General features: G+C 45.7%; 1 protein-coding gene across 12 annotated transcripts; it reads right to left on the reverse strand.

Annotated features, from left to right (window-relative positions):
- Positions 1 to 1,605: 1,605 nt before the first annotated feature.
- On the reverse strand, positions 1,606 to 57,277 carry chd6 (chromodomain helicase DNA binding protein 6). 12 transcript variants are annotated; one of them, XM_047332801.1, is made up of 46 exons: positions 55,629 to 55,862; positions 45,379 to 45,428; positions 33,143 to 33,818; positions 32,441 to 32,582; positions 31,979 to 32,132; positions 31,454 to 31,603; positions 30,953 to 31,018; positions 30,619 to 30,677; positions 29,207 to 29,324; positions 28,476 to 28,562; positions 27,909 to 28,046; positions 26,563 to 26,684; positions 25,252 to 25,495; positions 24,169 to 24,345; positions 23,899 to 24,042; positions 23,459 to 23,557; positions 22,878 to 23,034; positions 22,461 to 22,671; positions 22,180 to 22,375; positions 21,903 to 22,067; positions 21,601 to 21,780; positions 21,340 to 21,450; positions 21,037 to 21,239; positions 20,197 to 20,277; positions 19,909 to 20,027; positions 18,959 to 19,118; positions 18,573 to 18,662; positions 17,838 to 17,941; positions 17,103 to 17,232; positions 14,825 to 14,903; positions 13,862 to 13,919; positions 12,928 to 13,318; positions 12,374 to 12,582; positions 12,114 to 12,211; positions 11,093 to 11,926; positions 10,340 to 10,594; positions 9,872 to 10,214; positions 9,120 to 9,281; positions 7,842 to 8,531; positions 7,596 to 7,747; positions 7,093 to 7,461; positions 5,258 to 5,872; positions 4,854 to 5,093; positions 4,614 to 4,754; positions 4,058 to 4,162; positions 1,606 to 3,968 (listed from the first exon to the last, which is right to left on the reverse strand). In XM_047332801.1, the coding sequence occupies exons 2-46, from the start codon at positions 45,406 to 45,408 to the stop codon at positions 2,790 to 2,792; spliced, it is 10,233 nt and encodes a 3,410-aa protein (XP_047188757.1). In that variant the 5' UTR covers positions 45,409 to 45,428; positions 55,629 to 55,862; the 3' UTR covers positions 1,606 to 2,789. The 12 variants fall into 12 exon arrangements, with proteins under 12 accessions (XP_047188757.1, XP_047188756.1, XP_047188755.1 ...); XM_047332800.1 differs by having other exon boundaries at positions 8,685 to 9,281; XM_047332799.1 differs by having other exon boundaries at positions 8,652 to 9,281.
- Positions 57,278 to 65,098: the final 7,821 nt, after the last annotated feature.

Here is a 65,098-nt window from a genome sequence, read left to right on the forward strand (position 1 = left end):
CGGCCCCTGAATCGGGACACGGCTGAGAGTGTCTGAGTTTAGTTTTGTCTTTATTTCCCAGGAGGCTCAGGTTCTTCAACTGTTGAGCAAAAGACCCTTGGATTTCCATTTTGACCAACAGTTCGAATTTGAACATTTTCCAATGACGTCAAGTGCGACGCCGACACAAAGAGGAAATACTTCTGAAGAGTTGTTTTTTCGAGGCACTGGTTAAGAAAACAAGTCACTTTCTTTTTGTTCAGTCTCCATTTTGTGCTTTGAGCGATTGGACTTGTAGGATTTGAGGTGGACGTGAGTGGTTCCTTTTAGCTTTTTCAGGATAACGCACGTCACCGGGGCGACGGACACAAAACCACGGCGACGCGACGTCGCTACTGTACGTGGAGATGTAACAGACCATAATACAAGCTAAATAAGGCATTTTTACTTTTATTATTAATACATAATGAGACTAAGAGAGAGGAAGAGAAAAAAATGTCATATTTGGTGAAAGTTTGGCAAAGCAAAAAGAAAAAAAGTATAATAAATTATATGGAGCCACAAACTCGTGACAAGGCAACGACTATGTTTCTTTTTTTTCTTCCCGATGAGAAAACGTGAACGGTGGGAACGGAAACACGAGACGTGTGCGCATGCATGCACACAGACACACACTCTCTCTCTCTCTCTCTCACACACACACACACACACACACACACACACACACACACACACACACACACACACACACACACACACACACACACACACACACACACACACACACACACACACACACACACACACACACACACACACACACACACGAAGGAAAGGAAAGACAGGTTGACATTCACAAAAAAGACATTGTGCAAAGAATAAAATAAAGTGAAGTCCAACATGTGACATAAACCCTCAAATATTTCGGACCCTGTTGTGAATAAAAACCTGCCACTCAATGTACAGTACAGTCTGTGGGACTGGGATCAATCCCCGCGCGAAGGTCAAGTATTGTTTTGTTTGTTTTTTTCCCAAAAGAGCAACGGGCAAAAGAAAATACACGGTGAGAAACAGAAATATACAGCGATAGATTTACATATTCAGAAACTCGGAGTATGTAGAACTGCGACTAAAAACTAATCTCAGGAACAGAAACGAGACGAAGAGCGGCGACGGCGACCCCTCCTCTTCCTCCGTTATCTGTTCCTCCTTCCCTAAAGAATAAAATTTAAAAAAGACTATTCCCTTTCACTGGACAGATGGTCGACATGTTTCTCTCACACAGAGAGAAGAAGAAAAAACTGAAGTGAGGAGAAGAAAATAAAAATAACATTTTATATATATATATGTATATACATATACATATATATATATACATATATAAGTGTGTGTGTGTGTGTGTGACATGATCATGAAAGCGGTTTTGGGGCGTCGCTGTACAAACTGATTCTCTCCCCACATCGGCCTCCTGTGCCGCCCCCTGGTGGCCACGACTCGGCTCCTTCACTTCCTCTTGATTACACCTCAACACTCTGCAGGGGACTTTTCTCTCAAAGTGACTCTGTGTCCGAGCTTAAAAAATAAAATAAAAATAATAATCTCAACATGACCTTCAAAATGAATCTCTTATTAGCGGGGGGGGGGAAATGAAAAGGTGGAGCTCTGAATCCAGATTCTTCTTCTCGTGTGAAGGCTCGACGAACTTCTTAATAAAAGAAGCTATAGCAGCAATGATGATAAAATCGATTATTGTAGCCAAAAAAATAATCAAAAAATATGAATTATTCATTAGAAACACGGGCGACAGGCAGATTAATGATATCTCAGAATTAAGATACAGAATCCACTTTCATATTGTGGCTTTTGTTTTGTTTTCTTTGACCTTCGAGTCGATTTCAAAACCACATTATTCTTGATTTTGATGTAAAAAACTATCAAAAGAAATGATTCTTTTCTGATTTGGCAACTTTCTAACATCCACGTAACGTACTTTTTTATTCTCACGAGTCACACGGAGATGACACAGACGGGGGCTACATTCTGAAACGTACTCAATTAAATCAGCGTTTTTATCTTCGTTATCAACTCGGAAAAAAAGGGTATTTTAGTTGTCTGGTCCAGACGCGGAGAACAAAACGTCGGGGTTAATCTGGACACTGGCACAAAGATAATTCAACACTAACCAGCCAACAGTCGACGTAATAACAAAGAGCGCATTTTTTTGGGGGGATTTCAACAGAACGTACTCGAGGGTTTTCTCCGCTCATGATTCCCAAGATGAGGCCACGAAATTCAGAACCAACCTCCGAACCACAGTCGCGTCACGACTCTGCGGTTCTTCTTCGTGTCTGTGCAAACGAACCAAACTGACGTTTTGTCGGAAGGGGGCCGTCTTCGGATTTTTTGTGTTTATCGATTCGCCAAAACCTGCCGAGTGTGTGTGCGTGTGTGTGTGTGCGTGTGTGTGTGTGCGTGCGTGTGCGTTCGATGCAGAATGATGGTGGGGGAAGAATAACACAGAAGAAGATCGTTTCTTACACTTGTTTGTTTGTATACAAGGAGGGCGGGAGCGGAGAGGGCGGGTGGGGTCTTGGTATATAAACATGGACCAAGTCGAGTATATTCCTCATCGTTATCATTAGTCATCGTCATAATAAAAGTCTTTACATGGACATTGACTGACAGACACGGCACAAACTTTACACTGTTGCTCGGTTCGAGAGGAAAAAAAAGAGCAACGCCGGAGTTCGGGAGGAGAGAGAGCGAGCAGGAAGTGGTCCGTCTCCCTTTGCAGTTCATTTCCTCCCACTCTACACTTCCTGCTCCTGGGCCTCCTGCGTCTCCTCCCCCGTCGCCTCCTCTCCTACTGTCTCCTCCTCCTCGGGCGGGTCATGGGAGTCCGGTTCCTGGGGCCCCGAGGGCCCGCCGTCCTCTGCGTCCGCTGGCCCAGTCTGGGGCTCCTCGGTCGGAGGAGGGGAGCCCGGGTCTGGAGCAGAGGTCGTGGGGACGGAGGGCGACGCGGAGGAGGCCGGGCGGGAGGTCACCGTGGCCTTCACTGTACTTTCTCTCTCCTCTAACTCCACCATCACCAGCTTCTCCCTCTCCTCCTCCGCCCGCTCCCCTTCCTCCCTCCCTCTCTTCCTCCTCCTTTTGGGGCTTCCCGGGGAACAGTCTAGTACGCCGGGCGGCATGGCGGGCAGCGCCATGATGCCGCCGTGTGGCAGGAACATGTGCGGGTACAGCAGGCCGTGGGACATGCCCGGGATCAGGAAGGGGTTGAAGGTAAGATGGCTGCCGGCGCTGGCTCCCAGATGAGCGGCGCCGAGATGGGCCCTGCTGGTGGATGTGATGATGGCCGCCGCTCCTCTCTCCTCCTGGCTCCTTTCCTTCTCGCCGGCGGCGGCCGAGGAGGCGGCGCTCTCTCTCTCCGCAGACGTCGTCGAAGAGGGGCTGGCGGCCTCCAATGTCGACGGTGCGGTTGTCGTGGTGACCTTCACAACCGAAGAAGAGGAGGCTGACGAGGAGGCGCCGGGGTGAGGAGGAGGCTGCGCCGCCGCAGCGTGCGCCATCATCGCACCGACGCTGAACAAGGCGTGCTGTGGGATCCCCGCCCCGTGAGGGTGCGGGATGCCGTGCAGCATCATGGGTAACATACTCAACCCGTTCTTGGCGTCTTCCGCCGACGCGCCAGCTCCGCCCGCCTGGACGGCCGCGGAGAAACCGTGCGGGAATCCGGCCATGATCCCGGAGATGGGGATGCCGGGGATCCCGCCGCGGAGGTTCTGCATGGCCACCATAGAGTCCATGCTGCCGATCAGACCGCCGTTCATGAAGAGGGAGGCGCCCAGGCTGGAGGGGGAGGAGTCAGAGACGGACAGCAGCGGCTTGGGCATCTCGCTGCGAGGCCGACGCCCACGGCGCCGAGAGCCCGGGTCTCTGTTGACCGGCTCTGTCAGGATCCGGGAGAACTTCCCCTCGGGGAGGAAACCCTGCAGGGTGACGGAGTTATTACATCAGTACGTTCAACTTCAAGGTTCCAACGTCTCTGACAAACATCATCACAGTGTGTGACACTCACCGAGTGTTTCACCACGTCGGCCCAGTCCGGAGCGACGTAGTATTCTGAGTTGGCGTCCAACCAGCGGGAGAGCTCCTTTATGGCGGGAGCCATGGCTCCACCGAGCTGTGAGGGAAGGAAAAACCAGCAGGATGATTTAGTATTCATTGATATTTGGGAACTTATGGAAATATATGTTTGATTAGTGGACGACACCATCGAACCACAGGCCTGCAGAAATTCAGCAAGACACTGATGTTACTTCAACAGACGGAGCGATATGGAATTACTAATACAGATGCAGGAGTAAAAGACCGATACGGATTCATCGGCCGATAAAAAATATTAAAATGATTCCTAAGATGTCGTTATCGAAACCCAAAAAGAAAGAACCAAATATATAAAATATATCCAACAAACATAAGCGACGATACCGAGGCTCAAATCAGCCAAACGGACAAATGGCTCGGGCTCATGTTACTGTACTTCCTGTGACTAGACTTCATTCATAATAATAGCTTGAAATTGTAAAAATGAACTGATGACGATGATGACATGTGTGTGTTTGTTATCTAACCCTGCGTCCGGTGCCCCGGTGCACGACGGGAACCCTCTCCTCCCCCGTCAAGGAGTTGATGTCCAGCTTGGTCGGGTCTTTGCAGCGATGCCTCCGCTGCTTGGGACGCTCCACGAAACCGTGAAGAAGACCTGCTCCGGACTGTCGACAGGGAAGAGGAGGAGGAAGAAGAGTCACCGCCACGCCTCTTTTTTATTCAAACACCAACGACGTTACGAAGAAACCAGCGGCCCGACTCACGTGAGCGAACGTGGGCAGGTCCATGCTGTAGCCCGGATTCTGCCTCAGCCACTCGATCAGACCTTTGCTCGCCGCCTCCCTGTCGATGGCCACGATCTCCGGCTGAGGCGGCGTCTGCGTGGGCGTGGGTGTCGAGGAGGAGGACGGCGTGGGCGGACCGGCGGGTCGCTCCGAGGGAGAGGGCGACGGCGAGGAGGTGGAGGAGGAGACGGTGGAGTGGCAGATCACCTCCACGCGGCCCTGCAGGTTCAAACACACACACACACACACACACACACACACAGAAACACACACGCAGGTGTTTTAACACTTTCACAGTATGAATAAGGAAAAGGATTTTTCTTTTTTCTCTTTCTCCTCGGGGTGTCGTTCCTCTCTGAGGCGCTGCTGCCTCCCCCACCCACCTGTGTCTCCGGGAGGTGTAGTCCTCGGCTCTTGGTGAACTCAGAGTACAGAGCCTCCACGTTTCTCCTCCTCCCCCTCCTCCTCCGCAGGGAGTCGTCCCCCCTCAGGCTCCCGTTCACTATCTGCCCCGTCACAGGATGGATGAGCCCGGCCTGCAGGATCCCGGCCATGTCCAGGCCCACAGAGCCCGTCAGCGGCGCCGTGATGGGCGGCGGCGGCGGCAGCTTGTGGCCACTGCCGCTGAGTCCCGGCGCGGCCGCGGACTCGCCCGACCCGGAGCCGCTCGTGGTGCTTATTTCTGCGGACGACTTGGTGAGATCGATGGCCGCTTCTTGCCAGCCGTTCATCAACATGGCTCCTGTGCGGTGAGAGGGCGGGGCCACCACCGGCGCCTTCTCACCGCCGGAGCTCGCGCTGGCGTTGGCGGCACTGTGGCACGCCGACGCCGACTTCCCGGCTAAAACCTTGGCGGCCGCTTCGTAGTCGAAAGACCTTCGACCCCCCGCGCGTTTGAGCTCGGGGAGGTAGGGAGGAGCCACGAGCCTCTCCTGTAAGAGAGGCAAGGAGGTGAGGCGCCAAGCTCCGCGCCCACATGCGCCGCCCCGCGTCATGTACTGTCAGGGTGGACAGGGTGGGTGAGGGGCAGACAAGGATGGGAGAGAGACGATGGCTTCATTAAACACACACACGGACTGAGACACAACACAGTGGCGGACCGTCAACCAGACCTGGGGCGGACCGTGAAGTCAACACATCAACGCTTCCTGGTTTATCCTGATCCGTCTGCCTCTAATGCTGCGCTCACACTGAACGCGACACCAATAAATATTTGTGCGAATAGATTACATACAAAGTCAATGTAAAGACGCAACTAGACGCGGATTTCTCGTCATTCGCTTCAGTCGCCGGACTCGTTAGCTATTTAGCACTGCAATCTTCCCTCCGTCACGAACGGAGGATCACGTCTGTCGCTGTGTGCGAGCAGGACGACCGGGTTGATATTCACATCGTGACCGGGGGAAGAAGGAGAGGGGCTCGGCAGGGAGGGAACGAGCAGCACGACCGCTTTGTGTAGCTTTGCCGTCGTCACTCCTGTCTGACTTTTCTCAGTCAACAGTTCATGTCAGCGTCGCGTTTGTTCGGATGAGGTTTGTCGGTAGGAAGAACGGGCAAATATTTGCGCGAATGACTCAAATAAGCAGAAATGTTTCAGCGACCAAACTCTTTTTACCCGCGTGAGCAAAGCGACACAAATGTTCGCATCTGGTGTGAACGCATCTTAAGTCTGATGCTGCTCAACTACGAACTTACGTGTTGGTTTTACCTGCGCGAGGTTGTCTGACCAGATCATTTATATTTACTCACGCGAGTAAACACAACCTGGTTTTCACAATGTTCACTAAATTTAAAAAATAGATATGTAAATATTTGTGAACTCGTGATACTACATTAATCTTTAACCGTATGACCGATGGCCCCAAGTCTGATATCAACATGAATAATATCAACACATCAGCACATTACAGAGACAGAAGCAACACGTCAATGGTGTGAACTAGAGGTGCCCAGTAAATACAGATTATGTCAAACTACCCACGTCATTTAAGATAATTAATTTAATGAGACATTAATATACTAATATATATTTACATTATACACATGATTACGAGAGAATTACGAGCAGTTTAAAACTGGACACCACTTGTGTGAACTATGGCGTGAGACAGTGGAGATAAACGTAGACAGATGGCAGATACTTTGATATGAACAACAACAAAAAAACAAGGGAATTAATTAATTGATCCATTCAATCAGGTCACAGGTTCGTTCTCACCTTAGGTAGTCTGGTGAGAGGGGGCGGGATCGAGAAGCCCAGCCCCGCGCTGGCCTGCTGAGCTCGGGCCTGGCTCGTGACAGAGCCGGAGGCGGTGGTGGTGGTGGTGGGGAGGAATCCCGCCGCCCGGTGCTGCTGGTGCTGCTGGTGCTGATGCTGCTGCTGCTGGTGGTGGTGCTGCTGGTGGTGGAGATGCTGCTGCTGCTGCTGCTGCTGCTGCTGCTGCTGCTGCTGCTGGGCTAAGCTGTTGGCCAGGCAGGAGTTTGCAGCCAGGGAGCCGGGCGCGTCGTGCTGCTCGCTCGGCCACGGCCACTTCCCCTTCAGGATGGCGTGGCAGATGCTGTCCAGACGATTGATGATGACCCGGTCCTAGACACCGAAGAAAACGCGGAAACATTTGTAAAAAACACTACAAACTGAAACCCAGTAGCCCCTTAAGACCGAAGAACTCGAAAAAACTAAACATCTGCATAGTCTTTAGGCATACAAAAGGGCTACCGTACCTTCGGCCACTCGGAGAACGAGTAGAGCGCCTTCTCCTGTAGGAGCTGAGCGATGGTCGGCTCCCTGGCGTCGTGGAGACCGTCGGGAAGGTCACACATGGAAATGGGAGCCGCGAACCTGGGGCTGCCTCCGTATCCGTCCGCAACAGGCACTGTACGGAAGAGAGGACAGTGCATGTTGAGATCAACATCTTTTTCGCCCTGTGCCTAAAAGGGAATTTGTTCCGAGAGTTTGACCGTTCTCACCTGGAGAACCCGGCCTCTCCTCCTTCACGTGGCCCCTCTCCGCCAGGCTCTCCGTGGAGTCCACCAGCCCGTCCGCCTGCTCGAGTTTCGGGGTGAGGACCGTGCTGTCGGCCTCCAGCAGCTCCTGCTTCGTCTCGGCCTTGATCGCCGGGAACTCCAGGTCGTCCGGCTCGGCCTCGGGTTTCACCTCGCAGCTGTCCGGGTAGGCGGCGAACCGCAGGGCGTCCGGCTTGGCTTCGGGCTTGATGGCGGACGTGTCGGGAAAGGTCGCGATCAACCTCAAACCTTCCTGTTTCGTCTCGCTCTTGAGCCTGGCTAAATCTGGGTAGGCGGAGAAACCGAGCGCCACGGGTTTGGCTTCGTGTTTGACTTCGGCGGCGGCGGCGCCGTCCGAGTAGCCTGCAAACTGGAGGACTTGGGCTTTACTGTCGCCGCTCTCGGGCTTCGTGGGGAAGCTGAGATCTTCGGGTTTGGACTCCAGTGTTTCTTGTTTCACGGGATAGTCCGGCTGCTCAGCTTTGGTGGTCACCAAGTGTTCTGACTTGACGGGGTAAGCGAGAAACTTTGCGTGTTTGACCTCGGAGCTGTCCGGGTAGATAGGTAGCGCTTCCTCGACAATCTCCGTCTTTGTCTCCTCTATCTTGATCGGCGGCTCGAGTTCGGCCGGTTTCTTCTCACCGCCGCCGTCGTCTGGTGAAAGAGAGAAGTGAGGATTAGAGGATTTCGTAGCAGCACTTTTGATCTCGTTCTGTTCGAGCAGGTTGTCCTTGTTGTCCCGATGGGGGGAGATTGTCAGGGCTCTGCTCTTACAGTCTTCATCTGCAGCGTCGTAGTTTTCCTGACCTGCGGAGATCTCGGTTTTGACTCCAGCTTTTCCGCCGCTCTCGTCAGATTGGGAGTAAATGCTGTGAAGCTCAATCCCGCTGGTTTCGGCATTTGACTGTTTCTCCGCCAATTCCTCACAGGACCGAGCGACCGAAACGTCCATTAGAGAAACGTGACCCGCCGCCGTCCCGTCCGAGACCTCGTCCACCTCGTGCTGCGTTGAACCTCCCTCCCGGGAATTTTCCGCAATGCCTCTTGCGCGCAGGAACTCTCCAGACGCGTTGTCCATCGAGGTTCCAGATTCGGCAGAGTTTTCCGTCGTCTCTCCCTCGACCGTCTGATACAAGATCAACCCGTCCACCTCCTCGCCTGGTTCCTCGATGGACTCGGGACACTGCTCGAGCTTCCCGAGATAAGGATGCACGCTCTGGGGAAAGTCCGGTTTATGTTCACCTTGCTCGAAGCTCTGCCCGAGGTCCTGGGACAGATGGTTTGAGACGTCCATCCTCTCGTCCTGCTCCTCCAGCTCCGGCTCTGGCTCCAACCCGTCGATCTGGTCCATGTGTGGATTCAGGACTCCCAAACTTTGGTTTGCACCTGAGAGGGAAGTAGAGCCTGAAAAGTAAGCAATCAGGATCTAATTAAACTTGAGTTAAAGCCACTTTATGTAGGAAGTTTATGTGATGATCGTAAATTTATTCTGATGAGACAACGATGTGTTTCTTTACACTTATTGGACAGAAATAGGAGGATGGGGGGTTACAGCACATATTTCTATCTACCAGTGTTCAATATTGCGATTGAAACACTTAATTATAAATAAATAAATAATGAATTTTGATAAGGATCCTTACATTTTTATATTATTAAAAGTTTTTAGATCTGTACTGAGTGGGAAATCTTTCAGTGGAAAAAAAAACTTTCATCACAAAATCAATTTTTTTGCTGAATAACTCATGGACTTTTGTAAACATATTAATATTTCTGTGCTCATATATGCTGAGCCAGTGTGGATCTTCTCACATGATCGGAAAAAATGTTAACAATATGATTTTAATATGTTTGAATCCAAACAAAGATGCCAAAGAAGAAAACTAAAAGTGTAGCAATGTTCAAGAAATACAAAATTCAAAGAACATTATAAGATGACATGACTCAAGGACTCATATGATCAGTAGATACATCTAGAATCAAGTCCAACATACCTTCTTCATGTGCGTCAGGCTGCTCTTCTCCCTCCAGACCTCGTTCTCTCTGTTTCTCAAAGTTCTGAATGTCCATGTTCTCCCCCGACAAGTCGTCCACATCTTCTTCCTCCTCCTCCTTGTCGTCGAACTCGAACCCGGCGCCTCCTTCCCGCTCCTCGCCCTCGTCCACGGGGCTGCTCAAGCCCTCGGCGACACGGCCGCCGCCGTGGCCCAGCGCATCCTGCGGCTCGTGGGCAGTGATGTCAGACAGAGAGAGGGGAGGAGGCGGGACGTAGGGCGGCGGGGGGCTCGCTGACAGGTCGGTTTGATCTGCGCTGGGTTCTTCGCTCACGCCGATGTCCTGGATGTGCAAAACAAAAAGTGTTAAAAGTCAGATTGTGTGGCACGGTGGCTAATAAACTTCAAGTAGATTGTTATTATTCAATTGTTCTTGTCCCCCTCAAGGCATGGGCTGCTGAAACCAACCTTAAAGAGCATGTAGCTCGAGGACAGCGGCTCCACGGAATCTCCTGCGGACGGGTGGGAAGGGGAGGACGAGGGCGGGAGCCCCAAACACTCCTCCAGGGTTCCACCCTCCTCCCCTCCTCTGTCGCCGCCCGGCGCCTCCTCGTCCTCCTCCTCCAGGAAGCCCGTCTCCAGAGCGGAGGGACCCAGAATCGGATCGGACTCGTTGAACATGTGGTGCGCAGGACTGGAGTGGTCCGTCCCGTCCCAGGGAGCCTGCGGGGGGGGGGGCACAAACATGCCAGGGATTTAAAAAAATGTATTAAGTGTATTGTATCATAATTAGTGTACGAATTAAGGCCTGTGAGGTCACACAGACTTTGACCTTTACCACCAAGTTGTAAATATTTCGTGATTTATTTTAATTGGGAGAATTGGGATCAATTAAGTTGTCTGAATCTGAATTATTTGATTTTTTTTAATAACTTCAAACTGATCGATAAATCGATTGTCAAAACTTTTGGTTATTTGTCCTATTCAGGTATTTTGCCAAAAGAGGGAGAAAGATGATACTTTCTCAAAGATCTGGGTTTGGTGCATTAAAAAGACATGGTTCAAGTAAATTGTGTATTTTCTTACATTTTCCAGACCAAATACAAGATTATCATAAAAACAATCAAGGTTAATTAATAATCAAAATAACTTCTGCTGTAAACTACAAGGACACAAGCCCTTTGCAGGCAGTTCATTTACAACAGTAAGAACAACACGTACCTGTAACCGGTCCAACTCCACCGACGGCGCCATCAGCCCGGTTTCCTCTGACGAGCCCTGCTCGCCCACGAGCACGTCGCTCCTCAGCTTGGAGTCCAGGTCTGTTCCCCCGACGCCGTACGAGTTGAGCATGCTCTGACCTCCCGCTGCCGAGTTGAAGGGGAAGCCGTTGAGGGCATCTTTGGACGCCTTGCCACCGTGCAGCGCGTCCGCGGACATGGCGTCGTGTTGCAGTGAACTCAGCTCCAGGGACTCATCCAGAGGAGGACAGTCCAGGAAGTCCCCCCGAGACCCGGGCACTATCCCCAGGCTCGGTGAGGCCGAGTCGTGGGCGTCCAGTGGCGGAGGTTGGAGGTGAGGGTGAGAGGACGAGGAGGAGGAGGAGGAAGGAGAGGGAGCTGATGGAGGCACAATGTGATGCTGGTGCTGGTGAGAAGACTGGTGGGGGTAATCGGGCGGCTGAGGGGAGTGGCGCCCGAGGCCCGAGTCGTAAAGGCAGCAGTGGGGATGCGGCAGCTGCGGATGAGACGAGGAGGACGAGGTGGAGGACGAGATGCCGGGATGAGCCGCTAAGCCCGGATGGTGCAGGTGGTGGTGGTGGTGGTGACTCTGAGGGTGGATGTGAGAGGGTTGTCCCCTGACGTAGTTCCTGTGAGCCTCCAGGAAGCTGAGCTGAGGGTCGTTGAGGATGTAGAAGTCCGTGCGACTCAAGCCGTGGCGAGCCGCGCCGATGAGGAGGTCGCGGTCGTGTTTGCCCGTCTCCCACCAGACCGGGAGGTAGAGGGAGGGGCGGCACAGCTGGAGGCGGGCCGACAGCAACGGGTGACGGAGGACCTGAGAGGAGGAGGAGGAGATAGAGCGTGGAGGTACAAGGTGGAAAGAGTAGCCAAGTGTGATAATATAAAAATAAATGTATCTTAAATTTCTCTTATCGTCTCCAAGACAGTGGACTTATGATTTATGAAACTGGAACGGGGGAAAAAATGATGGAGCTTGGTTTCGTCAAAGAGCCTCACAGTACCTGCTCTCTGATCTTGCGGAGCAGCTCGATGCGGTACAGAGTCCGGGCGGCTCGCTCCTCCGTCAGAGGCTCGACGAGCACGGCCGGATCCACGAGCCCTGGAGCGAGACGGGAGGGACGGAGGGAGGGAGGAGACAGGAGGGCGGACGTCAGCATGTTTTAAAGATGCAGCGATGAGAGCAGGGGGAAGACAGACAGAGTCAGGACAGACACTTCCCCGACAATAAGTTCCTGTAAAGTCATTAAAGACAGACGTGTACCTTCTTCCTTCCTCAGAGGCAGCTTGCAGGCCGTCCTGCACATGTTGACGAAGGAGTTGAAGTATCTCTCCAGGCTCTCGTCCGTCTTCCTCTCCAGCCGGGCCAGCGCTCGGAACTGGGACCAGTCGTAGGTCTTCCTCTCCGGGTCGTACACCACGCCGAACGACGACACCGTGCGGTAGAAGTCCGCCTGCTCTCGGCGGGTCCACCTGAGACGGAAGGAGGTGGATAATGGGCAATGTGAAGATTCAACATTGAAGATGGTTTAGGAAGAAAAAACATTCCGTTTATCAGACGTCAGAGTGAAACGTCTGACATTATTTTGCGTTCACACCGGACACGTGGCAAATTTCCCGTCGCTGGAACATTTGTGCGTCGTTCACGCTAATAATCGCCTCCTCTGAACAAACACACACACGCGCAATTAAACATAAAAATTCAATTAATTTTAAATCAGCAGCTAGTTTGAGAGAATAAAAGACTTTGGAAATGTCGAACTAAAGATAATAGATTCAAACTATAATCTTAAAAACGTGATATGAGCTCATCATCACCTCCTCTGCCACTCCAGGAACAGGGGGTCCTGTTCCGTGGCGACCACAGAACACCTCCTCAGCTCCTCGCCCAGTTGCCACGCCAGCGGCCCGCCGGCGTGATGAGCGTGAGAAGCTCCGCCCCCCCCCATCCCCATGCCCGCGAGGCCGTCGTGAAGCAGGAAGTCCTGCCTGAGCAGCGGCTCGCGCCGAATGGTGAACCGCTGGTAGGCGGTGATGAGGCGTCGCAGGCGCGCCGTCAGGGCGGGACCTGTGGGCCACAGGGGGCGGGACTGGACCACGTGCAGAGACGCCACGCCCGTTCCCGTCACCGTTACTGTCGACGTGGTGGTGGTGGTGGTGGTGACCAGAGTCACGTCCTGGGCGCAGACGTCGGCTGACTGGTGGGAGTCTGTGAGGAGAGAAACGATGTTAGTAAATCATAACTGGAACCGGCCTTTATTACAGGAAAAAAATACAATTACAATCTCATAAAATCACAAATAATCCAGAGCTGCAAAAACTAAATCAGCTCATTTGGTTCTTTTACTTGTCGGACCTGAGAAAACTAATTTACACTGAAAATGTGGAATATCAAGTTATGAATATAAAAAAATCAAAACAAATGATCCAGAACACCGCATCGCGGTGCCGATGTCCCAGCGTCTCCTTGTCAAGAGAGACGTTCAGACAGACGATGGATGAACAGAGACTGTGAGCGGCATCAGAACCATCAGAACTCCTTCCGCACATCGTGATCTCGATGTGCAGAACGTGGAGGGACGAGATGTGGTCCGGTGGAGAGACGTTCCATCGCCAGGATGTCGGACCCATTACAGGTAAATAAAAATAACGACGACTGGTTGAAATGAAATGTCAAGACGTCTATCAGAGGAGAAACTTCTGTATCGGTGTGTGTATGAATGTGTGTGAACGGCAGCGGCGACCGCCTCACCTGGACCGGTACTGTCGGGTTTGTCCGAGGTGTCGGTGCTGGAGCAGGTTTCCTCTCCCTGTCGATCAGAGACACACGGAATGGTCCAAAGAGAAAATGATGAAATTAGCACATCATCAACATATAACAAGAGGATTTGTCTGTTTTTGTCCTTTTAGGATTTATTAAAAAATAAATATCACAATATCTGTCGGAATATTTTCAAACAATAATAAAAGGCAAATGTAATTCACGTAATAACTTGTCAAGTTCTTCTCTTATATATGATTCCTAAGATGTCCTTTTCAAAACTTTAAGACAAGGAAATGTAATTGAGGCTTAATATAAATACAACCAAATAAATAGAACTGAAATTTCGAAAAATAAAGATTTATTTTACGTAAACGTCAACATAAATGCACATTTTTGTGTCGGGCTCGACCATTGATATATCGGTCGCACTCTAATCTCTAGTTTTGAATTTGTGTAAAAAGTGTTAGTTTAACTAAAATATGTTTGGAGAAGGTTGCAATACAAAAAAAAAAAAAAAATTTAAAAGATTTGAATATGAAACATGGTTGTCGTGAAAGACAACATAACATTTACAACAATTAAAGACCAGAGATTCCAATTTCATACCTAATGGTCTTAAAGTGGTCTCAACTTTTCTTTTTTTAAATTGTTCGATCTACAACTTCAAAACATGTAGAACATCCGTGTGTGAAATGATTTCTGCAGTAAAGCAAACGATTGATTTTGATTATTACAAACCCGTCTTTCTTTAGCATTTAGTTAAATCTGGGAAGTGGAGAAACTGATTCTAACTCTTTGCTGAACTTAGAGTTTCTTAATAACATCCACCATCATCTGCGCTGGTGTCCAATGTGTTGTTTGTACTAAAATGCATCATTAACTCTACAGAAGTGTTGCGCGAGTGAGTGACACTGATGTGGCGTCTCAGCAGAGCTCCCTCCTCCTCCTCACCTTGCTGCTCTCGTCTCGATCCTCTCCTCCGTCGGCCTTGTTTTCAGCTTCGTCCTTCACCTCCTCGGCTTTGCCAACGCTGACGAGAGAAACGACAGACGAGCGGAGAGAGTGTTAAATGACGAACCAGACCCGTCACAATGGGATCAGATGTAAAGAGATTAACAGATTAAACGCGAGGCGAGAATAATCCACTTCACTACGGATCAATACGAACACTCCACTCTTCAGTCTTTAATGACAAACAATTCATTTTAGGTTTGAGGGTTCTGCTTTTGTTCGTTTCGCGTGTTGTATTAACAAAGTGAACTGAATTTGACTTTTGTTTTTTCTGGATTGAACCGATCTGAACTGAACTGAGAGAAAAACCCCAAGTGGAATTTTCGAGCGTGGAATGTGGAGATAGATAAAAGTGGAAAAACGCAGCAGATTTCTAAATTCACAGAACTCACGAAAACTATAGAAACGTGGTGGTTGATCAAATTTCACATGAAAAATCAATTATTTGCCGAGGAGGTAAAAGGCAGGAAAGTAAAACGGCTAATGAATGAAACCGTCTCATTTGATGTGCTTTTGTTGAGATATTAGTTCATTTTAATCTATTCTCTCTGATTGTTGACTTTTAGAATTTTAAAATAATAATAATATAATAGTATTTTTTTACATAGCACCTTTAAAAACAGGGTTTACTCAAACAATAGATGCTCAAAATGCATTTGCACTAATAAGACGCATATGAATTAAAAGCAATGAGAGGGAAACATTGCGTAAATACAAATGAAAATAATGAGAACAACAAAAAGAAAATTACAGCATTACATAAAAGCAAATAAATACAAATAATAAAATAAATTTGAATAAATTAAAATAGGGGAAAAAGCAATAGAAACATGAAATAAGTAAATAAAAAAAAATAGAGGAGAAGGGAAATTAAAAAGACAACAAATATCCAAATATCCTGTCCAGACAATAAATAAGACCGAGAGCGAAATGAAAGTCAATCTACAACGAATACTTTACAAAGCTCCTGTTCCCAGATCCAAAACGTCAGAGCTTCATAGGAGATCAGATTTTATTTTTCTAACATCTTCTGTTGTTTTGGATTCCACAAACTGAAAATCTCTGTGCAGGTTTTGGTGTCCCCCACATATTCACGCTGGCGATTTATCTCCTCTCGGTCTTGGTTGCAGAACCTGAGCAGGACGTCCTGCCCGTCGCGGGCGAGAGAGTCGCTGTGCTCGGCTGCGGACGAGCTCCGGGTTGAATGGGCAACAGCAGCGCGTGACAACTTTGTTTATCTTGAGAAAAGACGATCAAAGCGTCTCATCTTCACATCGTCTGCCATCCGCCGACGGAGCGGCGGCCAGAGAATGAATTTCCCTTCAAAGCTTTTACTCGTCTCTTTTCTTTTTCCTCTGGCGAAATCCTTGGCTGTCACTCAATCTCTCTAGCTTTTGTCAGTGAAGCTTCAGAGTTCCATAGTCGACTCAGGCTCAAACTTTGATAATGATTCGATACCTGCAGCACCTGTGTGTGCGTGTGTGTGCGTGCGTGCGTGTGTACGCCGTCGTTAAAACATAGTAAGCACCCTGATATCACCCCGCTGCATTAATGTGTGTGCGTTTTTAATCTTGTTCTCCGCAGCCAGATTGCTGAGCAGGCAGGTACGTAGGCGGGGAGGTGGCGGCGTCAACATAAAAACAAACACGGTGGCATCAGAGGAGACGGGATGTGTTTATCACACCAGTGTTGGCGCTGTGGACCCTACTACAGAGGGTGAAAGAAAAGAAGGAAGTGGCGGAAGGAGGAGGATCGGCGAGGGAGCTGGTTTGTGGACGTACATATATACCTGTAATATTACTGTGTGTAATGTTGACATGTCAATAATGTGTTGAGGGCGGGACCTTTATCATGCCTGAGAATTTTAGGGTCAGATCGGAGCACGGACCTTCGATTACGAGCAACTTCCTGTTTCACGGAGAAGGCTGATATTCGCAACGGCAGAGGGCCTGCGACAAAAAACCCCTGAATTTTCATAATTTTTCATCCCGTAGGTGTTTAGATGCGAAACACCAAATTTGAAGTTGCTCGTGTGAAATCTGTCGGAAGTAGTTTGATGTGTGTGAACATGCCCCAAAAAAAGCTTCAAGTTTCCCACACTAAATTCAAAATGGCAGACTTCCTGTTTAGGCGGAGGTCATGGCTGCCTGTGTGTGTGTGTGTGTGCGTGCGTGCGTGCGTGCGTGCGTGCGTGCGTGCGTGCGTGCGTGGACTCTACCTGTCGGCAATGTCGGAGGCCCCTTCTCCTCCCCCCTGCTCGGCGGACAGCGCTGTGACGTCGGGCATCCCGACCCGCTCCAGGAAACACAGTTCTGGATCAGCTCGCATGGCGTTGTACCGCTCATACCCTGCCCAGGGACAAACAGTGATGGAAAAGAAGCACAAATTAAAAACACTGACAAAGACACACACACACGAGAATATTCCGTTCCGGTTGGTTGGTCGCCCTGCTGCGAACGAGCTGACTGTGGTTTGGGTTTTAGTGTCCTGTGATGGTCTAATGCTGTTTCTAGGGCCTGAGCACAAGGACAATAACAGACATCTGGGTTCAACACACACACACACACACACACACACACACACACACACACACACACACACACACACACACACACACACACACACACACACACACACACACACACACACACACACACACACACACACACACACACACACACACACACACACACACACACACACACACTTGAAGGATTGGTCACATCTGTTTAAATGCTGTGTCACTGGATTCAAATCCTCTTGATTTGATTTAAAAAGAAAAAATGCAGAAAAGCTTTTAAATGAAACAGGAACATCCGACCTCCAGGCTATAAAAAAAAGAAAAACACAACAACAACCTGAAACCATGAGATGAAAAATATTTATCGAAATCTAAAGGGATCCATACGCAAATAACATTTCCACAACAAACTGAACTGACAGGAGTCCTCACCGTGTTTGTGGACGCCGATGAGCAGAGACTTGTCGGCGTCGGAATCCCACCACGAAGCAGGAATCTCAATGTAGTCGATGTCCGGAAGCGACACCTCCAGTTTACTGTCAGAACACAGACACACGTTCGGAAAGAAAATATATAATTTAAATCAATCAGCCGGGCTCTACAGCTCACTGACAACACAAGATAATAATAATCATTCAGTCACTGAATCACAAACCTGTCTCAACCGTCTCAATCTCACGGGTAAGGTACAGTCAGGAAAGGTACGATATGGGAAAGTACAGTAAGGTAAGATATAGGACGGTACACTAAGGTACGGTAAAGTACGATGTAGGAATGTACAGTAAGGTAAGATATAGGACGGTACACTCAGGTACGGTAAAGTACGATGTAGGTATGTACAGTAAGGTAAGATATAGGACGGTACACTAAGGTACGGTAAAGTACGATGTAGGTATGTACAGTAAGGTACGGTAAGGTATAGAAAGGTACAATATGGGAAGGTACAGAGCGGTACGATAAGGTGCATTAAGGTACAATATGGAAAAGTAAGGTAAGGTACGATATTGGAAAGTACGGAACGGTACGGTGCGGTTCGATATGATATTCCTTTATTCGTCCCACAATGGGGCAATTTGGGTGTTACAGCAGCAAAGTGGATAGCAGAATATGACAAATGTATGTATGTACAAAATATAAAATAAAACATTTGTGGAACATGCTCCATACCTGGCGTGTATCCCCTCTTGAGCCTGATTGGCCGCCTCACCCAACACCTCCACCTTCAGGTAGTAAAGCATCCTCACCCTCAGCAGCACCCTGAGTGGAGACGGAAGATTATTCTCTCGCTCTCAACGAAGCAGTTCATCCTTAACTGTAACTGTCAATGTACTATCGGTTCTTTTAAAAATAAACCGCTTCAAGCTTCAGGGTGAAATTTAATGTTCCTCCAGTGAAATGACCAAGACTGCTGGTTGTAGTGTTTCTAGCAGTGACAGTTCTCGCACTATTTCATCTATAAAAACGGACTTTGGTGAAGTCGTTTCCTTCAGGTTAACTAATGTCACGGTCAGAGAACCGCAGACGTGGGTTTGATTCCCCGGTGGTGGACTGACTTGTTGCAGTGCTGCTTCAGGTGCTTCTTGTAGCTCTCGTCCTGCAGGACCACCTCGGGATTACAGTTGACCAGCCAGTCGGCGTTCTTCACCTCGGTGACGCTCAGCGGATTCTTCGGCTTCTTCCCCTTCCGACCGCGAGGGACCGGAGCGGATAAACCTGGTACAAAGAAGAGGAGAGGACATTTAGAAATAATAATAATAATAATAATAATAATGATAATGATAATAATAATGAGCCCATTATGGCAATTTCTTTAAGTCATGGATGTTTTATATTTACTTTTCCCCAAATGCTCATATTTTAATTAAAGCCCGAATGATATCACTGACATGCCGATATCAGCGCTTAAGTTTCATCGATATGAAATATTGAATTGTACAGAATAAACAATTCTGAAAAAAGTTTGCATTTATGTTTACATTTTACTTAAAATAAATTGTTTATTTGCGTAATTCAAGTTCTATTTATTTGGTTGTATTTGTGTTTTCTTATTTATTTATGTATGATAACGTTCATCAAGCCTCAATAACACGACATCTTAGGAATCATTGACAGATTAATATATGTGTATATATATATCGGCCGATGTATCAGTATCGGAAAACCTAAAATCGATATTGGCTTCAACCCCCCAAAAATCCATATAGGTCGGACTCTAATTTGAATACAAATAAGCAACAAAGCAGGAGACAGAGTGTGAGGATCTGAAGTTATTATGATGTAAATGAATAAATACAGTTAAAGTGGAACTCAACCAAAATGAATGGCATCACACACCTGAATCTCCGAACAAATTGTCAGCGGCCGAGCTACACTCTGGAATAATGTAGCTGCTGGATTTTTGCTGAGTAAAGGAGAATTCAGGGAACGTCTCTGTTCACAACCCATTGTGAGTTATGCGAGAGCAAAAGTAAATGTTGTGCAACGTGAAGAGTGGAACTCTCACCAGAGTGATTGAGCAGCGCCTGGTCCTGTCCCTCCGCCGTCGGTGTGATCAGATCCCAGATGAAGCTCTTGATCTTGTCGTCACCTTTGTAGTGTCTCAGGCAGTAAACCAGCAGAGCTCTGCAGCAGAAAACAAGATCGATCTTTCTTTTCTCCACGTGGTTCGTTTGTTTTCTTTCCTCTATGCCTGCAGGCGTTTAGTGTCTCGCACCGCTGTTCTTCGGACTCGTTGTACACTGTTCTGGATATTTCTTTAGTGTAAAAACAAAACAGGTGATGCTCTCCTCACCTACAGATCACCTCCATGTCTCTCTCTGCCAGGTGCCACTTAAACCGACCGTGGTTGAGGACGTCCTTCCACCGGCCCCAGCTGGAAGAGACGGAGGGGGGAGGAAAAATATAGGTCGGGAAGAGGAAGAGGAAAGAAATAGGAAGTGGAAAAACAATGAATGGGTCCGAGAGAATCACATCTGGATGGTTTGATTTCAAAAAGCAAAATTACACAAATTGTGTCACCGACTAAATACTAATGGACGTTACTTGTGTTTCAGTTTGTTCTCTTCAACTAAAAAACACATATTAGGCTTTTTTTTATTGGAGTGAGCATTGTGATGTCGTCCCACAAGTTTTAATATTAAGGCTGTGAGCCGTGATTCTACATTCAGAAAAAACGCATGACCACAAAGACGTGAATTCCCTGCTCGAGTTGAGATATTTGAACTCGGAAAGATTCCCGTGACGCGACGTCCAGAGAGTCGATCAGCGTTGGGAGTCTCTCACTTGACATCCACTTCCGAGAGAAGTGATTTACTCCCATTACTCGAGCGGGTAAACAGAAATGATCCTGCGGCCAAACTTGCGCGAGTAACTTGATACAAAAACACATATTTCAGGAAAAGAAATGAAAAAAATATATATATTTTTCGTGATGCTCGGTTTTCCAAGGACACAGAACAGCCGCTGTCTGAAGTCTGTCTGAAGGAACCAGAACAAAACATTCAGTTTGGGGATAATTTCTTTGATTATTTAAATATTCTGAAGGTTTCTTTGCAAGTTTTTTCCAGGTACTTGTGTTACTCTCAGACGACCTAAAATGTGAATGCGCATCCCCATGCGTCGCCGTTCGTACCCGAAGATGAGCAGATTCTTTTCGACCCGGAAGCACTCAGCGCGGAGGTACCGCCTGGCGCGCTCGCCCAGGCGACGGGTGCGACACGGCCGCTCCTCCGAGTCGCTGTCCAGCTCCGAGAACTCCATCAGCTCGTCGTCCTCGAAGGAGTTGTAGTGACGCGTCTGCTTCCTCACGCGCGGCGTGTCGATCACCAAAGACTCCTGCGACGGGGAGAGAAAAAGAATCGGTGACAAACTGATCTGCCACATTTTACTTTTCTTTTGCTCTCTTGCCTTTCATCCTTAAATCTCTTCACTCCACCTTCTCAGATTTGGAGTCGATCTCCACTTCGGCGATCTTGGCCCATTTCTGCCAGAAGTTGGGGTCGTCCAGAGAAATGTCCGTTCTGTTTCCAGCCGAGGTGAAACTGGCCTGAGGAGGGGGAAAAAAAAGTCAGATTCTGGTTATATATATTTAGTCATAGATGTTTGGAGTAAAGTTGCCAAATGTAGCATCTATACATCTGATGCTAAAAAGATAGCACCGAGTTTGCCACTTCACTCGGAGCTTCATGATTTCTACCTTAGCGAACGTGGAGCCTTTCCCCTCCGACTGGATGGTGATGGTCTGAGTTCGTCTCTGCAGGATCTGGTCGATGTCTTCCTCGCAGAACTTGGAGCCCTCGTCTTCCTCGTCCATCAGGGCTCCGTAGGCTCCTTTCTTGAGCAGGTCCTCCACTTCCAGCTTAGAGAGCTGCTGCACCTGGAGACACACATGCAGCTCAGAACCCGAGAAAACGTGTCCACAACGTATCCACAACGTACACCCAATGTCTGCAGGCGGTGAATCTCACGATGAACACAAATTGTTCTGTCCTCGCTCACCCCGTTGAGGCTTCCCTTGCGGTTGATGTCCTGGAGGACGGCCTTGTCCAGTCCCAGCTTCAGACTGGCCTTGTCGAACATCTCCCTCTCGTACGAGTTCCTGGTGATCAGCCGGTAGACCTTCACCGCTTTGCTCTGGCCAATCCGGTGGCAGCGAGCCTGGGCCTGGGACAGAGAGCGGGGCGGGGCGACATTTAAAAGAAAGGATTTGTTTAAAGTAAACAAAAAAAAAGGTTTTGCTGTGACATCAAAATCATCATCAGCCGTCGCCGCCCACCTGCAGGTCGTTCTGCGGGTTCCAGTCCGAGTCGAAGATGATGCAGGTGTCGGCGGCCGTCAGGTTGATCCCCAGCCCTCCGGCTCTGGTGCACAGCAGGAAGACGAAGCGGTCCGAGTCCGGCTTGCAGAACCTGTCGATGGCCGCCTGCCGCAGGTTCCCTCGCACGCGGCCGTCGATGCGCTCGTACGTGTAGCTGGAGGAAACACACATGTTCAATTTCTCCTTTCTGCCAACTGTCACGTTCATTGTCCAACTCTTTCCCCTCGCTCTCTGCTCACCGTCTCTGGATGAGGTAGTCCTCCAGGATGTCCAGACAGCGAACCATCTGGGAGAAGACCAGGACCTTGTGGCCCCCCGCCAGCAGCTTGGGCAGCAGCTTGTCGATTAGCACCAGTTTCCCGGCCGCCTGGATCATGGCCTGCAGCTGGAAGTCCAGTGCGTCTGGACTGTGGTACTTCCTGAAGCTTTCCAGGATCTTCTCCTCCGCTCCTGAATTGAAAAACAAAACAGGAAGATGTTAAAAGATGGAGAGGATCCTAACCCAGTTTAACTCTGACTGCATTCTTTTAGTTCCTTGGTGACACACAGACACAGACAGGCAGACAGGCAGACAGGCAGACAGGCAGACAGACAGACAGACTGACAGACAGACAGACAGGCAGACAGGCAGATCAGGTAGGTGCGTGTGTTCTCACCTGTGATCAGGTAAGGGTGGTTGCAGCACTTGCGCAGCTCCATCATGGTGTTGATGAGGTTTGGCATGTTGTGTTGGTTGGCTCCTCTGGACAGGAAGGAGAAGTTCTTCTCTAAGATGGCTCTGTAGTACTTCTTCTGAATGTTGGTCAGCTCCACCTGCAGGGACACGAACACAACGACGAGAAAATTTGTCAGTTAAGATAATATAAAATCATCCAAACATTCGTCTGTCTTCTCCTGAGGAAATAAAAAGGCAGCTGAAGGACACGACAGGCCTAGTGCAGTGGATCTGCTCCCTGGATATTATTGCTCATATAATAAACCTATAATAATAAATATAATAGTAATACACCTTTTGAAATTAACTTACCTTGTGATTCAAGAGACTAATAAAGACTAAAGGCTAATAATTCTGATTAAAAACAAGTCTCATTACTCGACCCATTGTTGAAGCTTAGTCGTGATGTAAAAAGAAGAAGGAGGGATAAAAGAGCTTTGTGCTATTTAAAGACAGAAACAGTACATATATGAAATCACGTGATTTATGGAGCGTATTTTATTTTATCATATGAAACTCTACCTCTATGATGGTCTCTTCTTTGGGTGCCAGGTTTTTCTCTACGTCGTCTTTCAGTCTCCTCAACATCATGGGCTTCAGAATGGCCTGAAGCTTCTTCACCTGTTGGGAGAGGAGAGGAGAGGGGCGGACGTGACATGAATGCAAAACTAATAATAAGCATCTTCCTTCCTCCTTATGTTCAAACTAAAAAACGAGAGAGGAAAAAACAAACAACCCACTTCCTGTAGGTGATTTTCACAATAAAAGCCGTCCACCGAGTTAGACATGCACTCCTATAAAACTATCATACGATCAAGATGAACAGTTTTAAAACAATATCAAATGTCATATTTACTATTTAACACTTTTTTCTTTTTGCAAATCCTGCAGCCTACATTAACCACAATGCAACTCGGCCTGAAACGGAATCTGCAGCTCCGCGCGCGTCCACGTGAACAAACCTGTTCGTCTGTTTTCAGGTCTCCGAACTCTTCCAGGAAGCCGCTCTCTGAAGGGAACTGCAGCGGCTCCAGGAAGTTCAACAGACTGAACAACTCCTCCACAGAGTTCTGCAGAGGCGTTCCCGTGAGCAGAACCTTGTGTTCCTGATTGGAGAGACATTGACAGGAATATCATTTTTATGAAAAATCCATCCAAAATGTTGAGCAGATGTTTGAGCAAATAGGAATCAATGGACACAAGTCGATTTGATCCCACGGATGCGGACTGACCAGGTTCATGAGTTTCAGTCCCTCCAGCAGTTTGCAGTTCCTGTTCTTCAGCCGGTGGGCCTCGTCGATCACCACACAGCGCCAGTGCAGCTTCCTCAGCTCCGGACAGTCGGCCATGATCATCTCAAAGGTGGTGATGAGCCCGTGGAACTTCAGCACGCCGGGGATCGTGTTACCCTGCGTGGCGAGAGAGAGACAGAGAGTGAGGATGGGAACGAGAACCCGGTTTGGTCACGAGAGGGAAACTGTTCAAAAACCCTGTATTCAATTACATACATATATTATTATAAAAAAATTGGGTTTGGCCAACTGAGATGCTAATTTTAAGCAGTTATTTACAGAAATATAAAGCTTTAAAAGAAATCCCCTTCAGATCAGATGGGGAAAATTCTGCGCGGGAAGTCATCCACCTCAATCAAACGAGGAATCGGCAGGATGATCTTGTGTAAAGGAAATAGACTTGCTCACACTCATGTAGTTTGTGTGGCTGCGATATTACAAAGAAAGGAACTTCATGTCTTGTATGAACTGTTCTCGCTGTGGCCCGAAATTCGCAGGGAAAACTAAATTTGCAGACTCGCGAAGCACGTCGACAGCATAAAGCATGAACTACTGGAACTGCAGCACCACAGCAAATGTTGCTATATTCAATTATCTAAGGCATGTGAATTCTTATATTGCTTGACAGCCCTAATGAAACGAATTCAAAGGACATAAACATTAACCAAGACAGCAGGAAAATCAGGAAATAGACGTTTTAAATTGATTTTCTTTTACAGAGCTGACTTCAAAGTTTTTTTAAGACTTGCAGATGATGTGTGAATCCCAACAGGGTAACCAGATTTCCTTTAAAGAAGACGTCAACAGCTCAACGTCAACACTCTGGAGGATGTTTTTCACTTGTTTGTCGTCTGAACAGAATTAAAAGAGCAGACAGCGATCCACATCTTCCATTTTTAGCTTCGTATTACTTCCTATTATCACGCAGCTGACTCATTCACTGTGTGACGGATGACAAGGAGGTGATAACTACGCGAGCAAACTGATTCAGAAAATAGAAAAACAACAACAGGCCAATAATACCTGTGCGTCCCTGTGATACATCTCGTACTGCAGGATCATCTGCCGGCTGATCTGCGAGCCGTGATACACAATGACGTTCATGTTCGTCCACGTGCGGAACTCCCGCTCCCAGTTGGTGATGGTGGACAGGGGGGCGATGATGAGGAAGGGCCCGCGGATCCCCATGCTGAAGATCTCGTACAGGAAGGTGATGGACTGGATGGTCTTTCCCAAACCCATTTCATCTGCCAGTATACAGTTTTTTCTGGGTGGGGGGAAAAAAGAGAAAGTGTGAGAGAACATAAGAGGGAAAAGGGGGAATAATGATTATAATCCTAAAAAACGGGAAACTATTTTTTTCATAGCAATTTGATAGATAGTTAGATAGATGGATAGATAGATAGTTAGATGATAGATAGGTATTTATTGATTTATTCCGGTCATAACAAGGCTAATTAATTATCTAATATTTAAGTTAACATGAAGTATGTGTCCCTGTATAACATACCGGTGATATTTTCCGTCTACACACATACATCATATACGTTTTAAGGAGAAAGGAAACTCTTCTAAGTGAGCGAGATTCCTACACGAGGGCCTGGGTCACTGAGGATTATGGGTAGGATTTATGTATTGAACTTGATTATATGGCATCATTAAGTCGTTAGCAGTTCCTCGCAGGTGCAGTGGGTGAGCGTGTGTTTCTAATGCAAATGTTGAAATGTCAAGTACTGAGTGAGGCTCCAAACCTGGGACACATTTAACACTTTCAGTGCCATTGTTACCAAGGCAACAGCGTGATTATGTTTTTTTAATTGTTTTTTTTAGTTTACAGAATCTTTGATTCTTTTAATGTCTTCATTGTTGTCTGTGGAACCGACTGGTTTAACACACACACACACACACACACACACACACACACACACACACACACACACACACACACACACACACACACACACACACACACACACACACACACACACACACACACACACACACACACACACACACACACACACACACACACACACACACACACACACACACACACACACACACAGTTTGTTAGAGAAAGACAGTTTTAACAAACTCAGTTTGTTAGTCTGTCGGCGGGATTACGTCAAACCTACAGAACAGATTTCCATTTAAATCTAATCAGTTCTTCCAGGAAAGAACCCATAAAATGTAGATGCAGATCCAGGGATTCATATTTTAAATCACTGAATTTAACATTGGCTGCCAGGAAGGGCGTTGAAACTTAACCGACGTGATTTTCTTCTTAAAACAGTGTTTGAACCTCAACCTAACAAATTGTGTTGGTGTGTTCACCTGTTGTACCAGTTGAACAGTAACCAGTTCATTCCCTCCAACTGATATTCTCTCAGCTCGTTTCCGTTCCTGTAATCTCTCGACTTGTCCAGCTTCTGCCATTTATCTGGTGGAGGCCGATCCTTTGACAGCAACACAAACACAAACACAAACACATATTATTCTTTGTTATTATTCCATTGACTCGCAGACGCTTGACGCATCATTGGCATTTCAGTCATTACCAAACAACATGAATGAAAAATATATGACATGATATATTAACGACTCCCTCAAGAGATGTGTGATGTGAAACAGTTTCTTTATTTCTACTGAATCATTCACACCACACATATTTTATTCAAAAAAAGAAGCAGGAGAATATCAGATGTTAAAACCACTTGGTTTCCCCGATGAAAATGGGTTTTTATTCTAAATTTTTAGACCTGAAATTATTAAAATCAAGACAGATTTTGGAGGTTGTGAAGGAAAAGTAATGGAATTTAACAGATCGCAGCTGCCAGGAAGTTATACGTGACAAAATGGCAAATGTGCAATAAGAGTTTGCTTGAAAGCGGCGCGGTGGTGCAGAGGTGAGCACGGTCACCTCACAGCAAGGAGGGTTCCGGGTTTGAATCCTGGTACCGGGACAGTTTGTTTGTCTGTTTCCTGTGTGTGTCTCCCCGTGTGTGACGGTGTTTTCTCCAGCTACTCTGGCTTCCTCTTGGATTCAACACAGCTGTCACAGAGCTAGCGTTTCCGTTCCGCCCAGGTTAAAATGGCCGCCCTCCCCTGTAGATTCTCCCGTCTGGGCTTCAGAGTGACGCCCACGATGAACAGCGACGCGGCAGATGTGCAGACGACTTGTGGGTCAAAGAGCAGCAGATGCTTTAAGTGGATTTGATTGCGAGGGGTTTTTTTTTTTCAAGAGCTCGCAGTTGTTTTCTAAAAACAAACAGGAAACCAGACGGTGCAGACGTCCAGGCAGACAAGAAAGAAACGTTCACTGCGACGATTTGTATTTGCTCTCATTAACGTTAAGAGTTTGATTTTGAGGAGAAGTGGTTCTGGAGTTGAAACATAAAACCATCATGGTTTTGTGTTGTGCCGTTTCTAATTTTCATAGAATTACCACCAACACTTTCATATCTAATCAAAAATTCAAAAAGGTCTGGTGGTTGGAATATATAAAGGTCTGGTGGTTGGAATATTTCTCCTTTGGTTAACGGAACCAAACCAACAATCACAACAGCGTCTGTGTCGATGATGAACGTCCGTCCGTAACAACAGATATTAGCGAACACGAACACAATGTGAAACAAAATGGCAAATAAGACGTGTGTGTGTGTGTGTGTGTTTTTGCTCACCATGTGTCTCAGGTCTGTCGGCAGTTTCTGGATGTGCTCGAACTCTTTGACCTTCTCCGGGTCCAGGTCCTCCTGAAGCTCCCACGTCGCCTCCTCGTACGAGAGACTGCACCATTTCACCAGGTAATGGGTCACCTCCTACATCGACACACACACACAAGGACATGGCGAGTGTGTACATGTCCACACTATTACATTGTAGTTTCACGATGAATTTACATCTGGCATCCACACACACACACACACACAGACACACTCCAGAGTTTTCAAGGCACTGAAACTGGGTCCAAGAAACGAAATCCCTGCTCTTAACTTTTCACCTGCGCCTTCTTCGTAGTATTTTCTTTAACTAAGCGACCAGCTACAGAGAAGAAAATCTGCTTCCTTCCTGTTTGAATCGGGACCAGTGTATGTGAATGGTCACGTGATACGTGTTTTCAGGTGTGTTGGTTACGGACTGAGGTTGTTTTAGTTTTAAAACCGGATGTGTCCGTTCTCCAGCAATAACAACTTTCATACCCGACAAACACAGCTGAGAATGTGTGTGTGTGTGTGTGTGTCACCCACCTCTCCGGTTTCTGTATCCGTGGTAACAGCCACCTCCAGCACTCGGTCCACCTCCACATAGTCTGGGTTGAATAAATCCTCATCGGGCTGAAAATAAAGGAGCAAAAAGAGAAAGACAGACGAAGATTATTGTTTTTTTAATTCTTTCATAATCAGAGCAGGGATCATTTTGATAAAACCACAGACTGAACGAAGTAGAACAACATAAGAACACAGTGTAGACATGGTGGTTTTTCAGACTTTGAATTTACTTATATATTATAACTCAATATGACATTTTTAAATACTTCTGGAAATATGCCTTTTATTAATCCTAGTACACCCTTTTATTACCAACATGCACAACACAGAAATATAATAAATATATATATATATATATATATATATATGTATGTATAATTTATGAGCAAAATTCCCTTGCCATTCCGTTTCTCATTCATCTCATAAATCCTCCATTAGCATGGATTAGTTTGAGTTATTCAGTAAAAGGCCAGATGATGCTTCGTTGTCAAGGAGTTGCCAGGTTACAGCATGTCGCAGTTAACCTCTTGACCTTTTTAGAACACTTTGCAGAAACACTCATGGCCCCGTTCATTACGCACCTGAAGTCATCACGTTTACATTTTCATAAATCAGGGAAATAGCGGCTCAGCGAGATAATGAAATATTAAAAATTTCGGTCACGTCTCCAGACCGTACGAGTCGATGAGGGAGCTGCTGATCGTCGCTACCTCGGTGAACAGGTGCTTCATCTGCGCCTGTTTGGTCCGGAAGCGCTTGATCTTCTGGTGGATTCTGGGATCTTTCTCCAGCTCCTCCAGAGTGGCCCATTTGCAGTGAAGGTAAGAACTGAAAAAAAGAATAATATGAAATAAATATCATATAATGTGAATTTGACTGATGGTCGACCTTTCACCTTCGAGGACATGAATTCTTGTGTTGAGTGAGGTCACACTGACTTTTCACCTTCAAAAATCAAATCTTTGAATCCAAGTTTGTGCCACATTTGAAAAAAATCTTCCCACAAACATCACGCTTCCACGGCTGTCGCTTTCATCTTATGAAGTTCATAAATTTTTGTTTCCTAGTTTGAACTTAACTTAAAATCACAAATCAAATATCAAATCACTCCCTAATTTTTTATTTTTTTATCTCTCCAAACTATCAACTAAAAAAAAGCTGATCTTTTTGTCATACTTAAGTCAAAATATTATATTTAATAATCAGGTCATCAAAATTAAATAAATTAAAAAAGTGAAGAGCTTAAATAAAAATTCATTCATGAATAAGAATGCAGTGGACGGATGAAGCAAGTTCAAAGCCAAATGAACGTGATGCTTCTGATTGGCCGAATGATACGAGAGGTTCAGGGTCCGTGAACAGACACGAGCAGGAGCGAAGATGTGTTCATGTACAGTGACACCACTGAATCCTACAGAAAGACGAAGGATGAGGATCAACGCACCGACACTTTTCTCTAATCGTTAAGTCTTTGAGGGAAGAAACGGTGTTACTATGGTTACAGTTTGACATGCACAATCTAATCCATAATCCACAATCTATACATGGACGAATGCAAATGCCACTGCGGTGTCGTGTGTGCAGTGAGACTCTGCACCGTGCAGTTTAAAAATGAATTATGTACGGTGATGATTTTCACACTTCCAAATATTATATTATTCTGTCAATTCTTTCAATTTGTTGAATATATTATTCTAAATAAAGTCACGAAGAATTAAAAGGATTCACGACCGTTCAGTTTGAATTAACTGCAGGCGAATCTGACATGCTTTATTCATCACCCCTGAGAATAAATTACGATCGTGAGTACGACCGTACGTCCGTACAAAGAACAGGAAGTTCTCCTGAGAACCCCGGACCGGTGAGACGATGGAAAGAAACTCCCTGCTCTCCCTCAAGAGCTGCGTTCTGCTGAGAACGTCTGAACTGTCTCTGGAGAAAAAAACAGTCCAATGTGTGCAAATTCAAATTCTCCGGGAGAAGTCAATGTCATGACAACTATTAACTCAACAAAGAAAGGCAAGAGGCTCCTGATGTGTGTAGACTGTAGACTGTGTGTATAACACCCAACTAAAGCCGCGGAAAAGCGTCGACTAAACGCCTGAAAAATAAGGAGACTCACAAATTTCTGTACTTGACGTAAAACTCCTCTGCCTCGTCCACTGGGTCCTCTGACGCCGTCTTGGGAAACAGAGAAGAGACAGAGAAAGTGAAGGAGAGATTAAATACACAGAAAGCTGCAGGGCAGTAGATTGTATATATATATATGTGTGTATACACATATATATATATACCAGCTACAGCAGCTACGTGGCTTCAAAGTAGCTAACGTGAAAAGGAAACCGTCTCTTTTCGGTCCGGCCTTCGCGGAACTGGAGTAGAGCCGAGCCGAGTCCTCTGAAGGACGAACTGGGACACAGCTTGTGAGTGAGTGGGTGTTTTTTTTATTCCTTCACCTCTTTCTTCACAGGTCTGACCGACAGGATTTTCTCAATGATGTTGGCCTCGTCCTCAGGTGGTTCCTGGGGGAGAGAAAGACAGGAAACATTAGCGGCCGCTCGAACGGGATGAAGGTCGGTTCACAGGGAGTTTCTGCCCGTCCATCAGCAGCGGAACACAAAGACTTGAAAAGGTGCAGTGAACACAATCTTTTCAATCTTCACCACACAGCGTGTCGTACGGAGGCGTCAGTGGCAGTTTGTTCCGCCCCTGACACTCTCAGTGGAACATTATACATTGTACATCAGTGATGTAACGACTCTGACGGCTGAAAACACACGATACAGCACGTTTCGATTTAATAATGCAACAAAACTCATTTTTCATTTCACAATCAACACTACAACACACGGAGGTCTGTGTGAGGCCGACAAGACCGGTCTTAGACCGGAGAGAAACATACAAGAGGAAAAAAAGGAGAAACAAAAGCGGTGGTGGGGGTCCGTGTCCATCCCTACCTCGGCCTGCCAGGCCAGAGCGGTGGCGTTGAGCGCCGAGATGCGACCGGCTCCGAGGACGGCGATCGTCTCTCCGTCGTCGTCCACCACCTTGAAGTCCAAATCCTCGTTGTACTTCCTCCTCTTGACCTGTCGCCCCGAACGCCGCTTCTGAAAGATGAGAGGGGAGGAAGGAGAGGGAGGAAGGTGAGATAAGAGAAAAGGAATCGAGGTGTCAGAGTGAAGGAAGAGAGGGGAGAGGAAGCAGCCGTGGAACAAACGCAGGTAATATCACCGCGAGAGATTGGGATGAAATGAGTGGAGGAAGAGAGGAAAAAGAGAGGGAGGTGAGATGGAGAGAGTGTGAGTAGAAAAAAGTGAAAATGTCATGGGAAATTTTACCACGGGAACTTACAACCGGATGGTGTAGATTATGTAAGATCATTAGAAAACTGTAGCAATAACATAAGAACATGTCACGACAGCCGTCTACATCCTCACGTATAAACCTTCATATATATATATATATATATATAAAGTGGTCACCGTGTGATCCAGGGGGTCCTGGCTGTCCTCTCCCCCCATGTTGAGCGCCGACACTGAGGCGGTGTCGTCGCTCTCCGCCCCCTCGTGGACGGCCACTTCCTGGTTTCTCCTCTTCCCTTTCTTCTTCTTCTCCACGGGTGCGACGCCAGGATCTCTGGGAGAGGGAGAGAGAGAGAGAGAGAGGAGTCACTCTGATGATTAATTAGCAGCACGAGTAGCCACCAGAGGATACGCGGAGCGCTGGTTGAGATAGTTAAATCTGGCATTAATATTTAATGTCCTCATTTTCTAATCATCTCTCCTTGTACCGTTATTTCCTGATCACCGAGACAAAACGGAGACGTTCCATTTTGAGATAAACCCTCAGTGTGAGATGTGTGTTACTCCCTCCTAATTTCTTTCTCTTTCTTGCTTCTTCTGATTATTTTCCCATGATTTCCCAGCCGGTCTCGAGCGGCTCACCTGGGTCTGCGGCCCCTCTGTTTTGGCGCCGCGGGGACCGGGGTCTTGCTGTTGGCCTGGCCGTGGTTCTTGGCCTGGCTGCCCTGCAGGCGCAGCGTGACCTTAGTGTGGAGTCCTGGGGGGGGAGGAGGAGGAGGAGCTGCTGAGGAGGAAGAAAGAGGGGATGGGAAAAACATGAGGAGGATGTTTGTTTACCTGACTATTGTAAAATGTTTATTTTATTCAGATTATTCAGATTATTATATACTGTATAAACGCAGGTATATACATATTCCCTAAAAGAAATTCAACTACTTTTTTCTTCAGTTCAATATAAATATATGTTTTAGATAAAATGTGTGGAAACACTTTAATACTCATGATGTCAAAACAAATCGATAACTTTAATGACGAGTCTGGTACAGGTGAATATTTTCAGCCTTTTTTTTGTTTACTTACTTTATTTTTTACTTTATTTAACGACGGACTAATTACAAATAAAATAGAATAATATGTAAATGTATCCGAATTTCCTAAAGTCTAGGGTAACTTTAATTTTGTTAAATATTCACAACAAGAGTGAACCAGTGAATATTTCTATATATATTCTCTGTTTTCACGTTTCTGTCAATCGGCTAATGAACACACACACACACACACACACACACACACACACACACACACACACACACACACACACACACACACACACACGTACAGTACCTTGATTGGCGGGTACAGGAGGCAGGATCTTGATCTTGGGTTTCCTCCCTCTTTTGCCCGGCACCTTCACCGGCACGTGTGCCGGTCCCGGGGCCACGGTGGCTCCAGGCGCTTTCCTCCCCGCCACGCTCTTGTGGTCCGCCACGCTCTCCTTCCTGCCCTCCTTCTCCTTCCCCTTGCTCCGGCGCTCCCTCCGCTCTTTGCCCTCCTTGGGCTCCTTGCTCTTCCTCAGCGTGACGACCGTCGCCTCCCTTTCATCCCTTCTCCTCTTTGGTTTGCTGCTCTCCCTCTCCTCTACTGCCACCGCCCTCTCCCATCCCCTCTTGTCCTTTTTCTTCCGTTTCTTCTTCACCCTGCCGCCGCCGCCGCCGCCTCCTCCTCCATCGTCCTCCTCGCTCAGGGAGGAGGGGGGCCGCGGGGCCCCTCCGGAGTGCTTGGTGGCGTGGGCCCCGGTGGCCGTGCAGTGATTGGACGTCGCCGTGCTGCCCACGGGGGCGAGGACGCGGAGCTGGTCCTTGGTGCCCAAGACCAGGTGTCCGCGTGGGATTGTGGGAACTGTAGTTTGTGCGTTGCTGTTTTGGTCCGAGGCTGAAGAGGAAGAGGAGGAGGAGGAGGAGGAGGAGGTGGCCGCAGTGGAGGCCAGAGGTGGCGTGTGCTTCAGGAGACCAGTGAACATCTGGAAAAGACATAAAGGGTCAGAAAGTTAAAGTCCCCTTCCACTTCTGTCTCTGTCCTCTCACGTCTGACATTGACTACAGCGACTTGTATCTGGCGTTTTCACATTCCTCTCCTGGAGGAGGAGATTTCTGTTTCACTTCTCTGCAGTTTGAAATTCAAATGAATCCTTTTCAAGCTAGATTTGGTACGTCACAAATATAGAAAACCAATCGTTGTCGAATATGCAAATGTGAGGCAAAGAAACCGGAAACTTCCAGAGCAGGAGAGGCAGCGAATCATGAGAGGACGACAGGTGTGTCAGCAGACAGTTAGCGTTGGCATTAGCAGTTGGTGAGGGTTTTATGGCTTCATATTCGACTTCATGCTGAGCGGTTATTTAAATCCTATTTCACGCTTGACAATTTGTGGTAATTTTAGTGACATGTCATTTAATTAAATTGTAGTTTGAAGAGGACGGATGTCTATTTTGTGTTTTTAAGTTCCAGTGATTTCTGTGAAGTACGTCTGTTTCGTGATTATTTCCGCTCTCTGTCTGAATTCACTCGGTGACCAGGACACCAACATTCAACCGCTGCTCAGAACCAAAGCTCCCCAGTTGCGAGCGTTCGGCTCCACCATCCACGGATGTGAGTGTGTGTGTGCGTGCGTGTGTGTATAATGAATCCCGCTTCATGAGGAATAATAATGTGCCGCCCGATTGGTCCCTGCAGGGACATTGTCTCCACTTAGCCGAAACCACAGGAAGGTCAGAGCGAAGGGTCCATTAAAAACTGGTGTGTTGCTCAAGAACACTTCAGTAGACGTTTCTAATCTAAAAAAACAGCCGGAGGCTCGAAACAAACAAAACATTCCCTCTGGCATACCAAACCAGAAATTCCAAGGACTTTCCAGCGTTTACAATCCCCCTTGAATTCAAGGACCTAAACGTGGCGTTGTTTTAGGCTTCATCCACATTGCTTTTCTTGTTCTGAAACGCAACGCTGTTGCTACAACGTCCAAACTGCTCCAGTGTTTTCAAGCGTCTAAAACAGAGACCACCTTGTAGTTTGTACACCCCGAGGTTGTGTTGTCGTGTGTAAACGTCGATGCCACAACAGAACCAGGGCTGCGCCGGAAAAAAATCCGAACCGACAGCCAGCGGCCCGCGAGGAAACAGGCCCATGTTTGTGTGTATGTGTTTGTCCATCTGCATGTAACGATTTGCCACAAACTGTAGCTCGTCCTTTGGCTTTGGCAGATGAAGCGATTGTGTGTTTGTTGAAAAAAAGAGCTCATTACTGTTGCATCATGGGTACTTTGGTTGAACTTCTGAACGCGGCTGATGAAAAATGTAGCCCGACGTTCTTCAGAGGCCCAGAGCGACAAAACATGGACGGTTATTTTTAAATTATTATTTATTTTTTCAAAACCTTTCTTTTCCCCCCTCCGACAGACCTGATTGTGTGTGTGTGTGTGTGTGTGTGTGTGTGTGTGTGTGTGTGTGTGTGTGTGTGTGTGTGTGCGTGCGCGTGTGTGTGTGAGTAATGGCGGTTGTCAGGGAGATGGGCTGCGTGGTTCCTATGACAGCAGAGCAGAGAGCGTGATGACGGGTCGAACACTGGCTGACGCTCTGGACTGGATTTAGAAACCTGAGAACGCGCCGGGTCAGGCCCGATGTGGAAAGTGATGTCTGCGCACGTGTGTGTGTGCGCCACACTGATGTGAGACATGGAGCAGGTGCATGTGTGTGTTTTTTGTAACCGCTGCACGATGCACGATACGCCGACACACTCTGCTTCTCACAGGTATGAGGACTCATCTCAATGAAACACACACACACACACACACACACACACACACACACACACACACACACACACACACACACACACACACACACACACACACACACACACACACACACACACACACACACACACAGAGCAGGCGCAATGGCCTGTTGGTTTGGGGGGGGTTATCAGGGCCGTTGCCATGGAAACTGGCTCTCCGTGCTAAACCTGCGGGGAGCGGGGAGGCGGACATAAACAGGCTGTCACCATGGTAACTCTTTCGTCGCCAGTGGCTCCCGGCTGTCTGTCCGTTCATCTGTGTGTGTGTGTGTCTGTGTGTGTGTGTGTGTCTCTGTGTGTGTGTCTCCCTGTCTGATGGATTGATTGATCAGTTTCCCCTCTTTGTATGTGATGTCAGTCTGTGTGTGAGGAATCTTCATGTCAGTCTGTGTGTGAGGAGTCTTCATGTCAGTCAAACTGTCTGATGCCGGGACGGAATCGACAACACGTCGCCGTGTCTCCGTGTCACATTTCGCCAGTTTGGTGAGGCAGCGAGTGACATCAGGAATTTAACACAGCAAATTGAATTACGTCCAAACAAAATCAAGCCACAGACAATTTGTTGGACAACAACTAATAATATGGGAAACGGGACATTTTCTAAAAACAGATGAATAAGTACTCAGAGCGCTGCTGCATCACACTTTGTTCGGCTTCATCGAAATTTAACGGCGTACTAAAGTTTTCACGGGTTTAAGTCCTGAGAAGACGACGGCTGGTTAAACGCACACCGGGATCGTTTCTCCGTCACCTCTCACACGAAGGTCTGCAGCAGACACTTCGTTACCGATCAACAAAACATTATCCAAAGCAATATTAGCAGCATTAAGGGCCTTGCCTAGGGAAGAATCAGGAATCGAACCCCGACCCTCTGTACCAAAGTCAGAGGTGTAGCCCAGTAAGCCTTACCAGCTGCCTTTTAAAAATTTTGCCAGGCCAACAGTGAAAAAACAAAAAATGTATTCAACCAGCGTACACAACGAAGACCAGCACTAGAAGAGGGACATTTAAAAAAAAATGTTACTGCTCAATAATCAACCGGTTACCAAAACATTTGCCATAATGATTATCTGTCAATCTGATGGTGAATCAGATTTCCTTCATTTTTGTAGATGAATATCAAACTATAACTGCATGGCAGGTTCTTAAAAATGGGCCTTACGCAAAGCAAATTACAAAAACGTGCAGTATAGTCTTACTTTTCTTGTTTTTCTGGTTTAGAATATGTCGGTGTGATCGTTGTTTTACAGACTAAAAGATAAAGATCCAGAGGAACAAGTGTCCAGTCTCTGCACGGCGACTCCCAGGACAAGACGCCGAGGTGAGGAGGTCGACCACGAGACGTTTTCAGTGTCCAGAGGAGGAAGAGCGGAGGTGACGAACACCTTCGTTATTATTCTGTCAATTCTCGAAAAAGCCCAATTTTTCTAGATCTGCAAAATCGGCCTTTATGTACTAAAACGTTAACGTTCCAAAGTTTCTTCTAGAGTCTTATGATCTGTGTGAAATAATAAAATAGACATTATCTGATAGTAAAAAGACAATTGCCGCCTGACTCAGGTTTGACCCCTGACCTGAGGGTGCTGAGGATCTGCTTCCACAGAGGCAGGTGAGATTTTTTTTGCGTTTCATTTGCATGAATTATTTATTTGCATGAACTGTGTGTCTGTGTGCCCCTGTCAGCTCGGCTGTCACTCAAACAAGAAAACGAAAGAAAACAGAAATGAGCATTTCTGATTTTGATTGTCTTACAGATGCCTTTTTTTTCTTCCACATAATCAATAATTAAAAGAATGAATACATTTGAAAATGACTTCACTTCCAAGATTTGGGAAACTTCTTAAGCAAAATTTGACAATTCGACCGCACCCCAGATCTGGATTTGAGTTATTCTTTGGAGCAGCTTATGGGGCGAAGGTCTTCGCTTTGTCGATTTAAAACTTTACATTCCCTTCAGATTCATATGACACGTTTATCTTTATGACCGTTTGAGCAAACTTCAGCACGTTCCCACATCTCCTGGATGAAACTCTCGCCACACAGAGACGAGGACCAACCGACTTCAGGCACTTCTTCGTTGCCGTTTTTGAAATGTTGCCGTTTCACCTTGTTTCACCTTATTACTTCCGTTCACAGCGATACACTCCAGGTTTCTCTGCTCACCTTAAAAAATAAAAGCCTGAGTTGCCAGAGTTCTTTTTTTTTTCTTTGAAGGAGAAAAGAAGTAGAGCTGCAACAGTGAATCCATTAATCGATGAGTAATCGACTACTAAATTAAGTACTTTATGATTTCAGCTTTTTAAATGTGAATATTTTCTGGTTTCTTTGCTCCTCTGTGACAGTGAACTGAATATCTTTGGTGTGAGGACAAAACAAAACATCATGTTGTGGTTTGGGAAACACGAGCGAATTTTTCGCCATTTCTTTGGACCATTAATCGAGAAAATATTTTTGACAGATTAATCGATAATGAAAATAATCGTAAGTTTCTGCCCTTAACTTCTCACACGTTAAATGTTGTCCACACACCAGCAGCAGAACGTGAACTTTACCTGATCAAATTAGCAACAAAATAAAAAAAAATACTAACAATAAAAAACAACGCAGTGATGAAGCGATCTCTCAAATGTGTTCGGGCACCGACCTGATCACAGAGACCAGATATCGTCCACGACGGTGATTGATTTGCATTACAAACAGTGTTTCAGATATCACTAACTTTGTTTGTCTGAGATCATCGACCCCGTGTTTTATATCTTACAGAAAAAAAAAACATATTTACTAAACAAACTGTTGTTGTACAGCGAGAAAATCATGACGTGTTAGTTTTCATTGATCGTGATCCATTGATGATGAGTGTCTTCTGGTAATTGAACGGTCTTTTAATTATACTCACAGTCATAAATACAACACGATAAGGAATCTTTCAACAACATCTCTGCAGCTATGGACTCTGAAGACCTGAGGGCAGCAGACGACTCCAGACTCCACTTCCCTTCATAGCCTGATTTTTATTTTCCCTATTCAATTTTTTCATGTTCGCCTGTTTTACTTACACACCGCATCTTTCAATACGCTGTACGAGTGTTTTATCATCTTATCATTGTTTATCTTTTAATATCCTGCCTTTCATTTCTTTTTATTGAATTTTTTTTGCCATTTTTGCCTATTTGATAAATGTTTATGTCTATTGATTCTTGGACTTTTGGGTAATATCTTCATGGTTGAATGCATTTATCGTTAGTTGCTTTGGACAAAAGCTTGTAAAAAAGCTTGAAATGTAATATGTGTAATATTCAGAGTGTTTACAATGTTTACAATGTGCCAATATATGTTCTGCTGCTCCAATATTTAACTTTTTTACACTCCAAGGATCTATATGTGTATATAGCAAATTATTTATCATGTTTTTATTTGGTCTTTTTGAAATTTAAATCAACTGCAAATTTTACCGAAATAAATCAATAAAATGTATAATAAAAACATTTAACAAAATTAATGTTCTGTGCTGTGATTTAACATTGAGATGGAAAATCTCACTATTCATACAAAAAAAGGTTACAATATAAAAGATTTTAATATGAAGCTACGCAGAACGAGAGCCGTTCACTTACTAACTTCTCCTTTAACAAAAGAGAAGAATCATTGTGTGAGGAAATAAACTGAACCTTTAAAAACAAACTGAGACAATAAGAAACACGTGGATCTTTTGAAACCTCCTCATCAACATCATCATCATCAGCTGATCACTTTTGTTTACATGTCAATCGTTCCTCTCACCTGTCATGATGCACTAACAATAACATGATAATAAATATATATATATATATATATAAATAATCACCTCACCTCACCTCATGTTCACTCACCACTCAGCAGACACAACGACGCACAGGTAGAACTACCACCAGCTCTAATTAGCCACGGAGCTAACTCAGGTCGCTAATGACCTGAGCCTCTGCCATCCATCTCCACGACAACAGAGCAACTGCAGCCCACACACACACACACACACACACACACACACACACACACACACACACACACACAACGTGGCATCACGTCATGGTTGAACGTGCTTACATGACTGACTACACAGGCACGAATACACACACACACACACACACACACACACACACACACACACACACACACACACACACACACACACACACACACACACACACACACACACACACACACACACACACACACACACACACACACACACACACACACACACACACACACACACACACACACTTTCTCCCTTACTCCCACACTAACACTGCAGGGCTCTATGTGCTAACTCGACTGACAACAGCCCTCTTAAACACACACACACACACACACACACTTACTTCACGGCTCAATGTGCTTACATCAATGACTACATGCATATTAAAAAAAAAACAAGTAAACACTCTGTCCTTCATGCAAACACACACACACACACACACACACACACATACACACACACACACGCACACACACACAAAGCCGTGCTGCAGTGTAGCAGGCTCTGCCAGCCCAGTAAAGCCGACCGAACACAGCTGAGGGAGGCTGCCTGCAGTCACGCTGCCTATGAATCAATAATACTGCCTCACAAACAAGCAGCACACACACACGTGCGCGCACACAGCATCTGTCTCTCTGTCACGGATATAGACCGCGAAAAGCACTGCAGTCGCATCGATGCTCAGCCGCTTCCTTTCACAGCTACAACAGCGAGCAGAGTTGGGTACAGCACCTGACTAGCACATGTGCTAAGTAGGCTAACACGCTTCCTATGGCGTGGACGGGTCAACTCGAGTGGACTCGCAGGGCGTGGCTCCGCGTCCCGGAACCCCGGTTTCCTACGGGTCTGACGCCGTCTGCCATGTCGCCGTGGGTAACAAGCAGCGACAATTCACATCATCATGAATGAAGAGTGTCAATATGACACCAGTGTTCTTTACCATTTTTCAATTTACAACTTGTGATACTGTAATTCCTCAACATGCAGGTGACATAGGTGAGCGACTGTGGCTCAGGAGGTAAAGAGGTACGTCGTCCGCGTACCAGAGGGTCGGTGGTTCGATCCCAGCTTCCCCCAGTCCGCGTGCAACTTGTTCTGTAGAGCACTTTGAGCGGTCCATAAGACGAGAACCGCTCAGTCCATTTACAGTAAGGAGCGTTTAAACACCAAAACGGTTTTAGGCTTGAATGCTAAAGTTTGTTTTATTCAAATATCATTTATTTAATAAAAAAATTTAAAAAACTGTGCAAACGCTGCAGAAGCTGCTTCCACAGGCTCGTCCAGATTCTGGTGTGATCCGGAGTTTTTTTTCCCCCCGTCAGATGAAAGAAAAAGGAAAAGTTATTTCGTGTTTGAGGAGTTGAGTTCAGGAGAGGAGGAACAAGCACAGCGAGCAAACTCTGTTTTGAAAGAACATGTGCGTATTGTTTTAAGTCTTAGAAGAAAAAAAGGAACCTTTCCCAGATCCCAGTTTTAGGTGTTTAATAATGCAGACGGCCTCCGTCCTCATCCCAGATTATATGAGTTTATTCCTCGAGTGTGAGGACAAACAAACTCCTCCTTCCTCTTCCATCTACAACATGTGAACGCTCACAGCTTCTTCTTCTTCTACACTTCCTGTACAATATCAAACTAGCTGTGACCAGGAGGTGTTTGTCCTTCTGCCGTCATCTGGAGACACTGACTGTGTCACTGCATCGTCTCCGTTTCAAAACTGGCTGTGGACCTTCTGTTTCTTTTTCCTCTCCTCCTCTCTACTTTGTCCCGGTAGTAATAAATAAATACATAAAAATGTCCTCAAAAGAAGATTGTTCTCTTCCAATCGACTGAGCATCTCGACACTTGATCTGACGACTCTCCTCTACCGCATCACTTTAAATATATATGAAAACACTTCACTGCCTTTTACGTCCTTTGTATTTCTGTTCCTGTGATTAAACTGTGTGACCTTTTACTGTCTCATAAAAATAAAATATATAACCTTGTTTAAGGTAAGAGGCTCCTGATCTCCCTGTATTTACCATCGTCCTGATCAGTTCTGACATGGATCTCATCATCGTACATGTGGAGGTGAACGTTGCTGCGGAGCCGCAGGGCTGTTTTCGTTAATATTTAATCGTGAGCTAATCCTCCGGCTTTTTCGTTTCACCGATGTGCTCTGAATGTGATGACGGAGAGATTAGTGGATTATTGACATGATATTATACACTGATTTAGTTCAAATTAGATGACACTTTAACGTCCTGTACATACACACATCATTACTGAGAAATCAGAAAACATGAGCAACTCTAGACTAAGGGTCAGCCCTATGTTCCCTCAGCCCTATGTTCCTTCAGCTCTATGTTCCCTCAACCCTGTGTTCCCTCAGTCCTGTGTTTCCTCAGCCCTGTGTTTCCTCAGCCCTATGTTCCCTCAGCTCTATGTTCCCTCAGCTCTATGTTCCCTCAGCTCTATGTTCCCTCAACCCTGTGTTCCCTCAGTCCTGTGTTCCCTCAACCCTGTGTTCCCTCAGTCCTGTGTTCCCTCAGTCCTGTGTTCCCTCAACCCTGTGTTCCTTCAGCTCTATGTTCCCTCAGCTCTATGTTCCCTCAGCCATATGTTCCCTCAGCCCTATGTTCCCTCAACCCTGTGTTCCTTCAGCTCTATGTTCCCTCAGCTCTATGTTCCCTCAGCCATATGTTCCCTCAGCCCTATGTTCCCTCAGCCCTGTGTTCCCTCAGCCCTGTGTTCCCTCAACCCTGTGTTCCCTCAGCTCTATGTTCCCTCAGCTCTATGTTCCCTCAGCTCTATGTTCCCTCAGCTCTATGTTCCCTCAGCTCTATGTTCCCTCAGCTCTATGTTCCCTCAGCCCTATGTTCCCTCAGTCCTATGTTCCCTCAGTCCTATGTTCCCTCAACCCTGAGTTCCCTCAGTCCTATGTTCCCTCAGTCCTGTGTTCCCTCAACCCTGAGTTCCCTCAACCCTGTGTTCCCTCAGCCCTGTGGTCCCTCAACCCTGTGTTCCCTCATTTCTATTAAATTTCTCCCGCATCAAAATTAGGCCCTATGTTAGGGTTTAGGGAACATATATTCTTCCAGAAGAAGTCCGCCAAAAGCCCCGTCCGTGTATGAAGAAAGAGATGGAAGGAGAGAAGGAGGAGGAGGAGGAGGCGGTGAGAGCTTTGCGATGCATACGGCCGCCCAAGCTGTTTGGGCGAGTCCAGGATGACGGCGATCAAAGAATGTAACTCAAAAAACCTCAGACACAAAAGATTTCAGAGGTTTGTTTTTTTCCCAACTTCAGGTGCAGAAAACCCAGTTTCACGCAGCATCTGCTGATTCATGGATTCTTGCGGTGAAAAGAATCTATTTCAGTCAGAGCACAGAGCAGCTTCCTCTTTATACGCATTCATCCTTTTTTTCCTCTCTCTTTTTTTAACAGTGTGAACGTCGCCGCTGCAAATGCTGCTCATCAACCTGCGGCGACACTAGTCAGCATCATCCTCCACAATATTTCCTTTTCCCCCCTCAGAGCTGTGCAGCGTTTCTGTCAACCACGTCAGTCAAAACCCCAAAAGTGTCAAGACGCTGACAAACGGTGAAAGTGGAAAAAAGTCCTCAAACAGGTTTTTACACCGAGGCGACAACAATCACCTCGGAGGCGACTCGAGCGGAGGAGTGGAGGTGGGTTTTTATTGGTTGGTTACGAGCACTGAAGTGTCCACTTCCAAGACGAAACACACAAAATCAGACGCTGCGACCATCGCCATGGGAAACAGAAGTGACCTCACCGCTATACACGAAAACAACGAGCGAATTTGAACCACATCCCCATCCTCCAACAGCCTCCTCTGAACATCAGTTCCCCCCGACGCTGTCATCGCTGCGTCGTCTCCTGATGGAGCCTGACAAACCCGTAACTCGGCCACTCGATGAAAAGCAGAGGAGTTATCAGATGAGATGCCGGAGCGCAGTTCAAATGTTTCAACTCAAGCGAGTGGTGCGAATTTTTGCGCTATTCTGGTCGCCCGGCGCGAGGGACACGAAATTCGCTCGGAACTATTTTCCTACGGAGATGAGACGACATACAGAGTCAAAGTCTAAATTCTCTGATTTCAGATTCGTCACTGTGAATATGTTCTGGTTCCTTTGCTCCTCTGTGACAGTGAGAACTGAATATCTTTGGTGTCGTGGACAAAACAAAACATCATGTTGAGGTTTTGGGAAACACGGTCGACATTTTTCAACATTCCATGGTCCCAACAACTAATAGATTAATCGAGAAAATAATCAACAGCTTAATCGATTATGGAAATAATCGTTAGTTGCAGCCCTAAACTCAAGCGAATGATGTGAATTTTGCAGCATTCTGTTGGCCCGGCAGGAGCGACACGATATTCGTGTCTACTCGCACAGATCATTTGCGTCGTGTTGTGTGTGAACTCATTTCATCTTGATTCCCTTCTATCCCATCAGTTGAAATGACTTTGTTTCCGCTCGTCCGTCACACACCGGTCTTCCTCTGTCTCACTGTCAGTAACATGCCCTCAGGTCCACCTCACAACCATGAGACCTGGTGTGACTCGATCACTCCACCGTGATAGTGCTGAAGTTACAATCCCAGAGCCTTTTTCCCGCTGATCTACTTTTTTTCCCAACGATTGAGAGTCGCGGCACGTCATCGCTTCTCAGTCCGCGGCTCCAGAACGCTGTTGTTCCACTTCCCTCGCAGCCAGCGGAGGCTGAAAAGGCCTCCGTCACATTTCCAGGTGTCGTCCAACCTTCGCTCCGTTCTCTGGGTCTCCTCGCTGCGTCTTGGACGCCCGCCTCGCTGCTTGTAATATTTATGAGTCAAAGCTGAGCAGAGTGATGAGTCAGAGCTTTTTTTCCTGTAAGTGCAAGGTGACACAGCACATCTCTCAGCTGAGCACGAGGCCTCCAACGCTGCAGCCACGGTGTGTCACAGCGGCACAGAACCTCTTCGTCATTATCATCATCATCATCATCATCTGCTGCTGCTGGCAACTGATCCATCGTCAGATATTCGCAACAAATATCGATTCATTATTCAAGTGACCGTTGTGGTAGAAAATGAATTCCAGTAAAATAGTCCACAACATTCTAATTTAATGAATCAAACAAATCATATCAACTAAAATGTTACGTGTGTGATACATATTTAAAGAGTAAAAGGTGAATCAGTGTCGACGTCGGCGTCTGACAGAGGACAGGCGAATATTCTCTGGTTGTGTTTTTAGCTCAAGTTAAAGTACTTTACAATTTTTTACATTTTGCATGTGATCTCAACTCGCAAGGAAAAGGAAACACGCAGATTTATTTTGTGTCACGATAAACCCCAGTCTGCTCTGATTGGCCCAGCTGGGCCCAGTCTGTTGTTTATTGGTCAACCGATTTCAACATGTGTAGGAAATGCCACGCCCCTTTCACCAGAGGTTCCTAGACCTCAGTCCGTCTGCGACATCACAGTGGGAGCGAAATCGGAACCAGTGGTTCAGAGCTTCAGGCTACACAGTTTATTCAGCCCACAAAAACAACAAAGTCTTTTTTCACAGTTTGTGGGCCGGCGGGTGATTTTTGCATAATATGTCGCCTTTAAAGAATCTGTCTCAAAACTTTGAACATTAAAAACACTCAACCTCAACGGAGGTTTTTATGAATGACCTGCTCCTGTGTGTGAGAGAGAGCGAGAGAGAAAGAGACAGTACAAACCTGCTGCTTGTCCTTTTTGTGTATTTTCATCTTCTATCCCTTCACTGCATCTGTCGACAGAAAAGGGACAAATTCATATTACTTCACACAAACAAACAACCATGAAAACTCATTATACTATTCAACAATACGAGCAGAGTCAAACAATCACCCTCCTCCAAGTTCACAACACTGTCTACAAAAATCTTGACCGGACTAAAACATTCATTACACGAGGAGTACCAGTATAAAATATCATTATTATTATTCAGGATCTGTCCTGCCTGTGCTGCCCGTCTTTCCTGGGCCCAAAGTAGGGCTGGGCGATGAAACGATAACGATATGTATCGCAATAGACACGTAATCAATATCAATAGAAAATGCGTTCGATAGAAGTTTCGATAATTTCTTTTTCCTCGTTGGAAGAAACCGGAGCAAAGGGTGTCTAGCTACGCCGGCACTCGTCCTCTGGTACCTAGCAACGTATGGAGAGACACGCCTAATAGCCAATCATGTAACAGTATCACGTTTGGTTGCGCCATCTCGCTGGCTTGTGTTTGTGTTTCTTAGGTCATAAAAATGATCAGTAATTATTGATATCGACCGATATGAAACACTTATATCGTGATATAGTTTTCAGCCATATCGCCCGGCCCTAGCCCAAAGGTTCTGTCCTACATCCTGCTGCACTCGGCCTGGGACCTCTTCACTTTCCTGCACACCAAGTATTGGGACCATTTCTTTAAACTGCAATAAACATATCAAATATACTGTAGCATTTATTTTTTTTTTGATAACTGATCTCAGAACAGTGAAGTCTGATGTAAAGTCTGACAATTTTTTTCAGCACAATGACGAGCAATCAATGCAAAGATGCCGGACATCATTCGCTCGTGTTGTAATATTTTAACTCGACGTAATATTCGCGTGACACAATTTTTCGCGAAAGTCAATGACGTCCGATAGAGAACGGGTGGATGTTCTCGGGTTGTGTTTACACGCGTTAGTGAAATGATCCAGCGGCCCAACTCGCGTGAGTAACCCAACGGCGCGAACGCCGCATCATCAGGAGCAGCTATCTGCAGCTGAACATCTCAGGTTTATCCACACAGCTGTCGCCAAAACGTCCAAACACTACTGCTTCCCCCCCAAAACCCCAGAGTTGGTCTGGGGTTTGAAAAACACACACAAACACATTTACACAAAACTTCAGAAACTAGCAAACATTGAAACAAGAGTTTGGTTTCGGTGAACTTGGGGTTTGTGGAGCATTTAAACGTGAAAACAAGAATCCAGCATAAAAACTCAGGCTGTACGAAGCTCCAACCAAGATCAGACACACACACACGTGTTAATGATGGAAGGTAAACACTTTCCTGTTTCACCTGCCTCAGGGGGGTTAAGAATATTTAAAAAAGAAATCAGGCTCTAAACGTCTGCTGGGTTAATTTACTGGAATGCGAAGGAGGCTGGTTCCCGCCCACACTGCAGATTCATGTTTGAACTGCTGCAGAGCGATTTGAATGTCGACTGAGATTGAGTCTCACCACAGAGGAGGAGAGCCACAAGATTAATTAAACTTTTCTACCACAGCAAAACTACAAACTGGGAAACTCAGCACAATGATATAAGAACCGTGAACGCAACACAACAATAAGGAATGTATCACAGAACCGACAGCTGACGGAAGTATTTGCTATTTTTCACAAGACGTGTTTTGCTTTAAAATCGCTAAGTGCCCCTTTTTTAACTTTACCGTCTGTGCAGTTGCGACACCACTGAGCCTTGTTGTGTTGTCAAAAAAAGATGGTTGGACAACGACTGGTTCCATAAGACTCCGTGAGGAGCTCACCTCCGTCCTCTAGAGGCAAATACCACCAACGCAACTCGAGTCAAAAACACACTGAAAGTATTTCTGAACTAAAAGCCTCAACACCACTACATCTCTGAACTGCAGCAGCATTAAAATATATATATATTTTAAAGCAATGAATCACTTTTTGGTCCATAAACTGTCTCAAGGTGACGTCTTTAGACATGCTAAAGATGTTCAGTTTTACTGTCACATAAAAAGAAAAGAAAAGACAAGTAAAAAAGAAAGATGTCCTCGAGGAACTGGAAGAAAAATCCTTACATACAAATAATCTTCCATCGGAATAGTGGCTGACAGATGCGGCTTTTTCCAGGCCAATACCGATTAATACTCATCTAGGAGACGGATAAACAAAATGTTAAAACCAAAAAAAAGTGTCAAACGGTGTCGAAATTCAAAATAACCCAAACTCTAAACACAAAACTTTGTTGAAATGCCTCAAAGCATATGTTTAATTCACAGAACCATGTATATCGATATCAGCATCGGGCCCCAAAACTCCATATCGCCCGGGCTCTATTGAATATACGCCAAACTACCTGTTGATGTATCCTGATAGGGGTTCCTCTCCCAACATAAAAACATAAAAATAACATACAACATAAAAATCTAAGACACGCAGGAAGTCAGACGACAGGCCATATTGGGGTTTCGTTTGAAATGGAGAAAAAAATGGCGTTGGCATGACTACGGGATAAAACACAGACACTGACACCGCCTCGCCCTCGTCGACGAGCCGGCTGTCGGCAGCTGGACTGACAAGCTGATTTCACCAGAGCAACAGACAGTGAGCCGACAGAGACGAGCTCGTGAGTCTGATCGGTGAAGTGCTGCGGGGTCATGCCGTCGTCACTCCATCTCCTGTTGCCATAGAGACACAGTTTGTCAATCGAGCAGTTTGTTTGTGTTTTATGAGCAGTTTGAATGAAATACTTAAAAAATTAAGTGACTCTTGATCACAAATCTACTTCATATCATCAGTGGCTTGAGTGGCAACTGTCAAAACAAATATTCTGCTCTAGTTTCTTTTTTCTTTAACTGCTCCTCAGTGTTTGAGTTCTTCGCTTGGACAACATTCCCTCTACTCCAAAGTCTTCTGTTTGAATTCAATGCCACAAGCATTTTAATTTTAGAGGAACTAATAAATCCACAAGTCCCAATATGACAACATCATGCAATATTAATATTTAGAGACTGAACCGCTTCAGGTGCAGGTGCAGACAGAGTGCAGGTCGCAGTTCATTAAGTCTGTCGAGGGCCTCGCTGTCGCCTCCACATGTGGTCATTTAAAGGTGTGATGAAGACGTGTGTGTGTGTGTGTGTGTGGAAGAACAGGGGTTGTAATGGTGTGTAATTATTACAGTGGCTCCAACTGAGCGACCGACAAGGGACTCTTTATGGTGGCGCACCACTGATTCCATTTCCTGCAGCGTCTGAAAATTCAACGTGAACGCGACGTATTCTGGACCTTTTAGTTCAACTACCGTATTCAACACGACGTAGAAACATGGAGACTCACACGGAGGTTGGGTCCACCACATATAACTGTATTTAAGTCATTCACAGTTGATTATACATATATGAACACAAAGTTTTGGACAATACATTCAATTTCTGTGAATACAGTAAAGAAGTTCTAAATATTGCACACTGTAGCTTTAAAGTCCAATCTCATACAAATGACCCTTAATGAACTTTTCAAACCCCGCCCCACACCTGACCCCATCTTCTCACTGCACACTTTGTTAAACATGTGCCTCAGTGCATCACATCAAATCACACGAGAGCTTTTTTTTTTTTCTTCTTTCTAATCTTCTGAGAGGTAGAAGACATTAATCCAGTCGGTCAGCGAGCTCATCTGGGTCTCACACCGACCGGCCTGACGCAGCAGAACAAACCTGGCGCCCCAACAGCAGATCGACTACAACACTCCTGTGATCACGTGTGACAGAGAAGCGTAAAATAAAAAGGGAAATAGCAGCAAGGTAAAGAAAAATTAACACTTCCTGTTCTCCACGACACTTCCCCTTAAGAAAAAAAAACATTTACATTAAATCTAAGGGGGAAAGAGAGCGAGTGGTTTGAGTTTTGTGCCAAATTGCAGCTGGAAACATCTGTCTGCCGTGAATATTGATGTGAGAGAAATGAAACAACCGTCTGCTGCTCACGCGTTTTACAGCAGGAATCTCACACACACACACACACACACACACACACACACACACACACACACACACACACACACACACACACACACACACACACACACACACACACACACACACACACACACACACACACACACACACACACACACACACACACACACACACACACACACAGGGTGAGATCTGAAATCAAACAAATTTTTCAACTGGTAAAAATGTCTCAACTTTTCAACGGGATGGAATTGTGATCTGATCTACACTCATAGTATATTACAACGTTTTCATTTGAAAACAAAGGACGTTCTCCGCCTACACAAGTGTTTTTTTGCTCCAATCAGTTTTTAATCCTCGTTCAGACTCGCGCACCGGATGACGAGGGATTTCTTTTCTGGGGGGCGACAACGAGGTGGAACATTCCTCAGTTTTACCTTCGGCGCCGGTAGTCGAGTCGCGACGGATAAGAAGCGGTTGCCTTGGTGACGGCGACATCATTTTCAAAACGTGTCCGTTTTGAAATCGTCCATTCTACAAGGCGGAGCAGTTTGGGTCTGGACGGCCGACGTAAATATAAAAAATACAGTATATATATTCATTTGGGGTTTTATTATACTAGTGAGTTTTCTTGCAGGATTTCATTCTTTTATAAATGAAGAAAGGTGGGTGATGCAACAGACTTAAATAAAACATGCCACGGACAGAAATCCTTCCTTCCTCGCCCCGGTCGTCTCGGTGGACGGAGACGTTCTCGTCTCAGTGACCTTGTTCCCTTCACTCAACCACTAAGAGCCGAACTGTTGCTGCAGCCTGAGAATCACCAGGGGGACGGTTCACTGGAGGGACGAGGAGGAGGAGGAGCAGCCGGCCGAGCGATCATCAAACCAAGTTCAACCCTGTTTTCACCAAAATGTGTAACACAAAGGGGGGGGGGGGGGGGGGGGGGGGGCGTCTTTTAAATGGAACGCGGCTCCTCCTCACTCCGTCCCTGCTGCAGCAGTACAAAGCTGCCGCGAGGGAACAAAACAAAAAGGAGCGGACGGTGATGTCAGAGGCAGCGAGTTACAACACACACACACACACACACACACACACACACACACACACACACACACACACACACACACACACACACACACACACACACACACACACACACACACACACACACACACACACACACACACACACACACACACACACACACACACACAGCACTCAGCTTTCTCGTATTAATCACATCAATCACTAATCACCTCCACATCTCAAACCCCCCGCAGCAGCGTCTCCTCACCACACGGTTTTCCTCCGGGGGGGCCGAGCGTCTGGCCGACCTGAGATATTGACATACTCTACACTACAGGTCACGACGGGAACGTGCAACCTTTTGTCTACGTTACATATTTTTGGGGAGAAACACAAAGAGAGAAGAATCGTGCACAGACGATGTGTTTCTGCACCTTCCAGCTTGTAGATATAGGTCAATGTCTATAATTAGCACTTCACCAGTTTGTCCAAGTCCACATCCACGTCACTACGATTTAGTTTTCAAAACGCGCCACTGCAGATTCCTTTACGCCCGATCGTCCACACAAACTACTCGGGAGCTTACGGAGCGCCTAAAAAGGGGGAAGTTTGGGAACGCTGCTCGCTCCGTTTAAAAAAACTAAACTCCAGACTCAGGGTTCCTACACATTTTCCATTTGAAAATTCCAGACTTCTCTGTAGAGTTTTCAGACCAAATTTGAGATCCAATTGAAAATAGCTAGATGTTTATTAGGTAAACCTTATATAGATGAGTTATTGTTTTGTTCTGTTTGATGGTAGAGCGCTATATAAATGTGATGTATTATTAATATTATCATTAAATAAATATAATGAGTTATTTTATATATTATTTATACAAGTAAATATTACTATGTAAATAAATCATTTTAACATATCACATTCTGACTGTTTGCTGTCATGTTGCACTTCATACATGGAAAGTCACGCTTTCTGCAGATTGATATTGAAATATTGATACTTCCACTTCCGTTACGTTACCTGTTCCAGGACTGATTCTCATACGAAAAAAACTGATATTTAAACTCTGTAATTTTGGGGTAAATGTGTATTTTATCATCAGCAGAGGAAACTACAGTACAAAGTAACTATCTGTCACCAGGATCATCTAAATATTGATAGGAAATACTTTATCCTTCCGCCAGTCAGAATCATATGTGAACTACGGCTAGTGACAGTGGCAGGTACATAGAGACCATGTTGCCATGGCAACGTTTATCACTGACCGTGGGATAATTATTCACTACACTAAGAGAGAATGAGACAGATCGGAAAAGTATTATTTTGGATTCACGTCTGTTTAGACTTCAGTCTGGACCGATATTTACACAAATATGTTTTTACATACGTAGCCAGACCTGGAAATTACTAAAAAACCAAATTCCATACGTTTTCCTTTACTGCGTAGGAACCCTGACAGCTGCTTTGCACTTTGATATTGCTTTTAGCAATGAAAAGTGTATTATTATTAGGTTTTCAGGTGTGTTAAATCTGGACAGAGATTACTGATAACTGATGCGGAGCTAAAACGCTCGTCTGGACGGATGTGGTCCAACCTTCTCCTCAGCTAATGCTTCCTTTAAAAGGTCAACAAATGAATGTTGTATTTTCAATTATAGTGAGTATAGTAAGTATAGTGAAAAATATCAATCTCAGTTCTTACCGAGATGCTGATCAACAATGATTAAGACACTAAATTAACATTCACACAGTGCATGAAACTTTTCTCCATCATCACTTGACAACGGGAAAATGTCTACCACTCTGCTGCTGCTCTGCTGGTTATTTCCCCGTTCCACAAATGACAATGAAGGGGCAATATTTGTTGGACGCAGAGCCCGGTAATTCTGAACAGCTCCGACCGGCCCGGGACAAAGCGGGGCGCTCGGACCTAGAAGAGGGGGCTTCGTCTGTCGTAATGGAAAGTCTGGCGCAAGATCAGAAAACTGTACTTTTTGCAAGTTGCGCGACGTAGACCGGGTCCCCACACCAGACTCAAAACACACGGCTGACCTCTTTCTTATTTACCAGCTGCACAGATTGGACTCGAGGATGAGAGACACACAAACGTACAGTCGAGTGGTGAAGACCAAACCCCCGGTACTCAGATGGTTGAAAGAGACTTTTCACCTGTGACTCAACGTTGAGCAGAAGACGGAATAAAGATGGCGGCTGCTGCTGCTGCTACAACTTAACAGGAGCAACTTTACAAGGTCAGGAAAAGTTTGAGTAACGACGAGAAACTCATTGTCTGGATGTGAAAAGATCTTTACGGGGACGTGAGACTGAGACGGAATCTTAAACCAATTTCTTATTCCTTTTTTTTTTTTTAGAAATCAACAAAATATTGGACTGGTTGAGTTTAAACCATTGTGAAGTTTTACTTACATTACTGTACAGTTTGTATAACAATTAATCGCCAACTATTAAAAAAATAAGACGATGGAATCTGAATCCCCAGTTATAGAATCAGATTTCATGTTCAATATTAGTAAAGCTGCAACAGTTAATCAATTAATCGATTAGTTATCGATTTTTTAAATTAATCACCAACTATTTTGATCATCGATTAATCGGTTCAAGTAGTTTTTATGAGAAAAAAAAAGTCAAAATTCTCTGATTTCAGCTTCTTACATGTGAATATGTTCTGGTTTCTTTGCTCCTCTGTGACAGTGAACTGAAGATCTTTGGTGTGAGGACAAAACGCAACATTGTGGTGAGGTTCTGGGAAACACGACCGACATTTCTCACCATTTTATGAACCAAACAACTAAATCAATTAATCGAGAAAATAATCAACAGATTAATCGATTATGAAAATAATCGTTAGTTGCAGGCCTATAATATTAGTTGTTGTTTTTTTCAAGGAAAGTTTTATAAAATTGCAAAATGAGGAGGTGTTTGATTGACAAAGACGTTTTTTCAGAAATGCACAAAAGATTAGCTCTGCTCATTACATAAGAACAACAAATGAGCACATATAGAAGATTAAAAACTAAGTCACTATTACCACGTGACACACGAGCAGGGCGAAGGTAAAAAAGAAAACGTCACATGTTCCGTCCAAACTCGAGCTCCGTCTCTATGATCTCATTGTTGTCTCTGTAACCAGCAGCTGAGAACATCTGCCGTGATGCCTTCGTCTTAGTGGGCCCTTCCATTGGCACTGAGGAGGATTCTTCCACTCTCGGTTTTTATTCTGATGAATGTAATAAAGTAGAACTAACTTTACCAGCGACCACAAATGGCTCGACTGCTGCTGCAGCAGTCAGCTGTCTCAACAACCCCCCTCCTCCTCCTCCTCCTCTTCCTCAGTCAGGCAACTTCTTTTGATAATGGAGTCAAAGTGCAAGGCAGTGAAGAGTGTAACACAATGGCCGAACAAGTAGGCACTTCACACAGCATCATCTGCATGTCTACGACGACAACAAGGTGAGCGGGGAAACTCAAAACAACTTGGCAAAGACCAGGGCTGCGGTCGAATTGTCAAATTTGCTTAGGAAGTTTCCTTCAATCTTGAAGTGACCCGGAAGATCGGCAGCGATGATAAGAGCTGTTCAGATTCTCTAAATGCTTAGGAAAGGAGCTGCAATGCTTCCTTTCCAATCTCCTTTAGCGTAGGGTGCACTGGAGCTTCCTCTGCGAAAGGAAAGGAGATATAGACGACCCACAATTCATTGCGGCAGCGATATTGAACGTGACGCGCCATGCACGAACATAAATGATTAAATCTGAAGTAGAAGAGTATGAATTAACGCAGATGTTATTTACTGTTACATATGAATCATAACATCTGATGTGACACGGTGGTAAAACACCGAAACATGCTGATGGAGCCGCTGAGGTTTTTTGTAGTTCATCTTCCGAAATTTGTAGTTTCACCACGACAGACGCATCAACAACGTCCAACGACAACGAAGTTTAGTGTCATTTGAGGCAGATTCCTCGTGACGATTTTGACTGAGGTCAAGGAACAGTAGAGAGGAAGGACGATCCGAATCCACCAGAGCAAAGGGGTTTTCATCCTGTGACCTGGTGATGAAACTGCCTGGGGCAGTGTCATCCCGAAACCAGCCCAGGTGTAAGTCCTGGGAATTGCACCAGCGACCTCGCAGCTCGTAACAAACCAAAGGCTTCACCACTGCACCCGATTAAACAGATGAGAAGTTTATACCAAATATACAGAAGATCTGATGAAGAACCTGTGGGACAGGGTTTCTGCACGGTGAGCCAATTCAAGATGGTATAGTGAAACTATAATCAATAAAAATAATGATTCATCAAAGCTCCACATGTTTAAAAGAAATGTCCAGAACAATGGTGCCTGAGGTTGTTGTCTTTTTTATGCTCAAATCTGACACAAAAACTTTTTTTATGCAAATTATATTTAAGTATCAATTATTGCATTTTAAGCCTAATAAATACATGCATATACCCTGAGTGTTGAGCAGCGTCCAGCCCAACACCATCCTGCAGACAAAAAAAAGGTCCTGACATTAAGTGTCAGTATAATAATTATTCACCTTTACTGGCTTTAACTCTTTTTGCATTTTCACATTTAATGCATTAACCCTGCTCTCAGACCACTGTGGTGTGTGTGTGTGTGGGGGGGGACCCTTTGTCTGTTGCCCAGGTTGTGTGACACCTGGCCAGGTGAAAGTCTGTGGATGACACACACACACACACACATACTCTCACTCACACACACACACACACACACACACACACACCTGGCTGCCACACGCAAATGTTCCAATGGGGGGGGGGGGTGCTAACAAAAAGAGGCTAACGACCTAGCTTACACCTCTCTCTTGAGAGGGGTTTTTAAGCTAGCAGACGCAGGGGCTAACGCGCAGCTAGCTTCCAGTGTTGTCTCGCCACAAGTTGGGCGAGCTGCTAGCTAAGAGGGAGGGAGAAGTGAACGGCGACTCGTGACACACACACACACCGACAACGAGAAAACGGAGACACCGTGTCCTGCTTCGCGTTAGCAGCCCCGTGGCTACACGAGCTAGCGCCGAGCAGCTAGCTGTGTCACCGCATCGCCGCTGTAGCGACACGGGAACAGCCTCGCCGCTCCCTCCCTCCGCTGTGCACGTGCGGACCGCGTCTTATAAACTCCTTCTCGGTATAAAACACAAGCTGCTCTCTCCCCCCGGCGGGTCGCTCACCTGCTTCTACCGGACCGGACACACACTCTCACCGGCGAGGCATCATCATCATCATCATCACCTTCATCATCACCATCATCACCTCCCCCCGGTTGGTCAGCCCCGAAAAAAACACTGGCGCTTTTTTTTCCTTTTTTCTTCTTCCTCTTATTTCCAAGGACACAAAATCGCCATGACAGTTTAGAAAAATGCATAAAAAATGAGCAGGCGAGGGGAGGGGAGAGAGAGAAGAGAGAGAGGGAGGGGAGGAGAGAGAGAGAGGGGGGGGGAGAGGGAGGGAGGGAGAGAGAGGGAGGAGAGAGAGGGGGGGAGAGAGAGAGGGAGGAGAGAGGGGGGAGAGAGGGAGGGGTAGGAGAGGAGGGGGAGAGAGGGAGGAGAGAGAGGGGGGGAGAGAGAGAGGGAGGAGAGAGGGGGGAGAGAGGGAGGGGTAGGAGAGGAGGGGGAGGGGGAGAGAGGGAGGGGGGAGGGAGAGAGAGAGGGGGGAGAGGGAGGGGAGGAGAGAGAGGGGGAGAGAGGTGGAGGGGAAGGAGAGGGGGGAGAGAGAGGGAGGGAGGGAGGGGAGAGAGAGAGGGAGAGAGAGGGACGGAGAAAGAGAGGGGGGGAGAGGGATGGGGAGAAGAGAGAGCGAGAGAGGGAGAGAGAGAGGAGGAGGAGGAGGAGGAGCAGTGGAACTCCGTGCGGTATCTATTTAATCCACATTAAGCTGGAGTTCATTCAGTCTGGAGACCGGAGTCACACACACACACACGCACACACACACACACAAACACCTCTCCCTCTACACATCCACAAAGACGAGCCGCGTCCCAAAAAAGTTCTTACCTAAAATGGCCACTGCAGCTTTCAAAAACACAGACCGCCCTTATTTCAATATATATAAATATATCTACATATATACATGTATATATATATATAGATATATTTATATATCTATCTATCTATATATATGTTGGTGGAAGTTTATCTGCAGCAGCAGCAGCAGACAGCCTAACGTGGCCCTCTGGATCCACGAGCCTGCATTTCGCACTCTTCCATTGGCTGGCGCCTCGAGCGCAGCGGGCCCCCGCGCGTGTTCCCATTGGCCCCGCAGCTGTCACGCAAAGTCCCTCTGCCGGGTCGAGAGGAGCGGCGGCGGCCCCCGGGCAACACCATTGTGTATTGTGTGCGTGTCCCCCCCCCCCCTCTCTTCCCCTTCCCGCATGCTCTCCTCACACACACACGCGCGCGCGCCTGTTTGTTTATTCCAGGCGGTTGTTGTTGTTGTTGTTGTTGTTGTTGTTGTCGTCGTCCTCCTTACCGCAGCGGAACCTCCTCGTCGTACCGGGGGAAGCTTCCCGCCGCAGCGCCGCCAGGCTGCCTCCTGCTGCTGTCATTGAAGAGGAAGAAGCAGAGGAAGAAAACACACTCACACACACACACACACACACACACGAGGGGAGCGTTCGCCTTTTCAACAAAACCAAGGGGTGCACATTCTTCTTCGTCCTCTGCTGCGTCCACCAATCACCGTGTCGCTTGAACTACTCCTCCATCATTGCCGGGTTTGAAGGGCGGAAGAAGAAGAAAGAAGGACATTCCACGTCTTTTGCAGATCAGGTTGCGTCTCCCGGATGTTCCGTTTGTTTTTTTCTCTCCTCCTCTGGACTTGACTTGCATTTGCTGTGTGTGTGTGCGTGTGTGTGTGTGTGTGTGTGTTTGTGTGTGTCTCTGTGTGTGTGTGTGTGTGTGTGTCTGTGTGTGTGTGTGTGTCTGTGCATGTGTGTGTGTGTGTGTGTGTGTGTGTGTGTGTGTCTCTGTGCATGTGTGTGTGTGTGTGGGTGAGAGGAGGATGATGATGATGATGAACCTCTTCTGTATCATGCACTTTCTTTCCTCAACTCCGCCTGTCTCTGTCTCTGTCTCATGGCTCCTGAGTGACAAACTGTTTTAAGACACATGTTCACTCTCTTTGTGGCCAAAACAATGTTTGTGTGATATTTATATGAGTGGAATAAACTCCTGTGCTCTTTAGTCAGAACTTCAGAATTAGCCGGAAGGTCATTTACCATGTCATGTGTGTGCTCATGGTTTTTCTGTCAAAGAACCCCCCCCAAGGAAAAATACCTGAAATTTTTCCCAGATGTTATCAACCCAAACAACTTTGGGCAAAGTTTAGAGCTGCGACAGTTAATCGATCGATCGCCAACTATTCTGATAATTGATGAATCAGTTCAAGATGTTTTTATGAAAAAGAGTGTAAATATTCTCTGATTTCAGCTTCTGAAATGTGAATCTTTTCTGGTTTCTTTACTCCTCTGTGACAGTGAACTGAATATCTTTGGTGTGTGGACAAAACTGAACATCATCTTTGAGTTTTGGGAAACACGATCGACATTTTGAAATAGTTATTTAGTCTTGTCACTTACGTGATTCCTGACGTCCAGGTAAAGAAACAATCTGCAGGATCAACAACAACAACAGGCGTGCGTACAGTACTAACACCACCATTATACACACAGTTTGCTGTATATACAATAGCCCACATAAAAGAATACACAAATGCACGGGAATGGAGGAAGTATTCAGATCCCGTGAGTATAAGCAAAAGTAGTAATAACACAATGTAAAATGAATTATTTAATAGTAAAATGTCCTGTATTCGAAATTCAAAGTGTCTATTCATGAAATCAAAAGTTCTCACCATAGATAAATAGACGATAGACAAATGTTTGAATCCCCAAATTGCCAGTAGTTGGTATGAAGCATCTTTTTGTCTGTTTTTTTGTTTATTTTCTTCTTCTTTTTTCTTGCAAGTTATAGTAGTATATATATAAAGTATATATATATATATAGTTTATTCGACTCATGTAATATGTCTGTATATATATATTTCATATATAATCAAACAAGTTAGTATATATTGCTGTCAAATAAACGTTGTTTATAAAGAAAAAAATTATATTTTAGTAAAAGTTTGAAGAAGTAGGAATTGGAAATGGTTTAGAGCTTTAATTTAATGGATTTAGACACGTTGTTGATCATCATCAAATAAGTTGTTATAACAATATTATGTAATGGTTTTGTTTTCCGTTTTTGATACAGAATTTATTGGATCTTGTTACTAAGTGAACTATATTGATTACTACTAACTACTGTAATGGGGTGTGGCCTCTCAGATCCGTCAGTGGTGTGGTAGAGGAATGACATGAGAAGAAAGAAGAAGATTGTGGTTGAGGTTGAAACTCTAAAACTTGTGACGTAGGTGTGAATCATGGGTGTGAATGTGTTTGTCCATCTGTCACCTTTCACCCAATACATGCTGGTATATACAGACGGATCCGGTGTCACACAACCCTGAAGAATGTAAACGGGTTCAAAAGACAAACAGATGGAAGATAATCGGTAAAACAGAGACTATGAAGCACATTGAATGAATCCTGATGCTGCTCAGAGGCAGTTACACTGTGACCATGAGCCAATGATCTTCATATACCAGCGTACTCGTTTACATTTGAGACATACAGCTGATTGTCGTATTTGGAGTGATAATAAAGCGGCCGGGAGCTCCGTGTGCTGTGAAACATGAAGCCATGTTTGCAAGACAAACTGCGGCAAGATTAAACGTTGTGACCTTTCGAACCACACAGCTGCCATCAATGGATTGCATTTTTTTTTTTAAAAAAGCGTTGCTGTACTGTACAAGTATTTGCTCATGACAGTTTACTGAGTCCATGTGTTTGCAGAACTGCAGTACCATGTGTTTACCTGCGGCGATGTTCTCAGAGGGTCGGAGATGTTGTCCTGCAGATAAAAGGCTTGTTCTATATAATAATATTAATCATAATAATAATAATCATCATTTTATTTATATAGCACCTTTCAGAAGTAGCTTCACAAAGTGCTTTCACATAAACATACAAATCACAGACAATTAAAATCAACATTCCAACAATGATACGGTTTTCAGGTCACATATCTGTATTAAAAAAAGATGATATAAAAAGACGACACCACATAAAAGCAAGTCTATAGCAATGGGATTTTAAAAGTGACTTAAAAGAAGGCACAGACTTTTGTGTGTGTATATATAGATATAGATATATATATATGTATGCAATTATGTAATATATGCACCTGAAAAAAATGTTAATGCGGCAAAGAAAACCATTGATTAAAGAAAAGCTGCTTTCCGTCACATCCCGTCTTGTGTTTTTTGCGTATTTACCTTTTTTATTTCGTAGAACGTTTAACTCTTTTGCGTATTGACCTTTTTTATTTCGTAGAACGTTTAACTCTTTTGCGTATTTACTTTTTTTATTTCGTAGAACGTTTAACTCTTGTGTCGTTTCAGTTCCTGTTCTTGTGGGCGTCCTGCCTGTCACCCGCCTGTCACCTGTCGTCAACGCTCCGGTGCTTTTTGACTTTGCTTCTCACCAAGTTTCTGGAAAAAAAGAAAGAGCTGATAGTTTGTGACAGGATAACTTTGGACCTGTTGACCTGTTGGTGCTGGCACATCGGATGATGTTAGGAAAACACCTGGATTCATGGTTTCATTTGGTTCTGAGTTACGCTATCGATATGAAGTCTGTACACGTAGCATATAGTCTCTTGATAAGTATCGTGGCGGTGCTATCAATGGGTGAAATCCAACGTTGAGGTCAGATGTCAATTCCTTTGCACCAAGTAGCTATGAACCCAACTAAAGTCATCAGGGTTCATCCTCTGGGAACCACGAACGAATACATCATTTCTATGTTCGGCATGTTGGGAAAGGCGGATAAGAATATCTACCCAGTTATGTGTTGTTGACAGGTTCTAGGGTTAGATGATCCATCAATTCACATAGATGCACAGAGTAATTTCAGGATAAAAATGATGAACAAAATTGTAATAAAAATTTAAATATTGATTATGTTTTCATGTTGTTATTATAGAACGATATAATTGGACAATCGGGCCTCTATTCCATGACAAATGATGGAAGCGAGTTTCACTTTTTAATAAAAATAAAAACAAAAAAACACCACATTCTTAGACCTGGTTAACTAATAACATGTGAGTCAATGACTCCAGTGCTGTGAGCTCAGAGCCACAGTCACCTGACATGAGAGAAGAGACTGCAAAGTTTTTAATCTTTAATGGAAATCCAATATTCCTCAATTGAAAAAAAAAAAAAATTGCATCTCAATTTTGAAAATATCTCCAGATAGGATGAAATGTTATAATAAAAACAGCACCATGGTGTTGTATGAATATGAATATACGTGGCGGCGCTCTGGTTCGGAGGAAGTCCTGTGTTTTACATTTATTGCAAAGCAAAAATCAGTTTGCTTTGCAACAAACGAGAACTGTTACCAGGAGCGGACAGAGGAGACCTGAAGAGAACTCTGAACTCTTCAACAGGTTCCACTTGAGCAAGACGGATTTACAGATTGAGTTCAAATTGATAACTTTCCTTTTTTTTTGAATTGTTGCATGTAAATATGTAAACACTAATGCAATTTCTCTTCTTTGTCATATTTTACTCTTTGTACACATTTTGTCATTTATCTTTTTACCGTACTTATATTTATTGTTCTAATCACTATTTAGAGTTGTGCACATCTCCCAAGTGGTGATATAAGTGAATTCAAGCTGGAGCAACTTTGGAGCAACAGAACCATCATCACGTCTCCGCCCAGAGAGTTCAGCACGGAGGTTCAACGAGGATGTTACAAACATCAGCATGTGCGAGAAAAAAAATCGCATCCGTCACATGATGGACACCTTCTGTCAACAGCTTCCTCTCTCTCTCACACACACACACACACACACACACACACGGAATACACTCAACACAACAAAGAACACGAGTGGATGACTTCCATCTGTCAGACGAATTTCCTAATTGACTCAATGACAGCTGGAAAAACTGATTTGGAAAAAGTGAGTCATGATCTCGCAGAGAGATGGATGGACGCGGGTTTACGGAAAACCGCTGTTTGATGAAAGTATGGCTTTTTAAAAAGCATCCAACCACAACCGACCGCGCGCTCGCGCCTCACGCTTCTTGACTGCACAGTAACGTCGCATGTGAAACGAACCAAAGAGACTTTTTAAAGGCACAAATCACAATTCATCCCAGCTCCGAAGGTGTCGCGCCCACGTAGCGGTACGAACACTGAAGGATGCGGTTTGCCACGTGAGATAAGTTCGCTGAACGCTGCGAGGTGCAGTCCCAGTGCAGCGGACGTCTCAGGCCGACCGGCGGCCATGCATACATAATGAGCGCGCCGCAGCCGTCGTGCACGTTTGCCTGACTCTGTCTATCCGGCACTTCTTTTTAAACGATGGCTTTTCTCGGGGGGGGGGGGGCGGAGGGATGTGAGCGCAGCGCTGCGTCACGCATGTAAAGAACTGGATGTGGATGTGAATGTCAAAGCGCCGCGACTGAAGGACCCACTGCAGCCTATCTTTTATTTAGGGCTTTAAGAAAGAGCTGAGCATACTGTGCGTACAGACTCGGTGATATTAAACTGCCATTCATTAAACTACGACTTGTTCGACAGTTGTTTGCAACATGTAGTCGGTGAGACGGCAACAAAACAGGGATTTTGCAGATGCAGTTTGGAGTTCATGTACAGTAAGAGAGGAAACATGACTTAGTTATAACGTGACATATTAAATTGACATAAATATATCAAAATGCAGATATTTCAGTCTTCGGTATACAATATTTAGCACAACTTATCTGCCGATGCAGTGTTCCATTATACCTCTCATAGTAACGCTCGGCAGTCGAGGTGGTACATTTCCTCGTCGTTCCAGTGTCAACCTCCGACTCGGAGGTCGGTAGTTCCGAGTTCCCGACATTGAACGGTTGGAACGGTAACCCCCGACTTCGGGGCTTCGGGTTCCCAGGTATAACGGAACGCAGCATTATTTTGGATCTGCGAGCTCCCTCTCGGAGCCCGGACCGGCCCAGAACCGAACGGGGTTCCCTCCATACTACAGGACTTCCTGGACCCAAGAGTGAATTTCTGTTTGTCTTTCCTGAAATACTACTAAACTAAACTACATCACATTCAGTTGAGCACGTTCCTCCACCGAGGCCCAACGAGCCCCAAATATGCCAGATTTTTCTCCCTGGGGAATCGGTGAAAACGTCAAAACCATCACAATGCCAAAGAAGGTGAGAAAGAAATCTCTGATCCCAACTCAGTACGATGGTTTCTTTCTTGGCCCATTTTCCATCCTCCCGCCAAGTTTCGTAGAAGTCCGTTCAGCAGTTTTTTGCGTAATCCTTTTGACAAACAATCAAAGAGAAGAGGGGTTATAAACATAACTTCCTCCTTCAAAAAGCCTTTACGTATATTTTTCCTGTATCACACATTCATAGTTTTCGTTATTCATAAATATTTGATATTCATTTTTGGGGGAAGGTGCATCCCTAACCGTTCAGATTGAAGAACTGAATTGCTGCAGTTTATTATGTTTATCAATGCAGGACCCGGAGAACACCGTGAACATTATTGCGAATGAAAAGACGATGGAGTTGAGACGAAGGCCGTTTGTGTTCGAGCGTGGGCGGTCGTCTGCGTTTGAACTGTGTTTCTAATCAGCGGCTGGATGCCGTTCGGCGGAGGAAGTGGTTATCCTGCATCTGTTCCATGCAGCCCTGCAATCCCCACAGATCCTGCCTGCTCTTCATCCCTCCTCCTCCTCCTCCTCCTCCTCCTCTTTGCCCTCCTTCCTTCCTCCCCTCGCTTGGCCCTGAGCCCAGAGAGAGAGAGAGCTGGAAGGAGGAACAGATTTTTTATTTTTTGGGGTCTTCTCTTTCTCTTTCTCCCCTCCTGAACGCTGTTCACGTCTTGTGCTTTTTGAGTTTTTCGAACCCAGATATAAAGTATTGATGATGACCTTTTACGTTTTTTCCATCTTCTCTTGTAGCCAAGTCACCGTGACCTCCACCTTGCGACCTGGAGGAAATAGTAATCAACGGTATGAAGCAATGGAAGAGGGATCCAGCCACTCTGTCTTCTATTTTTCCTTGAAAGGTTTTTCCTAAAGAGTTCGTAGTGCCAAGTGTCAACCCATCGCTTTGCGAGCTGCCATTTTGAGGCCTCATGTTTAGCATTTTGACCATCTTGGTTTTTTGAAAGCAGAAGTAACCATATTCGAAAGAAGGGGGTGTGGCCTGACTGAGAGCTCGTCCACTGCGCGCCCCACCTACACCTGCAACGATTGGACGGTACCGGCTGCCAATCACGCTGTATCCCCTTCTATTGACGTCTATTTGACTCTAAATGAACCATAATGTTACAAAATGAACATCACGTTTTGAAGAAGACTTGAAACTAGAGATTGAACCATAAACTCCTCAGGAAAATGTTGAACTGACGTTATGAATCGAGTGAGAAGTCGAGTTACGTTCTCATAGAGTCGCCCTCTGCTGGTCAGGACACAGAATACAGGCTTCAGTCACTTTCGCCCGGTGACTACGTCCATTTTTATACTCAGTCTCTGGTTCGAACTGGTTCGAACTGAACTGTACGGATTGTAAAGCCTCTTCAGGCAAATTTGCAATTCTCGATTTTTTGGGCAATTTATGTAAAATCTGACTTGAATCTTAAGTTTCACATTTTCCCCTGCAGGTGTGATTGTGTGGCTGAAAACCTCTCAGCCCGATGCAGCTTCATCGAGGGGGTCACACGAGGATGTGGAGTCTGGATGTAAAAACAATCCCCTCCTTTCTTCTTCACCAGTGTTTGACCTGGTGTGTCACAGCAGATCGGTGACATTTAGAGAGAGGGGGGGGGGGGTTCTCGTATCTCAGCAGGCGTCTGTGGACGATAGTTCCTCAGTGTCTGTATCGATTAACACAAAGAGTCAGACAGAATTTATACACTCGAGGGTTGTTACGTTCATGTTCTTCGTCACAGACGATGAAAAGACGAAGGCTCATCTGTATCTATGTCTTTGTGTCGGTGAGTCGGAGCTTCAGAGGAGATTCCCTGTGCATATGTTCATATACTGTACTGTAGGTAGAACATGTTTTCATATGGACACACTTCAATGACGAGCTCTCATGTTCACGTGCTAAAATTGTATGCGCCCCGTGATATTTTTAGTCGGCCGCTCGAGCTCCGTGCATCGCTCACATGTCCCACGTTATTTTCTGTCGCTCGAACCCGACATTGTTTTCATACTTACATGCAAAGTGAACTAATAACAGACGCTTCGACCGGATGTGAGATGCGTCCTGCTCACGGATTAGGATTATGATGAGCAGATGTTGTGCCATTTTGCACAAATTTACAGTTTCCGAGGTCGAGATACTTGTAGAACAATATTTATGGGAAAACAAAAAAACAATAATCCGCGCTTCTTGGGACTGACTGACCTAGAACACGTATGAATGAGTGTCTGTATAGATTATAGACGCCGGGGCATGTGGGTAATATTTCTGTACAATCACTAAAATTGACTTTAATAACTTCCACTAGTTCATG

This window comes from Scophthalmus maximus, chromosome 6 (assembly GCF_022379125.1).
Source record: "Scophthalmus maximus strain ysfricsl-2021 chromosome 6, ASM2237912v1, whole genome shotgun sequence".
Lineage (NCBI taxonomy): Eukaryota > Metazoa > Chordata > Actinopteri > Pleuronectiformes > Scophthalmidae > Scophthalmus > Scophthalmus maximus.

Coding starts and splice junctions, on each gene's coding strand:
- chd6 (XM_047332792.1), bottom strand. CDS start 45,408: ATGAAAATACACAAAAAGGACAAGCAGCAG. Junction 32,583..33,142: donor TCCTGTACCCGCCAATCAAG/GTACTGTACGTG, acceptor CTTCCTCCTCAG/CAGCTCCTCCTCCTCCTCCC. Junction 9,282..9,871: donor GCCTGACGCACATGAAGAAG/GTATGTTGGACT, acceptor CTTACTTTTCAG/GCTCTACTTCCCTCTCAGGT.